We start from the raw sequence: 66,420 nt of genomic DNA, 5'->3' as shown, positions 1-66,420 counted from the left end.
ACTGGGAGTGTGTGTGTGTTAGCCAGTCAATGCGTTCTTTGGCAAATTGTAACCTCTTCAGCATGTGTTGTTTTTTCAACAATGGGACTTTGTGGGGTCTTCTTGCCGATAGCTTGGCTTCACGTAGGCGTCTTCTAATTGTTACAGTATTCACAGGTAACTTTAGACTTTCTTTGATCTCCCTGGAGCTGATCTTTGCCATTTTGGCTATTCTTCGATCCTTTCGAATCGTAGTTTTCCGTTTTCTTCCACGTCTTTCTGGTTTTGGTTGCCATCAACTTTTTAATCAAAGTACGCTGTTCTTCTGAACAATGTCTGGAACAACCCATTTTACTCCGGATTTTCAGAGAGAAATGCACAGAACAACATTAGCTGCTTTGTCCTTAAAGGGTTACTTCAGTGATTTAGCATTAAGCTTTGTATCAGTTGAAACCTGGTAGTATATTCAAATTATGGTACTTTCCCCCCTCATGTCCCCCTAAGACGAGAGAATTATGCATTTTATTTCTGGAATAAATCCTCAGATGACGCAAATATCTTCATTTTGCGTCATTGGAGGATTTTTGGCCAGAGGCTAGAGACTACAGGAGCTAGTTCTGCATGTTATCAACCGCCCACAGTGGAGGATCTCACTCACAGAATGTAAATGCGCACGGCCGCTCGGCTCGGCATTCATAACGGAGCGGTACGGAGCAAAGTGAGTGTTTCAACTTTTCAATTAATTCCTATGAAAGTTTAGCTTCCATATGTGATCTTATAATGTGCCAGACCGGACACACGCTGAGAATGACAGCCGCTCTTACCACAGCTCTGCTCAGCTCTTCTGTCGTGATGAATGAGATCTGACTCCTGCTGCGTCTGTGACGTGACTTTCGTTCGGCTCACACTTTATTGAAAAAACACGTTCAGTTTTTTTGTAGTGTCTGTTCTCTAAATGACTGATAGGATTTTATTACTATGAATATCAAAACGACGTTGGGGTGGAGCCACGGTGGGCAAGTGAAAACCAATAGCTGTGGCTTTGGGAGGGGCCTCTTACGGCCTCGTATGCATTCTGGGAGTTGTTGTCTTTCATCCACATGAGACAAAAATACATTTTCTGTCTTTTCTCGGCCTAGAAGGCACCAAATTCAAAAATAATTTCACATTTCTACTACATAAATGACACCGTTTAAATACACATTCATCTTCCCAGCACTGAAGTGCCCCTTTAAATAAGGGCCACTTGTTTGACACCAGTTTTTTTTTACAGAATGAATAATCTCTAATTAATCACCAATTGAACCCCACACTGCTATTATTTTGAACATGCCCTTTTCAATTAATGATTCAATTACACAAAATCAGCAGCATGTATGTCATGACTGCTGGGTCTGTTGGTTTTCTATTACTCTACTACACCTACTAGTAAAATATTTGCCATGTAGAAATTTAATTTCTACCAAAAACAGTGACTGATCTGGTTAGTGATGTTGGACTGCTATTGTTTTGAACACAACTGTACATGTTATAAAATTAAACTCTGCTGAAATCTGCTCTTGACTGAATAACTTCTTTAGCTTTATTAAGGTTTAATCTATATTTACACAGTATAGTGTTTTGTACCTGAATACTACAGCTAAACCTGAAGAACTTGTATAATTTGTATCTTTATGCTATTGTATGTATTATTGCTTGAAATTTGTTCATTTGTATTTATTTTAATGAGTTGTCTTCATTAAACATTGATTATTAATTTATTTTTAATATAGGTTTCTCATAATTTATATTTGTCCTGCATTATGATTTCCTATTTCAGAATATGATCAAAGTTTGCGTGAGTAGATGTAGCTCATGTGGACATCATATATAATTATCCTTTTGCTTTTTTACTTTGTCTTCTGTCAGAACTGGCAGTGGGAACGTCTCGATTACTGTCAGCTCCCCTGTTTGCCCGTGTATTTAAGCCTGTGTTTAGTCCTGTCTAGTTGTCAGTTCTTCGTTGCGTTAGGTGTGGTTGATCCATTTTTGTGTATCGTTCCTGAGTTCTATGTAAATAAATACTGCTTGCATTTAGATCCTGCATTAATCCTTTAATTCATCCAACCGTGAAACCCTGAAGCTATCACCCCTATTTTCATTATTATTCTTTATGATATTGGTATTTCTGTTATGGTTATTGTTGTTTTTTTACTTTATAACAGAACATTAAAAGTTATTTAAAGCATTTTGTTTGGGGTTATGTTTTTGGTTCTGGGACAGAAGGTTCAGGCATCCTCATTCTCTTTTTTTACTTCTCTCTTTTTTGAAAAAATGTAATTTGTCTTTATTTTGTTACCAGCTCATCAACCCTAGATGGGTAGCTGTTGAAGGGATTGAAAATAATCAAAGATATTTGATATTTGAAATCCAACAAAAAAATTTGCTTTACTGTTGTCAACACATTTGCTTGTCAGAAGGACCATCTGAAAGACAATAGAGAGGCCTGTAGGCTGCATGGGGTGCCACACCTATCCTATACAGTGGGGGAAGTTTGGGCTGATTGGTCAGTTTGAATGTTATGTGTGAGTTTGGTCTGATTGGTCAGTTTAAAAGAATACATTTGGTTTCAGTCACATGGTCAAGAAATAGATAAAAGAGGATTGGAACTGTGGCTCAAAAAAAATGATCTAAGAGAGATTAAAAATTGGCGGCCCATTTCATTATTATGTGCTGACTTTAAGATTATTTCGAAGACTCTGGCGAATAGAGTTAGAGAAGTAATTGGGGATATTATCTATATTGATCAGACATACTGTATACCTAACAGATCTATATTTGACAATGTTTATTTGATTAGGAACATTTTGGATGTTTCTAGTCTTTTGAACATAGATACAGGATTGATCTCTTTAGATCAGGAAAAAGCATTTGACAGGGTGGAGCATCCTTATCTTTGGAATATATTGGAAGGATTTGATTTTGATAAAAGTTTTATTGATATGATTAAAGTGCTTTACCGGGACATTGAAAGTGTGTTAAAGGTTAATGGTGGTTTGAGCGGACCTTTTAAGATTTTACGTGGAATTAGACAGGGTTGTGCTTTGTCAGGCATGTTATATGCTATGTCAATTGAACCCCTATTAGTAAGAATTCGAAATGTAATTGAGGGGTTGGAATTGCCTTTTTCAGGAATGTCTCTTAAATTATGTGCTTATGCAGATGATATTGTTATTTTAATAAAGGGTCAAACAGATTTAGATGTTTTACAGTCAATTATCAAAGATTTTAGTTTGATTTCATCTGCGAAAGTAAACTGGACAAAAAGTGAGGCAATTGCTTTTGGAACTTGGGAAAAAGGTTTACCCACTTTACCTGCTGGGTTATCATGGAATAAAAAAGGTTTTAAATATCTTGGTGTTTATTTAGGTAATAATGAAATGTTACAAAAGAACTGGGAAGGTTCATTGGAAAAACTTCAAGGTCGACTTGATAAGTGGAGGTGGCTCATTCCAAAATTGTCTTACAGAGGAAGAACTTTAATAATAAATAACCTAGTTGCTTCTGCTATGTGGCATCGTCTGGCGTGTGTAGATCCACCTGCTGTTTTTTTTGGAAAATTACAGTCCATTCTTGTTAACTTCTTCTGGGACAAATTGCACTGGATTCCACAAGCTGTGCTGTTCCTTCAAAAGGAAGAAGGAGGACAAGGACTAGTTCACCTGGCAAGCAGAGGTGCAACATTTCATATTCAATATATCCAAAGATATTTAACTGGATCAAAAAACCTTGTCTGGAGAGAGGTAACAAGCACCATTTTAAAGCAGGCTGGAGGACCAGGACTGGATTCTACATTGTTTTTGATGGACTGCAACAAAGTACCAGTTAATGGACTACCTCCTTTTTATAAAGGACTTTTTAAAGTCTGGAGTTTTTTTTACAAAGCAGAGGTTGCAATCCAATGTTTCACTATTTTGGTTATTGGAAGAGCCTTTATTAGGCGGTGCTCGTTTTGATGTGTCGTGTGAGTCCATACCTGGAATAAGTTACATGTTGAGGGCTAAAAAAATCATAAAGTTAAGACAAATTGTTGACATAAGTGGAGTTGATTTCAACAATGTTAAAGAGTTGGCCTCACATGTAGGTATGGTGTCTCTTCGAAAGGTCAATACGTTTGTGGATCTGATTAAACAGAGATTGACCGTTGAGGAAAGAGCTTTTCTTAAAGACTATTGGAGCGGACGAAGTACTCCTATAGAGATGGACTCATATCCTGATATGTATATCACACCTGACTTTCAAGGATCTTCTGGACCTTTGTTATTGTTGAATGGATTAAGAGATTTAACTTTATATGAAACGAAAGGAAAACAATTTTATAAATGTTTTGTTAAGGTTTTGAATAAAAAGGTGTTACATGAAAGAGTTGACAATGTATGGAAAGAAAGATTGGGAGGGGAAGAAGACTGTAAACCGAACTGGAGAGTGTTATATAAACCACCATTAACAAAAAAAGCAGGAGATATTCAGTGGAAGGTTTTACATGGCACAGTTGCTGTCAATGCCTTTGTTTCTGTCATCAATCACAGTATGCAGAGTGGGTGTCCTTTTTGTGATATGAGAGAAACTGTTTTTCTTTGTTTTATGGATTGTGATAGATTGGTTGATTTATTTAGTGTACTACAGTTTTGTTTTTGAAATTTGGAGAAGTGTTTACATTCAAGAGTTTCATTTTTGGACCAAAATATTACTTTTCGATTAGAAAGAAAAGTCAGATTTTACATTTTTTGGTAGGTCAAGCTAAATTGGCCATTTATGTTAGCAGAACAACGATCGTTTGGTGGCCTCCTCCGCCTTCTCTGCCCTTGATGGGGCCGCGGCCTAAGGGTACACTGGGGCCCCCTCTCCCCCACTGTTGAACTCTCTGTTGCGCACTACGGTGTCCACAGAGGGCTTTGACGTGGCGTGGTGTGGCTGTCCTAAGCACCCTCCCAAAGCGTGTGGGCTCGTCTACTTCGGTGGCGTGGTCCTGCAGAGCTAGGGGCAGGCCACCACCCCTTTGCACATGCACAAGGGTGGAGCCGACCCAGGGCTCTTCAATGAGCTGCGTGCCGCAACTGATCCCGCCCCCCGGGCGGTGAAGGTGGCCACACGCTCCCTGGGTCGGGCGATGTCCACAGCTGTGGTCCGGGAGAACACCTGGCCTTACCTGGTGATGTGGAGGACATTGAGCGGGCCCGCCTCCTCAACTCGCCCATATCCCAGGCTGGCCTCTTCGGCGGTACGGCTGGGAACCGCGCCCAGCGGTTCTCGGCCGCCCGAAAGCAGACTGAGGCTGTAACACGTACTGCCCCGGCGGCCAGCTGCTGCACCAGCCGCCGGCTCAGTCGCTTCAGCCCGCTTACCACCGAGGGCGCCCTCCCCCCTCCCGCCCCGCCCAGCAGCAGCCTTCACCTGGGCCGCACCGTGGAGGTGGTTGCAGGATGACGCCCAGTCCGCTCTACAGCCTGGTTAAACGCCAGGCTGGAGGTGGACAACTCAGAGATGGGTTCCAGTTCTTCCCAGGGGATGGTAGCAGGGCCTCTCCTTCCCCCGATGGAGGGCCGGGGGAAAATCCGCTTGGGAAGAACTCATGTTCCTGTCTCTGAGGACCCAGAGACCGGTGATGACGGTGTGCGCCACCCACGGGTCCCGCCACTCGCATCCCTCTCTGTCGCCAGCCTCCTGGCAGAGCAGACCCCAGTGGAACGCGCGTCCTTCCCTGGTTTCCTCTGTCAGGACGCAGCCGTTAACCGCACCCCCACACCGGGACGCCCAACAGCCTCCCTAGTCCGGGTCGGTAACGCTGCATCGCTGCCCCACACCGGGTACGTCTGTAGTCCGAATGACCCCGCTGGTGCAGTTCCTGGGAGCCTGGCTTCAGATTCCAGGGCTGTCCCGTTTGGTCGCGAAGACAATCAGGCGCGGCTACGCGATTCAGTTCGCGCAGGCTCCTCCCTGCTTCCGGGGAGTCCGCTTACTATGGTCGGGGCTAATGCCCCTGTCATGCGAGCGGAGGTTGCCACCCTACTGGCGAAGGGTGCGATCGAGCCTGTCCCTCCAGCCGAGATGAAGTCCGGGTTCTACAGCCCCTACTTCATTATACCCAAAAAGACCAGTGGGTTAACACCAATCCTGGACCTGCGCATCTTGAACCGTTACCTACAGAGGCTTCCGTTCAAGATGTTGACAGCGAAACGCCTTTTCGAATGCGTTTGTCTGGTCGATTGGTTTGCAGCGATCGACCTGAAGGACGCCTACTTCCATGTCTCCTACCTCGACTCAGACCATTCCTACGGTTTGCTTCGAGGGGCGGGTATGTCAGTACGCGGTCCACCCATTCGGGCTATCTCTGTCCCCTCGCGTCTTTACGAAGATTGTCGAGGCAGCCCTTGCGCCCCTCCGGCAGCACGGGGTTCGCATCCTGATTTCCTCGACGACTGGCTCATAATGAGTCACTCTCGAGAGCAGGTTTGCCACCATCACTTCCGCTAGGGCAGAGTCTACACAACACCTCTATGCGTTGAAGTGGAACCTCTTCGTCACCTGGTGCTCTTCCCGCCAAGAAGACCCCTGGAAATTCCCGATTGGGTCCGTGCTTGAGTTTCTCAAAGAGGGGCTGGAGCGAAGGCATCTGCAGGCTGGGCGACACCTAACACATTCACCAGATTCTACAATCTCCGAGTGGAGCCAGTGTCCGACTATGTACTCGCCCCCCCGAGGGGCCGGTAATGGACCAGGCTCTGGTGTCTTCGCTTGCTCGCCACTCCACTCCACGGACTGGATACGTGCGATATTCTCCTCAGGTGAGCTCCCCGAGAGCCCTGAGCTCCTCCAGCACTGTCGACGCCGACATCAGTTCAGTCTGCCCTTTCGAGCCCAGACCCTCATGTCCGGCCAGGTGCCCCGTGTGCATGGTTCCCCTCCGGCAACCCCCACACGAGTATCTCCACCGTAAGCCTCCTCAGTGAGCAGGTGTCTTTCCCTTGGCAAGCCCCTGCCACCCCTAGGGTTAAAAATCCACCTTCGGCTGGTACCCTAGAGTTTCCCATATGCAGCCCACAGCGGGTCATATGTGTACTCTCTAAGTCCTCCCCAGGGGTAGGCATCATTGGCATTCCCTCACTGGGATATGCTTCCCAGTGTACCTTGGTAATCCTGTGATAAGGTGGAGTCCTACGGCCTTAAGTGGCGGGATCTCACACTTACGCAGGGCACTGGATGACAGCTGAGTGGCGCGGTTATACTGGAACCCCCATTCGTCAGTCACTGACGTACGTCGGAGTGACTGAATGAAAGGGAACGTCTCGGTTACGTATGTAACCCTCGTTCCCTGAGGAGGGAACGGAGACGTACGTTCCTTAGCCACATCAGCTGTGCTGCTGGAACGCGGAGTTCAGGTCTTGGCTCCGCAGCAGATACATAATGCGATGTTGCCAGCGTACTTCCTTATATACCCACACATGGTGGGGCGGAGTTACGCATGCAAATTCCGCATGCCCATGGCATTGGCACGCCATTGGGCGCTGTTACATTCTCGAAGATGATTGGCTTCTAAGCGAAACCCCCATTCATCAGTCACTGACGTACGTCTCCGTTCCCTCCTCAGGGAACGAGGGTTACATACGTAACCGAGACGTTCTGTTGAAAAATCAAATCTCTCTCTCTCTCTCTCTCAGGTAACATTGTATTCATGCTGTGTACGATTAATGGTATAAGTTTATCATCTCATTCATCCATTTTGAAACTATTTTAAGTGTAACCATAACCAGATTTTGTCATTAAATCCTTTCTATTACAAATACTGTGCTAACTAGTTTTGATTTAGGATTGACTTTGAAGTGCTCCCTATTGCAATACAATATAGTCATATTATAGCAACGCTCTCCCACAAATTTTGCTATTGTAACTGCGCTTATCTCCGTCATTGGTATAAGTTGCGGTGGGTGGAAATAGACAAGAAATGTACAGTTTTTCTTCCATCTTTCTGATAACGTTTCTTTTGTCTTCTGGCAACCCTGTAGATAGAACCATCTACAGGAGTCCACTCTTACACTGTAACACTACACCTCCTCTTCCTCATTGTAAATTAACCAGAAACATGCAATACAACATGTGATTCTGTAGTAATTTATTAATGATGAAAGCAAAGATAATCAAAGAAGAGTAAATACACACCCCTCTGGATCAAACTGGGGTTAAGAATCAGGCACATTTTAAAAAACATTCCATAGCTTTACTGAATGTGCACTGAAACGGATCTTTTATCTTAAGGATAAAAGGTGCAGAGGCAAAATGAAAACAAAGAAAGAAGTGCAATTAGTATTGCTCAGAAAAGAGTAGTTTGGTGTTTTGCTGATAGGATCAGTGGACTGTGGTGTAACATCATCTCATTCCACTCAATCTGGCAAAGAAAACAGAACAAAAATCGTTAAGACGTTACACAGAGTATAAATAGAACAAATGTTGTTAACACTTATACAAGATTTATAAAACTGTTCCATCATTAATGAATAAATACACAAGAGCAAATGAGTAACACAATATTAACACTCTAGCAACTACTATTAACTAACAAGAAACTCTGATTAACAAATGAGTACCTTTTCTATTAAGTATTACCCAATGTCTACACACCATGTCTCTCTCCTTTAATCGCTCACCTGCAAACACCTCGACCTCACACAGTGTGAGGGCTTCATTGCGGCCAGGTACCAAAATGTTGACATATCGTCCTTCAATAGGCCTAAACTCAAATGTTTTTGTGACTCCTAGTGGGATGGACACGACAGTTGCAGCCCTGTGAAGACACACAGCAACAGAGAAATAGAGATGAGCGTATCAAAACAGCATGAAGCATATTAAATATACTTCTGTCAAAGGCAAGTTTGTATTAAAAAGATTTATTCAAAGTAATTTTACTTATTTACTGTTTTATGGTGCGTAATTAAATACCTTCACCTCATTCTTTAATATTCTCAGGTTAGGTAAGTAAGTCAAATCTGATCTAAATTATAAGTAATTTAAAATATTAACAATCAGGCAGAAGACTTTTCCACAATCTGTTCTGGCTCAATGACTTAAATCAATGCCACAGGTGCTCAATGATGTTTAATATCCAGTAGACTCAAAGGCAGGTAAACAGGCATTAGCAACACACACTTAACGTGAACGTGACTGAACAGACAATGAATGTGAGGACTAAAATACCAAGCACAAACTAGACTTTTTAATGGCACATATGAAACCAATGACACAAATGAGGAGCAGGAAAACTGTACAAAGGAACTGTGTATCAAATGAAAACAAACTGAAAGTCTGAGAAAAGCGATACTAACAGAACAGAACTGGGACATTACGCCCCCTCCGAAAAGGTGAAGGGATGGTGACGGAAGATGGTGACAGAGGAGTGACGTGAGTATGACGATCCCCTGGTGGCGATGATGGGAACAGCCCTATGACACAGACCCAGCGCTCCCCAGTGCCGACAGCCCATGGCGGAGTAAAGGGAGGGAGGAGCCAAGGTGGTATGGAGGCTCATGACAACTGGGGATGACTGATGGAAACGAGGCAGTTGATAAGATCGAGTAGCATCGCTGGCACTAGAGACCTAGGCGATGCTGCAGCAACGATCGTCGAAGGCGAAGCCAGAGTACCCAAGGGTTGTGGTGGAACTGGTGGGACTGAGGACAGAGGCGACGCCAAGGGGAAGGAGGAACACGCTGCAGCCGTAGGGGTGGAGGGACGGAGTGCAGCGGACATCCCGCAAGTCCATGGTGGAAGTGGTGTGACAACTGACCAAGGGGGAGCTGGCTGGACGAGGTAGCCAGGTGGAACCGCTAGTTAGAGGGTCTCGGGTGGAGCCTAAGGTGGGAGGAGCCAAGACGGAGCCGACAGGCCGAGATGTAGAGGAGAGATCCGAGGCCGGAGGCTCACACAAATGGTGTGGCTTCTTGGTCTCCAGACACCTAAAGACGGTTTCCCTCCAGTCCAATCCTGTGGTGTCTGGGAGGTCGATAGGGTGGTTGAAGGTTGCCTCGATCTGGAATAAGGTCTTCAGGGTCTGGTCATCGAGGGAGCTTGTGATGGCTAAACAACAAAAGTCCTTAACAAAAGTTTAAAAAAGAATGGCTCTCCTGAGCCAGGACGATCACACAGTTATTGTTTAACCCCTAGAAGTCTGCACAGATTTGAGGCTCTTTAGTTTTGACATGCTCTGACATTTGTGCTTTTTTCAGTTGCTTATAAACATATTAATGACAAAAGTGTCATTACACTGTGTTCAGCACAAACTGGGCTACCATAATTTGTAGTTTTGAGAGAATAAAGTTTATGCGTGGTTTTTGAAAAAAACTAAAAATTTAAGATACTCAAATAAGCCCACAAAACAAACAATAGATATGTCCACAAGACTATGTTGCCTAGAGTTTTTTCTTCAAACTGGTGTGAAAATCATATCAATATATTGATTTAAATTTTGAAAGACACTTTCTTTACAAAGACCATATGCGAGGAGGCATGAACGATCATGAATATTGCTGTGTTTTACGCCTGAGAGGACAAAAGAACCGCATAATGAGCCACATAATGAATGAGCCTTTGAGTCAGGTTTGTGACAGAGAGGAACTCTTTACAAAATTTACAAAAGAAACATATTTTTTTGTAGTTTATTTAGAATGTAGTTAACAATATAAAATGAGAGCCAAAGGCACATTACAAAGGCCTACTATATTTTAAATTATCAAAAGATTTGACTTTACTATTGTTTATGTTTTTGAAAGAATTATCATGCAAAAAAAATTGTAATATTATGACATTGAACATAATTCAGTATTCAGTAAATACAAATAACTGAATAATTAGTAATGAGGAATGTTATAATTAATATATTAGGGATTTAAAACAACATGATTTTTAAGAGTATAGGGTGAATTCAGGTTGATTGGGACACTTTTCCCAGTCATTTCAATGGAAAACATTTTCAGAATCATTTGATTTTGTAAACTATCATACACACAATACTCAAATACTTTTCGGTTCATTTATGAGATGCGCGGTGCAATGCATGATCGCGTCCGTGCCCATTATAGGCTATTGTCTGCTATATTTGCTTCTTATTTATTAAATCCAGGCAATTGGCTGCTGAAACATTGATTAAAATTACAGAAAATGAATGAAGTGGTCAAAATCATGTCTGACCACTCCATGTTTTCTGACATATTGCGCATCTTATACGTGTCCTATTTTACTCATGCTGTTCACTTTTCATAATCAACATAGATTAAATAAAAAATAACATTATGCTATAATATTTAAACATCAATATGACACAGAATAAGCTACAATGGCTACAATAAATATTGTACACAAAACTTTTACTGTTGCTGATTTATAGCATCTGAACAGAAATTTGCGAACAATAGCTTTATTGCTATTTTACAGTAAACTCTTCATAATCTGTCCAAAACAGGCCAAATAAATCTTGTATAAACAGTTTTACATCTGACATTTTATGTAGTGTATTTGTTATATTATAGAGCCTATGAATGTTAATCAGCAGTTTAATACGTCACACAGAAACATACAGGATACGTCAATCAATGAGGCAGGGAAATTGTATTCATTCATATGCATATTACACAGCATTACTCATTTTCAAACTGTTGTATGTATTAAGAGAGAGACAATACTTACAGTGCATTATTGTTGCCATTATTGTCCAGGCTGTTGCCGATACGGATCTGAGCACCATTTATCCTCTCTGCTCCAGCATCTCCTCGATTAGAGATGACAACCCTGGTCACCTTGTAGACTTCCAGCAGGTCAACTCTCCACCAGGGGTTCTTGTCCGCATTAGTATGACTACATGACCCATGAAAGTAATTTGAATCCCTGTTGCCATCAACAGCATTATGAGCTCCTGATTGCTTATATGTGGAAGACTGGACAGCTGGGGCTCCAAGAGCAAGATTTCCTGTTTGACAAAATAATAAACTTTTATTTCTTACTTTAATGCGCTAAAGTATAATCCCAATATAATGGGCAAAACAATGCTAAACTATGTAATCCAAATGATTATTACACAGCTCTCTGGAATACTTGATTCTGATTGGTCAGTCGTGACATTCTGAGGTCAGATATTTCCAGATAATGAGCGTCATCAATAGCTCATCCGGTTTCTGAAGCCATTTACATTTATGCATTTGGCAGACGCTTTTATCCAAAGCGACTTTCATTGCATTCAAGGTACACATTTTTTACATTTTTGTCAGTTCTTGCTTTCCCTGGGAATCGAACCCATGACCTTGGCGTTGCTAGCACCATTGCTCTCTCGTTTCATACAAGCACAACTGGTGGCATTTGCATTATATTTGTGTTATATTTAGTGATTGTATTGAAGTATTTTTAGTATTAAAGTCCCCCTGTAGTCAATAATTGTATCCCTTAAAACTCATCCTTGATCAACAAAATGGCATATTTAAATGTTTTATTTTCCGGCGAAAAAAATATCTTCATGCCTTAAATAGCTTGAATTTAACTCTACACCACTGCTTCATTTAGTATATGTGGATACATGAATATGTGAATTGGCACCGCCTCCACTCACTTAAACTGAGATCCATTCAGACAACCTGAAGTAAGCGCTGCCCAATGGTATCACGCTATACAATAACGGACACATAACGGTAATTAGTATGATTCGCCTTTTGCTTGACTACTTTTACTTGACTACGTTGTCACTCAATCTGTCACGATCGGTGTGGTGAAAAAGGGGTGAGGACTCAATTGCAGGGAAAATAATGAAGTTTAATAATAAAAAATAAACATCTGAATAAAACAAAAACCCACAGGGGGGAAAACACATAATCAGAATAACAAATACAAACTCAAAACAAACCAACAGAGGTCACGGGGAAACAGGAGGCATAGACAATACAACGATCCGACACAGACTGCAAACACAAAGGAACTTATAAAAGGGACAAATCAGGCAGGTAAAGAGGGAACACCAGGTGGGGCAAATGAAACCAATAATGATATAACAATGGGGGTGGGATCCAGACAGAGACAGGAGCATATGGCCCAAAATAACAAAACACCACATGTGCTACACGAGACAGGACAGGCATGTGACACAAACAGCTAATAATGTGTTGCTAATGTTACACAAACCATGTTCCCATTCGCCATCTCAGTCTGCCTACAAAATATCAGTCACCTTAGAAACGTGGAGAAGAAAGGCATATACTGATCATAACATCGTAATATACATCATACACATAAAATGATCCACTATATTGCTAAATGTACCTGATTTTTCATATCAACAGAAAAATATACCAGGATAACATGGCTTCTCTTGAGACTGCCCTTTTTCAGTGAATAGTTAATGATATGCTAAACCGGCCCACACATTGACGTGATTGGTTGCAAGGTAGTTTGTGACATAAGAAACACCAGCGATTTCAAACTACGTTTTTGAGGTTGACTTATGAATTTGCACATGGTCTGTCTTAAAGAATATTAAAAGGGTCCTATAATGCTCCTTTTTACAAGAAGTAAAATAAGTCTCTGATGTCCTCAGAGTGTGTATATTATTTTTTTGCTCAAAATACTGAAGATCAAGTTTTAAATGTTGATGAAATGTCTATGTGGGGTTTTTAAAGGGCTGGGTGACTGACACTAGGGGTTGTAGCCTTTAGCCTCCTTGTTGGAGCGTCCGATTCTCATGCTGGCGGACCAGGGTTTGAGTCTCGCTTGGAGCGACTACTAGCTGGCCTCCGTTACACTCACCCCCTAAACCTCACTCCCATCCGGGTCATGGCACTAATGTAACCCCTCCTGTTTGAACCACCCGCTCCAAGCGGGACTCGAACCACAAGTTCTATGCTCAATCTCAGATTTCATTTGTATTATTAAGATGTCTGCACAAGAGTCTGTGTAAACATTAAACTATGCTGAAATTAAACATCTCTCTTTGGTCTACACTAGAGGTGTTTTGTTAACTCAATTAGTAAAATTACTAAAACTAAATATTAGTGGTGGGCCGTTATCGGCGTTAATGTGCTACGTTAACGTGAGACTCTTATCGGGCGATAAAAAAAATATCGCTGTTAATCTATTCTCAAAGTTGGGTTGGGAGCTGGGTCTATACTTCGCAAGCTATGATGACTTTCACCTTGATATTTTAGCACGGTTGTATACCTAGCTGAATTGCACTGTAGGGGCGAGAGAACGAGTCCTCGATCCTGTGTGTATGCCTACTAGTGTTGTCAAAAATCTCCAGATTTCGCTATGTATCGATACTGAAATATCTGAAACGATACAATACTCATTTTCTACAGTATCGATATCAGCTGCGCTCTCCTCTCCGACGGACGACAGCGAGTTGACACGCACCCACCTCCTCTCATTCAGTCCGGTTAATCCTCTGAACATGGCGAACGCGTGTTCTGCTGGACTTTTGTTAGCAGACCGTTAGTGTCGTTAGTTTTGTTAGTGTGACCAGTCTGAATTTCGCGCGGGGTTGCACATAGCGTTAATTCTACTAATTCCCGTAGATTTCGCGCTCGCATCTGAAGCGCACACACACACATACCGTAATAAAGCCGCCTCTGACATACAAGTGCAAAAATTAGCTAATTTTTCCAGCTTATTAATGGTCAAATACACTAAAAAATGTCTCAATGCCCATCTTGGTGAGTTTTGACGTAAACACAGTCGTAACCAGCTCACAGGAACAGTTGGATCCATGCGTGTGTCAGGTCTTAAAGGGACAGAAGTTATTTATTATTCAAACTACAAAAAGATTAACGATAACTTACGAGCACACATATTCTGAATGCCTTCGGCAGAATTCAAATGAGCCATTTTAATCTAGATTAATCTAGATTAATTTTGGAATTAATCTAGATTAATCTAGATTAAAAGAATTAATCTATGCCCACCACTACTAAATATATTAAAAAAACTATAAATGTGTTCACAAAATACAAACTAAACTAAAACTATCTAAACCATTTATGAAACTAACTAAAACTAAATTGAAATGTATAGTAACATTCAAAGTAATGAAGGATACTCACTTGGAACACAAGTGTACGATGATGTGTGCTTATCTGTTAATAAAATAATTATAGTTATACACACATTAATAAATACATAAATAAGTTATATATATTCAAATATATATATTAAAATATATATATATTGAATATATTCAAATTCAAAGTCTTCTTCTCTCTCTGTCCCTCACCTGCAAACACCTCGACCTCACACAATGTGAGGGCTTTATTGCACCCAGGTAACAAAATGCTGACATATCGCCCATTAATCGACTTAAACTCAAATGTTTTTGTCTTTCCAAGTGGGATGGACCCAACAGTTGCAGCCCTGTGAAGACACACAGAGAAATAGAGATGACCGTATCAAAACGGCATGAAGCATATTAAATATACTTCTGTTAAAGGCAAGTTTGTATTAAAAGGAACTATTCAAAGTAATGTTATATTATTTACTCAGTTACTCACACTAACCATTTGTGTAAGTATTAAGAGAGAGAGACAATACTTACAGCTCATTGTTGTTGCCATTATTTGCCAGGCTGTTGCCGATATGGATCTGAGCACCATTTATCCTCTCTGCACAACAATCTCCTCGATTGGTGATGCTAACCCTGTTTACCGCGTAGACTTCCAGCAGGTCAACTCTCCACCAGGGGTTCCAGTCGGCTTTAGTATGAGTGCATGACCCATGGAAGTAATTTGAATCCCTGTTGCCATCGACAGCCCTTTGAGCAGCAGCGGAATCATGTGTGGTGGATTGGACAGCTGGGGCTCCAAGAGCCAGATCTCCTGTTTAACATAAAATAATAAAAAACACTTAAAAAAAAAAGTATAATTCCAATATAATGGGCAAAACAATGCTAAGCTATGTAATCTAAATGATTATAAATGGCTCTCTGGAATACTAATGTAGCCATGTACGTCGGACTGATGAATTGAGAAAGGACAGGGCTTTTCATGGAGAATATCAGTCACTGGGGTTCGTTCTGACCCTATATAGTGTGACTATTGGATAACACTGGGAAAACATACCTTTCCAACCATGGAGTTAGTGCTACATATGGGCGATGTCTGTGGTAGATCCCGCCTTGTGCCGGGGTGGAGAATCGTAAATTATCTAAGATTTTTATCGTAAATTCTATGAGATTATTATTTACGTCGCACTAATGATGTTCGACTTCGCCAGTTGGAGATCACCAAAATTAACATTAAAGAGGTGTGTGAACTCGCTAGTACAATGTCAGACGCTATTGTTCTGGCTCCCTCTCTGTTCGCCAGAGGGATGATTCTCTAAGTGGTGTCTGTAGAATAACATAGGGTTCATAGACAATTGGAAAGGTTTTGGGGGCAGACCTGACCTGTTAAAAAGAGATGGTATTCATCCCTCCTGGGATGGTGTAACTTTAGCAATTTGACACATAGTCTGAGAGCTAAATCTTGGCTAAATCTTGGTCAGGAAGCAGATGGACTGGCTTTACCGACGTCTCACATCACAGAAGTCAGATAAATCCCATAGAGACCGTGTCTGTTCCCCGAATTAGTAAATGAAAAAATTTAAGTTTGCATGCTGCCTTGTGTACCTGGAAACGTGGAGTGTCTTGCGATGCAAATCTCACTCGCCATTCTGCATTTGCTTGTTCTATTACCACCCAAAGGTGATTGGGCTCTCAGTGGAGATCCCAATTTGTCAGTCTAAAATAACGTTGAACGTGACTGACTGATAGGGAGTGACTTGTCATCAATAGCAACGCTGTATAACAGACAGCTCATCTGGTTTCTGAAGCTGGTGCCAGCTCTGTTATAGTTAGTGATTGCATTGAAGTATTTTTAGTATTAAGAGTCCTGTAGTGTCTTGTTGCCCGAATGATTGTTTTTTTACACAAATAGTTCATTCATCATTTATCATTAATAGAAATTAGTAAAAAGTTTATAAATGCAGCTATAAATGCTTTATTCTTTTATTCTTTATTAATAATCAATGTATCATTTCAAAATTAAGTATTACATTATTTACAAATATAACCGAGCCTTTACATTTTTACAAATTTATCACTTATGAATGTGATACCAAATTGATTTAAAATCTGTATTCATAACAACAGTCTTGATGTACATCATCTCTTATTGGTTATCAAATGTTTGTTCAGTAAGAATATTATATGTGTGTCACTGACAACATTCAAAGTAATGAAGAACACTCACTTGGAACATAAGGGCACGATGGTGTGTAGTATTCTGTTAATAAAACAATAACAGTTATACACACATTAATAAGTACATAAATTCTATCATAGAGTCTTCATAACAATAATCATTTTTACTTGTGTTTTCTAAACGTACCTTTAGTTTGAGCGACGCACATCCCAGTATAAAGTGTCAGAAACAAAATCGCACGTACAGCCATCCTGATATAAGACACAACAACACATTACCTCATCTCAGCATATGAAGGAATAATTTTCAATTTCTCATCCTCATTTAAACAAAGAAACATATATATTGCTACTGTACTGATTAAATAGTAGAAGAACCCCAAGACTTAAAGTCAGTGTAATGTGACTAACCTGCCTCCGTTCTTTGGGTTTTAAATGGGCTTTGCTGAGTTTGCTCTAATGTTATACATTATATATTTTGTAACTTGTATTGATTATAATCTAAATGATCTAAAATGTGTTTTTTCTAATATTTTTCTATTTTAAATATTGTGTAAAAAATGCACGTTTGTGAGGGGTAGATTATATTTTAATTGTCATTAAAGCTTGCTAATTATTCATCAAGAGAAATAGGCAAAGTTTTAAAAAGATGTAGAGAATTATTCATCATTGTGTAACACAATCTGGACACCACAAGACAAGGCATCTTCCACTGCTTGACTTAATCGTAAAAAAGGAGTGAAGGGTTGTTTGAGCTGATTGTGACTTCTCTGAATGTTGGATAAAGCGCGGCTACGAGCATGGGTATGACACGCGAGTGACCGGTTGTCATGGAAATGTCAGGTCATGTACTGTACAATTTGGTAAAACTTACAATGAACAACAGTGTTATTAGTTAACTAAAACTAAAACCATTAAATTCATTAATTAAAATAAATGTTAAAGGTGGGGTAAGTGTTATTTCAAAACTGCTTTATAAAAGTGACTCGGGCCGAGTACCATAACAAACTGATAGCCAATCAGCAGTAAGGGGCGTGTCTCCAGACTGTGACTAATTGGTGGCATTTTGCGACCTTTTTTTCTGCTGGTGCTACTGAATGTGGTTAGAGGTCTTACTGGTGCCCGACTGATATGAGCTGCCATTTCTGTTACATATGAGAAACATCGGAACGAAAGCAGAACAGAACCACGCTACTCGTTTGAGCGATGTGCTGCGTGGACAGTTTCTCAGCTCGGAGCACAGCCCGAGCTCATACACGGGCCGATCTCAATCCCGCGTCAGTGCTGGAGATCCAGTGAGAAAGCGCTTGACTTCACCACAGTTTTAACAAGGTCAAATGTACACTATATGGCATAGGGATACACGTGAGACATCACTTCTGCCGCTTGTATCCCATTGAGATACGCCATATTGTGCAATTTGAACTCACGTCCCGGAAGTGATGGCGCGCGGACGGCTGATGTACATAGTGTTGTATTTGAGGTAATAAATTATATAAATATAGCTGCAAGCAGCCATTAACGGGGCCAAGCGCAACAGAAGCAAACAAGGAAGATAGCAGCAGACCAACTGAAAAAATTAGTGAAGACATTTGAAGTAAAAACGTTGAAACACCACATTAAAACATTGAGTTGTATAGTGCCAATGTCATGTTTTGTTCTATTATAGCGCCACCAAAAGGCACAATCCTAGAATTTTTTTTATGTGTCATCGGAGTGAGCCCATACATGTGTGTGTCAATTTTGGTGAAAATATCTCATTTCGTTTTGGAGTTATAGACGATTATATGAAAAAACATGTAAAAAATTACTGACACCTGACTTTGATTGGATTTTACTACCCCTTACTATGAATATTTTGACATTTGTGCTATCACATTGTACTATCGACCTATGTTTATTCTCGATCGGACTAGCGGTTTCGAAGATATCAGCTACCATACGCCGAAACCTGGCAAGTCTGGTATCGTTGGACTAGGCAAGGATTCAGGAGACTAAAAAAGTTAGTCCCACGAAAATAAGTGAACCCCACCCAAAGTTAAAAGCGTTTGAAAAAAAAAATTCTCCACTAGGTGGGGCTGTTTCAAAACTTCTCAGGCTACTTCAGGGCATCATGCTGATGACCCATACCGAGTTTCGTAACAATCCGTTCATGCGTTCATAAAATACAGCATTTTAGCACATAATTCAAAATGGCCGACAGTCAAAATGGCCGATATGGTAATATTGGATATCAGACAACTCGGCATGCCATCCTGAATCTAACGAGACTTTTATGATTTTTGGACAAACGGTTCAGAAGTTATACGCAAAAACAGCCATTTTTCGTATCTCCGGACCAGTAGGTGGCGCTCCACCTAAACACTGCATGTTGCCTCAGGTCATGCTTGTGATGACTTGTACCAAGTTTGGTTTGAATACCATAAAGCGTTGTCGAGATATTTCCTTAAGTGTGTTTTTGCAAGCATTACGTAAAATTTGTTTGCATGTTAATAAAAAACGATGACGAATCAACTTGAATTCCATGTTTTTTTGTCAGCATGGTCTGAAGATGATCTGGATAAATTTTGTGTAAATCGGACCAACGGCCTAGGAGGAGTTCGAAAAAGTTGGGTTTCGGTTAATAAAAAATGGCGGGAAAATTTGATTTTGAAAAAATGATTTTGTTTCTAGCCCTTATGGTTCAAAAGATATTAGCAAAAACATGAGTCAAACTTTGGACAGGTGGTGGCGCTAGAGAGATTGATTTAGAGACTCCAAAATTGGTGTGCTTACTATTGGTAATGACCTCTATCAGTGTACCAAATTTCACAATTTTCCCACAAACGGTTCTATGGGCTGCCATAGACTTCCATGGCGGAATAATAATAAGAAGAAATCTAACGGTTTCAAGAGGGGCTCCGCACCCTCGGTGCTTGGCCCCTAAATACTGTTGGGTTTCTCACACAAACCGATTATTTAGTGTCTTAAGAGACCAATGTGTCGTCACGAGGTTTAATATGTATTCATATGTCTGTGTTTTTACTCTCATAGCTCTCATACTCTAATATATGACCATTGACATGCATTATATGACTGACACACAGCTATGGTTTGAGTTAAAATCTTCATGTGTGTTCTACTGAAGAAACAAAGACACCTACATCACCCTGGGGGTGAGCAGATAAACATCACATTTTCATTTTTGGGCGAACTAACCCTTTAACAAAACAATGCAAAACAATAGTAATTTTATGGTTAAATTAACTTTATGATACATTTTCCTCCAGCGCTGGTGCCACTGCTCTCAAATGTTAGTCTGTAATGACGGGGAGAAGAGAGCACTCAGTGCACGTCATTATTCAAAAGACACGACACAGGACAGACATTAGCCGAGCAACGACATAAAGAGAGATGAGACAGATGTGGAAGATGTGTGTGGAACAAAAGAAGGCTTTCCCAAACAAGTGTCCAAAGAGTAAGACAATAATCTCCTAATATATGTTTATTTCCTCTTTTTGTGATCAATATAACCCTCTAATCTGGTCATAATTGTACAACCCCAAATCAGAAAAAGTTGGGACAGTATGGAAAACGCAAAAAAAAAAAAAAAAAAAGTGATTTCTAAATTTATTTTGACTTGTATTTCATTGCAGACAATATGAACACAAAATATGTCATGTTTTGTCTGGTCAACTTCATGTCATTTGTAAATATGCATCCTTTCCTGTCATTCAGACCTGCAACACATTTCAAAAAAGTTGGGACAGTAAAGCATTTACCACTTTGTAATGTTCCCATTCCTTTTCACAACACTTAAAATACGTTTAGGGACTGAAGACACCAAGTGATGAAGTGTTTCAGGTGTAATTTTGTCCCATTCTTCCTGCAAACAAGTCTTAAGGTGGGCAACAGTACGGGGTCTTCGTTGTCGCATTTTGCACTTCAAAATGCGCCACACATTCTCTATTGGAGACAGGTCGGGACTGAGGCAGGCCAGTCAAGTACCCGAACCCTCTTCCTCCGCAGCCAGGACTTTGTAATGTGTGCAGAATGTGGTTTTGCATTGTCTTGTTGAAACATGCATGGACGTCCCTGGAAAAGATGTCTTCTTGAAGGCAGCATATTATGCTCCAAAATCTCTATGTACTTTTCAGCATTAATGGTGCCTTCACAGAAGTGCAAGTTACCTTTGCCAAGGGCACTGACACAACCCCATACCATGACAGACCCTGGCTTTTGGACTTGTTGCTGGTAACAGTCTGGATGATCCTTTTCTTCTTTGGTCCAGAGCACACGACGTCCATTCCTCCCAAAAAATACCTGAAATACTGCTTCATCTGACCACAGTACACGTTTCCACTGTGTGATGCTCCATCCCCAATGCCTCCGAGCCCAGAGAAGTCGACGGCACTTCTGGACACTGTTAACATAGGGCTTCCTTTTGGCACAGTACAGTTTTAACTGGCATTTGTGGATGTAACTACTTATTGTGGTACTTGACAAAGGTTTGCCAAAGTAGTCCTGATCCCATGTGGTGACATGGCTTATAGATGAATGACGATTCTTGATGCAGTGCCGCCTGAGGGATCGGAGATCACGGTTGTTCAGCTTAGGCTTGCGCCCTTGTCCTTTACGCACTGAAATTCTTCCAGATTCCTTGAATCTTTTAATTATGTTATGCACTGTTGAATGTGAAATATCCAAATCTCTTCCTATCTTTCTTTGAGGAACATTGTTTTTAAACATTTCAATAATTTTCTCACGTATTTGTTGGCAAACTGGCGATCCTCGGCCCATCTTTGCTCCTAAAGGATTTGACCTTTCTTGGATGCTGCTTTTGTACCAAATCATAATTACAATCACCAGTTGACATCACCTGTTTCAAATCACATCATTATTTAACCATTTTACCTCATTACTAGCCCTAAATTGCTCCTGTCCCAACTTTTTTTGAAATGTGTTGCAGGTCTGAATGACAGGAAAGGATGCATATTTACAAATGACATGAAGTTGACCAGACAAAACATGAAATATTTTGTGTTCATATTGTCTGCAATGAAATACAAGTCAAAGTAAATTTAGAAATCACTTATTTTTTTATTTTATTTGTGTTTTCCATACTGTCCCAACTTTTTCTGATTTGGGTTGTAATATGTTTGTTAGTTGGTCTGTTGTGCTCGTGCTATCGTGCTATCGAAGCTATACTTCATGAGAAGTGTGTTTTTGGGATGTCAGGGATACCATAGATGTACCATAGTAACACCATAGACTGTAAAAAAAAAATATGGACGTAGTGTCCGTGACGTCACTCAAAGGATTCTGAAGAGCAGTTTTGAAGCGTAAAGTAGGGACGAGCTGGCCGTCGCCATCTTGGCAACGCGTCACTCCCAGAAAACAGATAATGGGCAAAGAGGCGGAGCTGAGGTGACGTGATGACTAAAAGACAGCAGATAAACGGCACTCCACCTGTCACTCAAAGTGGCCACGCCTTTTATTATTCAGAACTTTAGGGCTTTATATAATGTAAATGAATGAGTTATAAAAAAAAAAAATAACGCTCCTCACAGTTGTCATGAAGGGAAAAATTAGCCGTATAGACCAAAACCACAATTTGTGACATGTAAACATGTGTTTTTCTGCTGTAAAGTTGGGCATTTTAACATGAGCTCAATGAGATTCTGCTCCTTCTGGAGTTTGTCTCTAGTGGCCAGTCCATGAACTGCAGTTTAAGTCACTTTAGTATCGGCTTCAAGAGAAACTGCGGGAGGAGCCGCTTGAGTAACACACAGATTCTGCCATAGTCGTTAGTCATAGCCATTCAGGGTTATGTATGTGCAGGGCGGAGCTATCAAAATAGGGAAAGCACTTACCTCACCTTTAACTGAAATAAAATAAAATGTAAAAATAAATGACTCTGCTGAAATCTGCTCTTGACTGAATAACTTATTTAGCTTTATTAAGTTTTAATCTATATTTACACATTATGGTATTTTGTACCTGAATACTACAACTAAACCTGAAGAACTTGTTTCATTTGCATCTTTATGCTATTGTATTTATGTTTTATCGCTTTCATTTTTTACTACTGAATGGTAACTTTAAAATACTTGTTTTTGCGTGAGAAGCTCATGTGGACATCATGTACAATTATCCTTTTGCTGTTTCTCTTTGTTTACATTCACAAATGAACCAATGCGGCTGTCTGTCTACTGTACGTTCACGACTGTGTGTTTCTTTCTTTTGGAACTGTATTGTTATTTTATTGTGCTTAAGTAATAATCGGCTTAATTCCTTAGAGAAGTTTTGTTTTGAGGAACCGAGGTATTGTAATGAAATCTACAAGCAGACATAACATCATTTTAGAGTGTTGGAAAATATTAAATGTTCGGTGTTATTTAATGATATTTACAATGATTAGCAATAAATACTATTGTTTAGCCATATTTTGCCCTTTTGCAGCTTCTTCACTTACAAGGCCTTCTTTACATCAGAACAGTTGCTATTAATCAGAAGTGATTGGTGTAGTGATTTCTACTATTAATACATGTTGTATTAAATTAAAAATGTATTCAAAAGTCAATTTAGTGATATAGTATAACTGAGTACATTCAGTCCATTCAATAGACTGAACAACTGCCACCTAATTTGTGAAAGGAAACACAACATTAATTAAAGAACAGTAGCACGGCTGTTACAAGAGTGATTGGTTTAAAGTTTTGCAAATGAAAGTGATACCTAATTATTTTAATAAATTGTATTCAATAAATAAAAAATTTTCTTTCATTTAATTTCTAATTCTACTCTGGTGTAGAGAGAGCATAAACATTCAACTCACCTGGAATTCGTCATTGCATCAACCTCACAGAAGACCTTCACAATTCAGCCGTTATCTGCTTTTAAACAAAATAAAAGCAGAAATGCTATTTATCACTGGACTCACATGAACTGATTTAAATATGTTTTCAGTACATTAATCGATCTTGAGAGAGAAAATGTCATTGCTGGCTATGCAGGCCTCACTGAGCCATCGGATTGAGCCTATTACAATTAGTGCAGTATTTATTCAAATAGAGAATTCCAGTGCAAAGAGGCAAATTAGAGTCGTTTTATGGCAGTAAAAATAATAATTTTCATTTGTAATGCCATTGTTTACCCACTAGGTGCCTGTATGGCACTCCAATAAATAAGTATCAAGTCGAGTTACTCAAAAAAGCATTGCAGATCATAACTGCTTACTTATTTTTATTTTAGGAATAATTATTTAGATATGATCAAACAATTAAATGTGACATTTTAAAACTAATATTTGAATGATATTTATAAGCACATACAAGTGAATATTACTGAATGCAAGCAAATATAACTTATAAGAAAAGTTTAAAATAGTGCTAAAAAGGCAAACTTATTTTTCCTTATGTGTACAGTATGATGCTGAATCAAATCGATATTTGTTCAATATATCCAATAATGACTTTTTTAACCTAAAACCGCGTAAACAGATTGCATTTAACCAAATACACAAAATAATGTTCTTTTTAGAACCGTCATATGACCCCTTTAATTCCACATGTCATGCAAATGAGAGAAACTATGCTATAACCACAGGTCGAGAGCTGTCGTTCCGACCACGGGAATATGGAATCATCCCGAAATATGGTTTCGGGAATATGGTTTCGTGTTGATAACGACGGAACTTGCGACCATATCCCTAACAATGCTTTTGGGAAACGCACCCCAGATCATATCACGGGTGGGTCCAATATTGCATCATCATAAGTTGTGGAGTAGGCTACAAAACTAGACATATATGGTATATTTTGAAAGCTTAGAACCTCAGACAACCCCATCACTTCTGCATTCATGTTACATAAAAAACAAACAATCATGTTTCAAACAATCATATAACATTCATTTCATTCATTCATTCACTTCATTTATTTCATGCAAACTCCAAATACTGTAACTCAAGAATGTCACTATGTAGTTTATTTTGTCGATCTAACACTTCACTAGGGTTGGGTACCGAAATCCGGTTCCAATATGGCACCGGTACTTATATAACCGGTATGTACCGGACCGAATCAGAACGCAGATTTCGGTTCCTCATTTCGGTGCCAAAATTCAAACGTGCTTTCGCGCTTTGGCTGAGCCAGAGACAGACGCTCAGCGCTGGTCACATCACAACTCATGACAACTATTCAGTGTTTTCAACGACATCATGTTTATTTCAGGTTTCAGACATTTAAATGCTCATAAGTACTAGCAAAAAACACACACTGATGTCTATGAAAGCGGCAATGACAATCCTTTCAGACGGTTATAATTTGACTAATGTTACGTGTTTTATTCACATCAGATAAATGCACATTATATAGTAACTATATAGTTTACTCTATTCTTCTTCCAGTTCACAGGTCACTTACTTTCATGTATTTCGTGAGACGAGAATTAACTCAAGTGTTGTAAATCCGACAGATCCGATTCTGAGGCGCAAACTAACATGGCGCCGCCCATTGCGCTTTATAGATCAACTAACACACATTCACTCACACATTTGAACATCAGATAGTTCGTGACACAGTTAAGAAGTTTGTGAATATTTTGAATAAAAAGAAAAAACTAAATAAACCCGATACAGCTGAGCTGTCAGCGCTATTGCGGCTGCTGTGTGTCATGTGGGAAACGTGACGCGTCGTCATGGAAACATTAAGGTGATGCGTTCTAAAATATTTAGCCAGAGAATATGATCATATTTCAAAATAAAGCTAAAGCTCGAAGCTGGTTTGTAGCAGAGCAAGAATATAGACGACTGCTGTTATTACTGTAACTGTTTAGAGTTATATTAGGCTTGTTGTAGTTGGGTTAGGTGGCTTAGGTTTTACTGTGAATTTGTAAATATGTCAATTGTAATTTGTAAATAAGTAAATTGTGTTTTGTATTTATTTATATTCATACATTTAAGTATACATTAAACTTTTAATAAATGGTTCAATTTAAATAATAAATAAATAAATAAATAAAAAGCCATTTAATGTCATCCACCTCGTTTGGTGGCCTTTAAAAAAAAAAAAAGTATCGGTTCAGGCACCGTTTAGGCACCGGAACCGTTTTAAAAGTATCGGTTTGGCACCGGAATCGAAAAAAACCCAAACGATACCCAACCCTACACTTCACAGTAACATAATTATCAAAAGAATCACAAAGATGGAAATGGCTCCTGCATCACATTCCTGCTACGATCACGACCGTACCTCTAACGCTATATCAGCTTTTTCTTTAGGGTTTTTTCTTCAAAATGAGACATGCATGGCCAAACGACACTGTAAAATGTCTCAGATGCAGATTAAAACATGCAATCATGCAGCCAAAAACGATTATTACCCGTAGTTAGTGATGGAGGATTTCGAAACACTGCTTCATGAAGCTTTGAATCTTTTGTTTCACATTAGTGGTTCGGAGTGTGTATCAAATTGCAAGTCACGTGATTTCAGTAAACTATAGGCTTAGTTACGCAATAACTGTTTCGAAATGTTTTGCAATGTGTTTGTAAAAGCTGTTTTTAATGCATGTCTGGCCTGAGTTTTGTTGCATTAACACCGTTCTGACCAGCAGGGGTCGCCTGAGTGTTGCGCTTTGAACGCTTCAAACAGTGAATCATTTTGTCAAACAATTGGTTCAATTGATTTGAAGCTTTGCTTCGTTTCTCAGAGTTGATCTGGTCAATATTCATATCTATGTTTAACAGCACATTTTTGGTTTGAAGTGTTTTGACAGGGCATAATTCCTCATATGAATAAGATTCAATAAATAGCTTAACAAGTTAAGTCAAGTCAAATTTAATTTCTATAGCACATTTAAAAGCAACAGAGTTATCCTACGCCAAAGTGCTGTACAAGACAATGTGCATATAAATGAAAGCATAAAAAGAAACAATGCAGATACACAATATAAACACATTAGACAATCCAAAATAATGAATAAATAAATATAAAAAATTTACCAATATCAATCTAATCAAAAGCCAGAGAGAACAGATGAGATTTAAGAGCAGATTTAGTAAGTAAATCCACTAATGCATTTTGGTGCAACACCAGACAGACAAATACTGCAACTTTAAAGCTACACTGTGTGATATTTTCCACCATCTAGTGGTAAAAATGTATATGACCATCCAGATAATTTTAGTTTCTGTTCCTCTCAATTCCGATTTCGTTTTAACTCCTACGGTGGCCGATTTAGTCCAAGATTAACATGGCTTTCAGTTCGACCTCGTCCACATTCGACACGGTGCCATCGAGTGTTAAAACTCCAAAGATGGAGGGGCAACATGGCGACCCACATTCAAACCCCTCATCCGTATGTATTTTCAATGGCATATTATAAATTTACGAGAATACTTTATTACTTGAAAGAAGTAAATATACATTAATGAGCACATATATGTTTGAAAGAACTAAGTGTTTTTAGCTAAGAATAAACTAAAAAAGTTACACAGTGTAGCTTTAAAATCGATTCTGAACTTAACAGGAAGTCAATGTAAAGTTGCTAAAATGGGAGAAATGTGATCTCTCGTATTTGTGTCTCGCTGCAGCATTTTGAACAATTTGCAGGCGAGAGATTGTAGTTTGAGGCAGGCCACAGTACAGGGAATACAGTAGTCCAGCCGTGATGTCATGAAGCTGTGGATTACGGTCTCTAAATCTTTTGGAGATTTAGTTTTAATTTCACAATCAACCTCAAGAGAAAGAAATGGCCCTTTACCACTGAACTGTATTTTTTTTTTTTTTTTCAAAATTTAATGACGACAATAAATATAAACAACTGATGCTGGAGATTCTGACATATTAATGCTATAAGATCTTAGCTCCACTTTTGACATGGTGGATCTTCTCATGATATTCTCAAATCTAGACTTGAACATGAGGTGGGGTTGAAAAGAAACTGTCCTAAATTAGTTTAGTTCCTATTTGAAGGAAATATGATGTGTCGTTTTATTGTTACACAGATTTACATTCCTCTTAAAAGCTCTGGCAAAATTCACTCAAGCTCTTGTTGGCATGCCTAGATGATATTAAAAAGTGGATGTCTGCTAACTATTTAAAATTAAATGCAAACAAAACTGGGATAATACTCTTTGGCCCTCCTGATGTCCATCATCCTCAAATGCACACACTTACATTATCAATGACCACCTGCGTAAAAAATCTGGGTGTTCTGATAGACAGTAAACAACGTTTCAAGGAAATTTAGAAACAATCACCATGGTCGCATCTAAACAGACAGAAGACTGGCAAACTACCTTCATGGTCATTCACTCATATTGTGGTTGAATAAATTGATTCTGTGGCAGTTGTGTCTTCTCATATCAAAATAAAAGACATGGGACAAGATTACTTTAATCAGTGTCCCCCAGTGCTGCCCTTCTGGTTCCGCTCACACAAATTCTGGGAGCCTGGCTAGTACTTCCCAGCCCGTCCCGCTGGCTCACACGGACAATCAGACTTGGCTATACAATTCAATTCGTCAGGGGTCCCTACAGGTTCAGCGTGTCCTCTTTATCTCAGTTGAAGGCAAAGATGCCCCTGTTCTGCACGCAGAGATTGCGGTCCAATTTACAACAGACAGGCCATCACAACTCCAAAATTTTGAGTGCAAAATACACAATATTGACAAAAGTTCTGGGACATCTGCATTTACATGCATATGAATGCACTTTTAATGAAATCCCATTCTTAATCCGTAGGGTTTAATAAGGAGTCGGCCCACCCTTTGCAGCTCTGAGAGCTTCAGCTCTTCTGGGAAGGCTTTCCACAAGGTTTAGGAGTGTGTTTATGGGAATTTTTGACCATTCTTCTAGAAGCGCATTTGTGAGGTCAGGCACTGATGTTGGATGAGAAGGCCTGGCTCTCAGTCTCCGTTCTAATTTATCCCAAAGGTGTTCTATCGGGTTGAGCTCAGGACTCTGTGCAGGCCAGTCAAGTTCCTCCACACCAAAATCGCTCCTTGACCCACGCTTTGTACACTGGTGCGCAGTCATGTTGGGACAGGAAGGGGGTGGGGACCATGAAATTGTCCAATATGTCTTGGTATGCGGAAGCACTAAGAGGTCCTTTCACTGGAACTAAGGGGCCAATCCCAACCCATGAAAACCACCCCACCTCATAATCCCTCCTCCACCAAACTTTACACTTGGCACAATGCAGTCAGGCAAGGCCCGTTCTCCTGGCAACTGCCAAACCCAGACTCGTCCATGGGATTGTCAGTCAGAGAACACGTCTCCACTGCTCTAGAGTCCAGTGGCGGCGCGCTTTACCCCACTGCATCCCACGCTTTGCATTGCACTTGGTGATGTAAGGCTTGGATGAGGTGCTCGGCCATGGAAACCCATTCCATGAAGCTCTTCACCAGGGGTGTCCAATCCTGATCCTGGAGGGCCACTGTCCTGCAAAGTTTAGCTCCAACCACAATTAAACACACCTGAACCAGCTAATCAAGGTCTTATTAGGCATACTAGAAACTTCCAGACAGGTGTTGAGGCAAGTAAGAGCTAAACTCTGCCTGTGAGTTTAAGCCTGTGTTTAGTCCTGTCTAGCTGTCAGTTCTCTGTTGCGTTAGAAGTGGTTGTTCCGTTCTTGTGCATCGTTCCTGAGTTCTGTGTAAATAAATACTGCTTGCATTTAGATCCTGCATTTATCCTTTAAATATCCAAATGAACGTTTTTTTGATCCAGAAATACACAATACAACATGTGATGCTATAGTAATTTATTAATGAAGAAAGCAAAGATAAAGAAGAGTAAATACACACCCCTCTGGATCAAACTGGGGTTAAGAATCAGGTGCATTTTAAAAACCATTTCAAACTTTTACTGAATGTGCACTGAAACTGATAAAAGGTGCAGAGGTAAAATGAAAACAATGAAAGAAGTGCAATATTAGTAGAAACAGTAGTTTGATATTTTGCTGATAGGATCAGTAGACTGTGGTGGAACATCATCTCATTCCACTCAATCTGGCAATGAAAACAGAACAAAATCATTAAGATGTTACACACAGTATAAACAGAACAAATATCTACGTCTCTTTCCTTTTATCGCTCACCTGCAAACACCTCGACCTCACACAGTGTGAGATGTTCACTGCGCCCAGGGATAAAAATGTTGACATATCGGCCCTTAATAGGCTTAAACTCAAATGTTTTTGTCTCTCCAAGTGGGATGGAGACAACAGTTGCAGCCCTGGGAAGACACACAGTAACAGAGAAATAGAGATGGGCTTATCAAAACAGCATGAAGCATATTAAATATACTTCTGTCAAAGGCAAGTTTGTATTAAAAGGATTTATTCAAAGTAATTTGATCTTATTTAAAGAGCAAGACAATACTTACAGCTCATTATTGTTGCCATTATTGTCCAGGCTGTTACCGATACGGATCTGAGCACCGTTTATCCTCTCAGCACAACAATCTCCACGATTAGTGATGATAACCCTGGTTATTTTGTAGACGTCCGACAGGTCAACTCTCCACCAGGGGTCTCTGTCCGCATTAGTCGCAGTGCATGACAAACCATTGAAAATTGGATTCATGTTGCCATCGACAGCTAATTGAGCCCCTGCTTGAGGGTAAATGGAAGACTGGACAGCTTTGGCTCCAAGAGCAAGATTCTCTGTTTAACATAAAATAAACAACATGTTTTGGCCTGTTGCGTCTCTGTTATAGTTAGTGATGATATTAAAATATTAAGATTGTATTGAAGTATTTTTGGTATTAAGAGTACTGTAGTGTTCGTCTGGTTGCCAGAATAATGTTTTTGTACACTGTAATGGATTCTAAGATAATAAACAGGTAAGAATTTAAGACAGCTTCAACTCAAATCAATAGGTCCGTGGAATTATTTATTTGGAGTACATAACTGTACATTATCCCTAAGAATATTATTTCACAAGTTTGTGTGCCCATATAATCTTAGTGAAATTGGTAAACAGAATTGGCTTGCTGTCTGCTATAGAGGGGCTCGGAGAGGATATTATACCCAAGCTCCGATTGCCCCTCTATAACAGGCAAAATTGTACAAAAGGAGGAGCAGGGGAGGAGGAGGGATGCTGCAAGAACTAAAAATGGATTAGATGGGTGTACTCCTCCCGAAATTACGTTTAATAACTTCACATGTGTGTTACTGACAACATTCAAAGTAATGAAGAACACTCACTTGGACCACAAGTGTACGAGGGTGTGTCCCTTACTGTTAATAAAATAATAACAGTTATACACACATTAATAAGTACATAAACAAATTAAACAAAGCAAGTTTTCTTCTCTCTCTGTCCCTCACCTGCAAACACCTCGACCTCACACAGAGTGAGGATTTCATCATTCCCAGGTAAAAAAATGTTGACATATCGGCCATTTACAGGGTCAAACGAAAATGTTTCTGTGCCATCGATAACAGTGAGAATAGATGCAGCCCTGCAAATACATTAAGAACAGTGTTAAAATGAAAACCAGAGGCGTCACAACTATATATTGAACAATGTAAACATTTCTTACAGCTCATTGTTGTTTCCGTTGTTTTCCAGCTTGTTCCCAATACGAATCTGAGCTCCTCTAAGCCGCTCTTTGCAACAGTCTTGACGGTTAGTGATGGTAACGTTGCTTACACTGTAGACATTTCCAAGATCAACTCTCAACCATGGATTAAACTCTCCTTTAGTGTGAGTGCATGATTCCTTCGCGTAATTTGAGTCTCTTTTTCCATCGACTGCATGTTGAGCATCTCCCTGTGGGTGTCCTAAGGACGACTGCACAGCCACGGCATTAAGAGCAAGATTCCCTGTTCAAATATGATATGAAATCAACAAAAAAAAAAGGTTAAGACTTTTAAAATTTCCATATTTTATTTGCTTGTATTGATCTACACATACCTTTAGATTGAGCGACGCACAGCCCAGTACAAAGTGTCAGAAACAAAATCACCTGCACGGCCATCCTGATATAAGACACAACAACACATCACCTCATCTCAGCATATGAAGGAATCATTTTCTCATCCTCATTTAAACAAAGAAATTTGATGTTTTAATATCACTGTTTTAGTACATTACGGCAATTTAAGTGTGGGTTGCACAAATGCAGATTCTTAAGCCTGTCGTCAGTTCACCATCCATCTGCTGCTCGATCAGATCTATAATTTTAACGGTGTTACTGCGTAATTAATCTGTGTTTAAAATAAAGTGGTGCAACAACTTGATTTAAAATAAAATTAGCGTTAAACTTTGCTTAATTTAATCCTTATTGGTGCAACTCCTATAGTGTTTTTCACGTTAAGTGGTTTAAAACCGTCCCGCTGTTTGCATACTGTACTGTATCTCGCCTCTTTGAATTTTAAATCTGGATTTATACATACATATTGCCCCATGAAAAGATACATTTTAATAAATGCACAATCCCTGCTTATTCTCCGTCAGATCAAATGGACCAATGCTGCATTCCGTCTGTTTGCTGTTTGCTATTTACAATAATTAGCAATAAACACTATTGTTTACAGATAATTTGCCCTTAATTATTAGAGACAGATTGTCAGTAAAACTGATTCTTGTTAAATGTTCTCTTGTCATTACTGGATTGCAGTGAGTGACACTTCTAGACTATTATATACTACTATCTTTACACCCTGACTTGAATTGTCCAAACAAAAGTTTAGTTTTATTAGTAAAACCTCCATTGCATATGATGCTCTCAGAGAAACCACTAACAGCTTATTCACTAACAAGGCCTTCTTTATGTCACAACAGTTGCTATTAATCACAAGTGATTGGTTAATGATTTGTACTATTAATAGTACATGTTGTATTAAATTACAAATGTATTCAATAGTCAATTTAGTGATATAGTATAACTGAACATAACATTTATTAAAGAACAGTAGCACGGCTGTGTTACAAGAGTGATTGGTTTTATGTCAAGAGTTTTGTAAATATATCAATAGTGAGAGTGATCAACTGTATTCAATAAATTGTCATTCCTATTATAATTTTACTCTGGTGTAGAGAGTTCATAAACATTCATCACTCACCTGGAAATCATCAATGAATCAGCCTCACTGAAGACCTTCACAATTAAGCCGTTATCTGCTTTTAAACAAAATAACATTTTTTATATATTAAATAAATGGCATTATTGATTTTTTTTTTGCTTTATTTATCCAATATGTTATTCAGATGAGGAACATTATGCTGTCAAAACATTACAAACTAAAATGTGCTATTAAACATAGATATGAATATTAATACTCACGAGCGGTCTATAAAGAGCGTCTAGTTGAATAATATTGTGCTCAGAAATTATGCTCTTTTTATTGCTGAAATAAGGCCCTCCCAACCAAATAAGTCTTATCTGAGATCAGTAAAATCAACATTAAATGGAACTATCCTACAAAAGATTCCCTGTTTTTGTGATCTGATATCGTGACAGCCCAATAGTTCAAACATTACGTTGGGTTTCACGTGTCCTCCTTCAATATTAGTCTGAGACAACAGGGCTTCTGGCTAAACACGGAGGTGAGCACATCATAATTGCCCATATGCATGTGCAAAGAGTTTTTTTAATGAAGTTTACCTTAATTCCACACTTCTCGGCTGCATTTCCCAATAACGTTGTCTCTTAACGCACTACAAAGTCTTTAAAGGTAAAACTTAACTAAAGGTGTACCATTTCTAGGCGTGTTCCCCGAACTGTATCTTAGACGGTTGCTTAAGGTATGCCTTCTTAAGTGCGCCACTCTTCGATAGGTAGATCTTGCCTTTCATCAGGGCTGTAGACAGGGATCTTGGACTCACAAAGGGACCACTCTCTTATGCTGTACATTATGATCTGACAACACACATGAACTCACAATCCCTAAGTAAATCCCTTTGTTTAGTGTGACGTTTTTGCTTGCACAATTTAATAGGATTTGAGATGTATTCACGTACAGTTCGACAGTATTTACTGATCACTGTAATAATGGGCTGCAGTGTCATTTAAATTTTAAAAACGTAAAAATTAAAACACTCATACCGACACACAAGACAAGAAAAATTATTAAAATGTTTTTTTGTAGTTTTCTCATGTTACTATAAAAAGGGTGTGTGCTCAGTGTAAATTATATTCATTTTGTAGTCAGGTACTGTTACCCATGAAATTATAACATTAATTTGGAAATTGTTTTTTTACTTTTATTCCTCTTGTGCAGAACTCACACAGTACACATTTGGTCGTTGTTATTGTAGTTTACTTTTAGTTGAGTATTTATGCGCACATGTATGTGTGGTCAAACTGCAAACACAAAACAATTCACAATTAATATCTAGTAATGTTCACATCACCAAATACGTTTCTAAAAACACTGTAACATCAGCTTTTGTGTACTAAGCATTAAACTTTGTTTATCAACTAAATGCAACATATTTTAACCAGGCAATATAAAATATAAATGTCTACACCAATAAAACAAATATATAACATTAGCAGTGTAGGCGCTAATCGCAAATAGCGATCTTCATAGTGATACACAAAACATCACAACACTTAAACAACATAACATTACTCACCACGCTGGGAATATAATGTTATATTATAGTTTTAGCTGGAATTGTTAAGTGTTCAAATCTGCATTTGAGATCAACATGGTTCCCTTTCGAGGGAACTCGCACTGCGTCGGAATGTCGAATTTGGGGATGCTCCCTTAGCAACAGCGTGTCTGAAGTATGAATGAAACTATTCCAATCCTGATTGGTGTTGCGTCATGACGTAGATGTGACGGCATACCCTGAAGATACATAAGGGGAGCCGGCGCATAGTAACGGCAGTTATCGCTCTTCAGCATAGCGCTCTGTGTACAAAACTGTCTGTCTATTTGGTGTTGTTTGTCACAAAAAAAGAATATATTTATAAAAGAAAGTATGGCGACTCAATAGTAGCGTTGTGTATGCACCCATGTCCCTGTTATAGGTCATGCACGGACACACATATGCTTTGTGTATAGTTCCTGGGCGTGCAGCACGCTAGGGCGGCTTTCGAGGAAGCTGCTTGCGGCGATTGTGATAAGCTGCTGCCCAGGGTGCTTCGCTCGCGGCTGGCCGTGTTGCTTACAATTCCTCCATCGTGATTCATGATGGATCTGAAGAGGATGCATACTTCCATGTATCCATCCTTCTGTGTCACAGAAGGATGGATATACAGAATGGCTATACAGCTGAATAAAATTATGCTGCATTATTTTCCTGTTTAACACTGTAAAGCTGCTTTGAAACAATCTACATTGTTAAAAGCGCTATATAAATAAAGTTGACTTGACTTGACTTGACTTGTCACAGGAAGTTCCTGAGGTTAGCTTTCGGGGGTGAAGTGTACCAATATCGGGTTCTTCCATATGGCCTGGCTTTCCCCTCGCATGTTCTTGGGTGCATGGATGCAGCTCTGGCTCCAACTGAGTCTCTGGGGCATCCTTGTGCTGAACTACATCGACTGGGCTCATATTGGCCCAGTCGCGAGTAGCAGCAGTTCGGCATTGAGGTGTCGTCCTTGGCTGCTCTCAGTGCTTGGGGTTGAGACTCTACACGCAATAGCGCGTTGACGCCTTCTCAGAGAACCATGTTCCTGGGAGTCGTATAGGATTCGCTACATTGTGGGCACAAGTGTCTCCCGCGCGTATCGAGTCCATACGGGCGATGGTCTCTAAAATGAAGCTAGGCCACAGCATCACTGTGAAGCAGTTTAAGGACTGCTGGGGCTCATTGTGGCTGCGTCCAACAGAATATCTCTTGGCCTGCTGCACGAGACCCCTACAGTGGTGGCTGGGAATCAGGGGGTTTTCCTCGAGGGATAAACCATTCTGTATCATCAGGGTAACGTGCAGATGCCTTCGTTCCCTCTTCATATGGAAGAGACCTTGGTTCCTGTCCCGGGGGCCAGTGCTGGGAGCATCATGTTGCCAGGAAACCGTTTCAACTGATGCCTCCCTCACTGGTTGGGACGTGGTCATGGACGGCCGCTTTGGGAGAGGTCCATGGGAGACCCGGCATTCCTCCTGGCACGTATATTGCCTGGAAATGCTAGAAGTCTCAGAGCTCTGAGGAGCTTTTTCCCGGACCTCCGCGGCCGCCATGTCCTGATATGAACAGACAATACGTCTGTAGTTTCGTATCTGAATCATCAGGGGGGTCTGAGGTCGCGCCCTCTATGCAGATTGGCTCACCAGACCCTCCTGTGGTCCCTGGGAAAACTGTCATCTCTCAGAGTGATGTATGTCCTCAGGGATCAAAACCAGGGAGCATATGTCCTGTCGAGGCGGGGCTGAGGCCAGGGGAGTGGCTACTCCACCCAGAGGTGGTATCTGTTTGCGTCTCGAGGGACGTCCCACTGTCCACTGTGGTTTTTCTCTCAGTGATGCATATCCCCCGATCACTCTGCTCCCGGGAGTCTTGGAGCGGGTCAGCCAAGAAGGCATCAGCCTATTCTTAGTAGCACCCTGCTGGCCGACCCGGGTATGGTTCTCAAACAATGTAGCACTGCTAGACGGTCTCCCGTTGCAGGTCCCTCTGAGGAGGCATCTGCTGTCTGAGGCAGGGGGCACAATATTTCACCCCTGCCTAGAGTTTTGGGACCTCTGGGTCTGGCCCCTAAGGGGGCCCAGTACCTAGAGACAGGACTGTCAGCAGATGTGGTCGAGACCTTGCTCAGCTCCAGGGCTCCTTCCACCAGGAGACTGTACAGCCTTAAGTGGAATGTGTTTTCCACTTGGTGTAGAGAGCTTGAGGTGGACCCGGTTAACTGCCCAGTGGCTTCAGTGCCGGAGTTCCTCCAAAATCGCTTCTCTACGGGTCTTACCCCGTCCACACTCAAGGTGTACGTGGCTGCCATTGGGGCTTTCCACACTCCTTTGGGTGATGGGCCTTTGGGTAGGCACCAGTTGGTTGTACGGTTCCTCCGTGGGGCTTGGAGGATGAGGCCTGCGGCTCGTTCCAGAGTTCCAACCTGGGATCTGGCAGTGGTTCTTGAAGGATTGGCTGAGGCCCCCTTTGAGCAGCTGGAGTCGGCTGAGGCAAAGAACCTGACCCTTAAGGTGGCTTTTCTCTTAGCTATCACTTCTCTGAGGAGAGTGGGGGACCTTCAGGCCTTGGCGGTAAAGCCGACTTGCCTGGAGTTTGCCCTTGGCAGTGTTAAGGCCATCTTATATCCGAGGGTGGGCTACGTGCCCAAGGTACCATCTAGTGTGGTCAGGTCTTTGGTTCTTCAGGCATTCCATCCTCCGCCTCACGCGATGGCGGAAGAACGGAGACTTCACCTGCTCTGCCCGGCTGGGTGGGCTACCCCACATATATTTATAAGGTTCTACAGCTTGCACCTCCCTGCGACGCCTGGCACTAGGGTGCTCCAGTCTAGTTGTGCCCGGTCTCCGGCTTCACACTAGGGCAGGCGCTATCATCAGTGTGGCCTAGTGGGTACTCGTTCCCCAAATTCGTCGTTCCGACGCAGTGCGAGTTCCCTCGAAAGGGAACTGCTCGGGTTATGGATATAACCCTTGTTCCCTGAGAAATGGAACGAGCACTGGGTCTCGTCGCCACACCTCGGCACGCCTGGATTGCATGCTTCATCGCGATAATTACCGTTACTATGCGCCGGCTCCCCTTATGTATCTTCCGGGTATGCCGTCACATCTACGTCATGACGCAACACCAATCAAGATTGGAATAGTTTCATTCATACTTCAGACACGCTGTTGCTAAGGGAGCATCCCCAAATTCATCGTTCCGACGCAGTGCTCGTTCCCTTTCTCAGGGAACAAGGGTTATATACAAAACCCAAGCAGTTTTCTCACTCAGTTCAGTTAGTTTTTCCTGCGCCTTTTCCTAGGCGATTATATGAGCTCACCGAAACAACATCCTTAAAGGGGCAACACCCAACATCCCGGCACCCAATGACCCAAACAGGTAATTTGAACAAAGGAAGGGTGATGTCTCTTAGAAAAGCTCAATTAAACTAATTTAACTGATAAGACTGGTTTCCAGGAGGCAGATTTTGTCTGCTGGGCGAATGAAGACCCCTTTCTGTGTTTTCACTTCCACAGTACGCACAAGTCCGTCTGCACCTGGATAGACTTGTGTAAGCAGACCTAATGGCCAGTGACTGCGTGGTGTATTTTCATGCAGAATGAGTAAAGGTCTCCTACTTGAAGATTTATTTTTGGTTGCAGCCATGTTTGGCGTTGTTGCAATGCAGGCAAGTATTCATTGAGCCATTCTGCACCAAAAGACATCTGCCAAATATTGCACCTAGCGCCATCTGCGTCAATAAAGTTCTTGTTTTACAAAAGCTCCCGGATGATCAAACGATGATTTGGTGTGAGTGGTAGAGGATCTGATTGGTCGTCTGAGAGTTTAGTAATTGGTCTACCATTGACAATAGACTCAACGCAACAAAACAGTGTAGCCATACCCTCCTCATCTGGTTCCTGCTGTGACAGAACAGTGTTTAAAATGGAACGAACAGTGCGAATTTGTCGCTCCCAAACACCACCCATGTGGGAGGCGGCAGGTGGATTGAAGATCCATTTTACATTGTTCTGTAGCAGGTAATCAGAAATCCTTTGTTGATTCCATTCACTGATTGCTTTCCGCAACTCTCGTGATCCACCGACGATATTAGTCCCGTTATCCAATCATTTTTCTGTGGGTGGGCCTCTCCTAGCAATAAATCGCTGTAAGGCGTTGATAAAAGAGTCAGTATCGAGAGTGTGCGCAACTTCCAAGAGGATAGCTCTCGCAGTGAGACATGTAAACAAACATCCATACCTCTTGAGCTCACTGCGTGCCTTCTTAATGAAGAATGGTCCTAAGTAGTCTATGCCCACATGAGTGAATAAAGGCTCACCTGGTGTCACTCTAGAGTCAGGTAAGTCTGCCATTTGCTGAGTTTGCAGCTTAGCTCTTAACTTGCGACACTGTAGACATGACTTGAGAGTTCGGTTAAGGATAGAACGTCCATTCAAAATCCAGAAACGCTGACGAATTTCTGCAAGTACTTGCTCTGGACCTGCATGGCTCAAACGAAGATGGTAGTGACTGATAATCAGATGGGTGACGTGATGATTGTTAGGTAGGATGACTGGATGTTTTGCCTCGAGAATGGTTAACTCTGCTTGTTGGAGCTCACTTACAGTGATGGGTTCGGATAGATGCACACTTGTTTTCTTGCGTAACAAAGCCTTGACAAGCAACAGGGTAGCAGTAGCCCTTTTTAAGCGATGCCAACTGGAGTATCATTCCAGTAGTCTGTCCACTGCATTTTTCATCACTTCACCTCTGGCAAGTCATTTATGATAGGTTTAGCAGGCCAATGTTCCTCCTCAAGTTCCTCCTCTAATACAGTATCACATCAGACAGAGCATTGTAGCGTCACTGAGGAAAAATTACACTCATTCACTGCTATAGGAGAAGAAGAATTGGCTAAACTCGTTAAATCATCAAAATCAACAACATGTATGCTTGACCCTATACCGACTAGGCTATTTAAAGAGATGCTACCAGAGGTCATAGATCCTCTTCTTAATATCATTAATTCATCTTTGTCATTAGGATATGTACCAAAAACTTTTAAGTTGGCTATTATTAAACCACTTATTACAAAAACGCAACTTGATCCTACAGAATTAGTCAATTATAGACCAATCTCAAATCTACGCTTTCTGTCAAAAATACTTGAAAAGGCAATGTCTTCACAATTATGTTCCTTTTTAGAAAGATATGGTATCTGTGAGGATTTCCAGTCAGGATTTAGACCGTATCATAGCACTGAGACTGCTCTCATCAGAGTTACAAATGATTTACTCTTATCATCCGGGCGTGGCTTGTTTTTTTTTATAGTGTTACTAGATCTTAGCGCTGCATTTGATACTATCGACCACAACATTCTTTTGAATAGACTCGAAAATTATGTAGGTATTAGTGGAATTGCTTTGTCATGGTTTAAATCATACCTATGTGACCGTTATCAGTTTGTAGCAGTAAATGAAGAGATGTCACACCGATCTTAAGTTCAGTATGGAGTACCGCAAGGCTCAGTGCTAGGACCGCTGCTCTTCACCCTGTACATGCTACCACTGGGAGATTTCACTAGGAAGCATGCCGATAGTTTTCATTGTTATGCTGACGATACTCAGCTCTATATTTCTTCACGTCCTGAAGAAACTTACCAATTCACAAGATTAACGGAATGCATAGCTGATATAAAACATTGAATGACCAGTAATCTCCTGCAACTCAATTCAGAAAAAAATTAATTTTTAATTATTGGACAAAAAAGCTCCACAAGTAGTCACCTAGAATACTGTCTAACACTTGATGGCTGCTCTGTCAAGTCCTTGTCGTCAGTGAGGAACCTGGGTGTGCTCTTTGATACCAATCTTTCGTTTGAAAGCCACGTTTCTAGCATCTGTAAAACTGCATTCTACCATCTTAAAAATATATCTAAATTACAGCACATGCTCTCAATGCAAAATGTTGAACAGTTAATTCATGCGTTCATGACCTCAAGGTTAGATTATTGTAATGCTCTACTGGGTGGTTGCCCTGCTCGCTTAATAAATAAACTCAAGCTGGTCCAAAACGCAGTAGCTCGAGTTGTTACTAGAACCAGGAAGTATGACCATATTAGCCCAATTCTGTCAACACTGCACTGGCTGCCTATTAAACATTGCATACATTTTAAAATCTTGCTTATTACTTACAAAGCACTAAATGGTTTAGCTCCCCAGTACTTGAGTGAGCTCTTAACATATTATACTCCATCACGTCTACTGCGGTCTCAAAATTCTGGCCAGTTGATAAAACTGAAAATATACAAATCAACTGCAGGCGGTCGATCCTTTTCCTATTTGGCACCTAAACTCTGGAACAGTCTTCCTAACATTGTACGGGAAGCAGAGACACTCTGTCAGTTTAAATCTAGACTAAAACACATCTCTTTACTATGGCATACACATAAAACACTTTTTCAATAAAATGATTGTTAGGCTGCATTAACTAGGTTAGCCGGAACTGGGAACACTTTCCATATCACCCGATGTACTCGTTACATCATCAGAAGAATGGCATCTACATTAATGATCGTCTCTCTGTTTTATCCCGAGGTTTACTGCAGTCAGCCGGATCCGGGCTGTATCCAGATCAGATGGTGGACCTGCGCCCAGAGAAGACCAACACATGACCCTGAAGTGTCTGCAGAGACCGTGTCAATTAGACTCCCCTGAAATTGCATCGTCGACACGGCATCCTCAATAAACCTGTCTCCGGCGTGATGACACCGATTGTTCGAATATTGCACTTTAATAATTATTTAATCAACACATCAGCCTCAATATACCCGTCTCCGGCGTGTTGCCTCTGATCCTTTGAATATTCTGATCTATTATGACCTCTGACCTGTAAGGTTTCCAGAATAATAATCATACACTGCTTGTTAATTGGCCAGTGGAGAACTGGCACCCCGACTGAGCCTGGTTTCTCCCAAGGTTTATTTTTCTCCATTAGGTAACCTGATGGGGTTTTGGTTTCCTTGCCACTGTTGCCTCTGGCTTGGTGTGCTCAGTTGGGGAGACTCAATTTTTCTAAATTTTTCAACTAAATATCCAAATAAATCTAATTATTAAACTAAATTAACCATATAAACTAAATTACTGATCTAATTACTGATCTAAAGCCCACACTGTCACTGTATGATAATTGAAATGAACTGATGACATAACCGTGTTCTCCAGAATGGCTAGACGGCTGAATAAAATTATGCTGCATTATTTTCCTGTTTAACACTGTAAAACTGCTTTGAAACAATCTGCATTGTTAAAAGCGCTATATAAATAAAGTTGACTTGATTTGACTCAAGTTGAAGAAAGCGTGGACCAGATAACCATCGTACACTAGACAAGATCTCTCCCATAGTCATTCCTCGAGAGACATCATCTGCAGGGTTGGAAGTAGAGTCAATGTGTCTCCACTGGCATGGTTCTGAACGCTCATGTATTTTTAAAATACGGTTGGCGACAAACGTCTGGAAACAACAGTGCTTGATGTTGATGCAATGAAGTACAATGGTACTGTCTGTCCAAAAGAAAGTTCTTTCAATTGGAATCTCCAAGTGCCGCTTGATATGCTGGTCCAGCTCAGTAGCAACTACCACTGCAAGTAGCTCTAGTCGTGGTATGCTAATTGGCTTTGTAAGAGTGGACTCCTCAAGGTGTTCAGGCTGGAGGGTTACCGAACGACTAAAGAAACGTTATCAGAAAGATGGAAGAAAACTGTCTCATCTATTTCCACCCACTGCAACTTATACCAACGACGGAAATAAGTGCAGTTACAATAGCAAAATATGTGGGAGAGTGTTTCGGTTTCACTTTATTTTGATGGTCCCTTTAACACATTCTGTTGACTATAAATAACATTGCACCTACATGTCAACTAATTCTCATTAGAGTGTTAGTAGAGTATTAGTAGACTGGTGGGGTTAGGGTTAGAATAAGTTGACATGTACTTGCAAAGTTACTTATAGTCAGTAGAATGTCTGTTGGAGGACCATCACAATAAAGAGTTAGCAGATATTAAGCAGACAGTCTACTGATAATCTAATGAGAATTAGTTGACATGTAGTTGCAAATGTACTTATAGTCAACATAATGTTCAAAAGGGACCATCAAAATAAAGTGTTACCAGTGTTTCTATAATGTGACTATATTGTATTGCAATAGGGAGCACTTCAAAGTCAATACCAAATCAAAACTAGTTAGCACAGTATTCGTAAATGAAAATTATTTAATGACAAAATCTGGTTATGGTTACACTTAAAATAGTTTCAAAAAGGATGTATGAAATGATAAACTTATACCATAAATCGTACACAGCATGAATCAAATGTTACCTGAGGGATAGAGAAAGAGAGAGAGAGAGAGAGGGGAGAGAGAGAGAGAAGAAGAGAGCAAAGAAGAGAAGCCCCAATGACCTCAAGAGCCAGAGAAAAAGAGAGAAAGAGCAACAGTTCCAATCTTCTTTTATCTATTCCTTGACCATGTGACTGAAACCAAATGTATTCATTTAAACTGACCAATCCGACCAAACTTCCCCCACTGTAAAGGTGTGACCCACATTTGGCATGCAGGCCTCTCTATTGTCTTCCATGTGGCCCTTCTGATAAGGAAATGGGGGTTGACAACAGTACATTTCTTTGTTAGATTTCAAATATCAAATATCTTTGATTATTTTCAATTCCTTCAGCTTGATTGGGGCAAGTCTGGCCTTTGACATCACCAGCCTGCAGGTGTCACCAATCCTGACGTATGAAACAGCACCGTAAGCTAGTTCCGAAGCATCGGAGAAGTGATGGAGCTGGGTCGCTAACAAGCAACTAGTAGTTGGTTTAAGACATCTTGGAATTGTCAGTGCAGGGGCAAGTCGTTTAACCATCTACGCCACTGTGCTACTATGTCCACCGGTATCTTCTCATCCCAGTCGACTTTCATGCGACACAACTCTTGAAAGATTTCTTTTGCTTTGAGCACAAAAGGGCTTGCAAATCCTAAAGGATCATAGATGGAACTGGTAGTGCTCAATTCTCCTCTCTTTGTTGCAGGTTTGTCCACTTCCTTGACCTCGAATGTGAAGCAATCTCTTTCCACATCCCAAAGGACACCAGTGTTTGTTCAAATGGCAAATCCTCTTGGTCAAGGTTTACCTCATGTAGTGACTTTGCCCAATCCTCAGCTGGTATTGATTTCATCACTTCCTTTGCTTTGCTTAACCACTTGGTCAATCTAAAGCCTCCACAGGTAAGCAGTTCCCGGAGTTCGGAAGCAAGTTTAATGGCGACCTCTGTTGGTAACGACTTGAGACAATCATCCACATAGAAATTTCGCTTCACTGTTTCCACAGTGTCATCAGAGAAGTTTCCACGGTTGTCTTCAGCCACTCGTTGCAAGGCAAAATTGGCAGCACTAGGACTCCAGACACTTCCAAAAAGGTGAGCCGTCATACAATAATGCTTATGTGGTTTGTCCGAGTCATTATCTTCCCACCACAGGAAGCGAAGCACATCTCTTTCGCCAGATGGCACTCGGACAACAGGTTATTGCCTAAACTTGAGAAGAACTCCTTGTAGCGTATTGGTAAGGTCTGGGCCTTGGTGAATGTGGTCATTCAACTAAGTACTTTGGTACCGTGCTGCACTATCGAAGACAATACGAACCTTCCCCAGCTTGCGCGGATGTAGCACCAGATGATGTGGCAGGTACCATTTACCTTTATGCATTTAGCTGACGCTTTTATCCAAAGTGACTTACAACTGAGGAGTACAGGAAGCGATCCGTCATGAGGAGGCAGCGAAACACAGAAAGTGCCTGAAGTACTAAGTTTTGGACATTGCACAGAGCATCATACACTAGGGCAGGGAAGAAGTGGAGGAAAATAGAAGGAAAATAAGGAAAAGGATGTTTCTTTGTTTTGTTTTTTTAAGATGTGGTTAAGTGCTCGCGGAAGAGGTGAGTTTTTAGCTGTTGTTTGAATGTTGACAGTGATTCTGCAATTCGGATGGAGGTGGGAAGATCGTTCCACCATCAAGGAACGGTGAATGTAAATGTTCAGGACAAGCCGTTGCTCCTTAGCTGAGCGAAGGCTGCTGGTGGGGGTGTAGACTTGTAGGAGCAAGTCAAAGTATGCAGGAGGTGGATCTGTAAGCGAGCGTAAGCGCCTTGAACTTGATGCGAGCAGCGAGTGGTAGCCAGTGTAGAGAGAAGGAGAGTGGTGTGACGTGGGCCCTTTTGGGTTCGTTGACGATAAGATGTGCTGCTCCATTTTGGATCGATTGGAGCATTTTGATCACACATGATGGAAGTCCAGCCAGAAACACATTGCAGTAGTCAAGCCTAGAAATGACCAGGTTCTGGACGAGAAGCTGGGTTGCATGTTCTGTTAGGAAAGGTCTGATCTTCCTGATGTTGTGGAGCGCAAACCTGCATGAGTGAGCTGTCTTTGAAATGTGGTCTTTGAAGGACAGCTGGTCTTCAAAGATTATGCCAAGGTTTCTGACCGACCCTGAAGGGGTTATCTGAGATGAACCTAGCTGGATGGTGAAGTCATGTTGTATTGGCAGATTGGCAGGGAAGACGAGCAGTTCAGTCTTTGCCAGGTTGAGCTGCAGGTGAGCAGGTTTTTTCATCCATGCCGAGATGTCCGCCAGACAGCTGGAGATTCTTGCAGCTACTGTGAGATTGTCTGGTTGGAATGAAAGGTAGAGCTGAGTGTCATCAGCATAGCAGTGGTATGAGAAGCCATGTGCCTGTATGATGGGTCCCAATGATGTAGTGTAAATGGATAAGAGGAGAGGTCCAAGCACTGAGCTCTGAGGAACCCCTGTGGTCAGCTGATGTGCTTTGGATACCTCCCCTCTCCAGGCAATCTTGAAAGACCTACCTGTGATATAGAACTAGTGGAATCCCTGTGAGTCCCAGTGATGAAATGGTGGACAAAAGAATCTGATGATTGACCATGTCAAATGCAGTAGATAGATCGAGGAGGACAAGGACTGATGATTTGGAATCAACTTTTGCAATCTGTAGGGCTTCGGTGACAGACAGTGATGCAGTCTCTGTGGAGTGGCCCCTTTTGAAACTTGATTGGTTAATGTCCAGCTGATTATTCTGTGATAGGAAAGATGAAACCTGATTGAAAACAACTTGTTCAAGTGTTCTTGCTATGAATGGTAGGAAAGAGACAGGTCTGTAGTTTTCTATGAGTGAAGAGTTTAATGTGGGTTTCTTAAGCAGTGGAGTTATCCAAGCCTGCTTGAATGTGGTAGGGAAGATGCCGGTGCTGAGAGATGTGTTGATGATGTGTGTGAGTGCTAGTAGGAGAGTAGGAGAGATGGTTTGAAGGAGATGTGAGGGGATGGGTTCTAGAGGACAGGTGGCAGGGATGGCTGGAGAGGACAAGTTTAGATACTGCCTCAGTGAGTATAGCAAATGAGGAGAGATGATGTTCGTCTGTGGATTTGGCTGAATGTTCTGAAGAGTGTTGTTGATTTTGTTGTGGAAGAATGAAGATTTCGCCACATAGACTTCACCTGAAAAGGATGAGAGCAGAGACTGATACTTACTCAGGTCAGATGGGTCGGTTAATTTAAGCCATTTCCTCTCTGCTTCCCTGAGTTTGGTCTGGTGTTCATGAAGAACATCAGATAACCAATGGTTAAAGGGAGTAGTAAATGCTGGAACAAGAAGTTAAAGTGGAACATAAAGTGTCTGTAGTGGTGTTAACATCCATAGTGGAGAATTGTGTGGACGAGGGAAGAGAAGATGACACAGCAGAGGAGAGATGAGAAGGAGAAATTGAGCGCAGGTTTCACATGAAAGTAACTGGTAGAGGGGCTGGTGGTGCCTGAGTAGAAAGTTGTAGATTAAATGTGATGAAGTAATGATCTGAGATGTGAAGAGGTTTGACCAAAATGTTATCTGGGTATGTGTGGTGCTGAGATGGGTGAGATCAAATGAGGCTAGGAGTGAGTGGAAGTCTGCAGCATAAGGTTTGTTTATGTGAATGTTGAAGTCACCAAGGACTATAAGTGGGCTGCCCTCCTCTGGGAATGAGGACAGCAGCACATCCAACTCCTCAAAAAAGGTGCCTAATTGGCCAGGAGGGCGGTAAATGACTACAATATGGGTTGCAACAGGAGATGTAACTGTAATAGCATGGTATTCAAATGAGTTGTTGTTGCAAAGAGGTGTGTGTTGAGTATTTCCAGTTGTTAGAAATGAGAAGACCTGTGCCTCCACCCCTCCCAGTGTGGCGAGGGGTGTGAGAGAAAGAGTATGTTAGAGAGAGCAGCAGGGGTTGCTGAGTATTCTGGACGGATCCAAGTCTCTGTCAAGGCCAAGATATTAAGAGCGGATTGAGTGGCAAAGTCTGGAATGAAGTCAGCTTTGTTGACAGCTGACTGAAAGTTCCATAAACCCACAGAAAAAGAGGAAGGAGCATTAGCAGAGGAGGGAATAGGACGCAGATTAGCAGCGTTGCGTTGCCTTCGGCGTGTGGTAGAGGAGCGTGGTCAAGAGACAACGGGATTGTACTGAAAGCACATGGTAAGAGAGAGGAAAGAGAAAGGAAAAACTTAAGTGCCTTACTGGTGGCCTCTTCGGGGGAGTCGCAGGGAGAGTCGATGTCTTTACCCGACTTGGTCTTCACACATGAGAAGGTCTAATCTATGTTTGGCCATTGTGTAGTTATTGGGCAGTTGTGGTGGATGTTCTTTGAAAGGGATTGGTAGTGTATAATGATGTTCTTCTTTCACTACTTGCTTGTTCCATAAATCCACAACTTGCTCATCGACTACTGACAGTGAGTCACTGTTTACATGCTCTGGATCATCCAGTTTCCAAAATCTTTCAACAGCTTGTTGTAGAGAGTGATCAGCTTGAATGAAATTGGCAGTGATAGATGTTGAACCATCAGCTACTGGTCCATGGAGTGTCCACCCCAGGCCAGTTAGAATTGCGAAAGGTTCACCTGACTCACCACAGTGTGTCTCACGAGGAGCAAGTATGTTAGGTTGGTCTAGACCTATCAGCAAGTGAACCTCATCAGCCAGATCAACATCGGGTAAACTTATTTCATACGCGATTTCATGCAGGTGTGGCCACTGGAACACTTCATGCTGTGTGACGAGGTTGTTCAGATTATCCCGACAAAGCACTCCCTTCATCAGGTATGAGTTCCTTTGTTGAGCATCTTCAACTTGTGGATCCACTGCTAAGGTGACCACGTTGAGATTTTGTTGAACAAAGGCCAAACGCTCTTGAACAGACAGAGCCCTAAAGGCTTGACACTGGTTCAGAAAGTTTCCGTGTAAACAGTGCACTTTGGGCACTTAAATCTTGATGTTGTCTTTGGTGTGACTAATGTGGTGGATTCATTAGTAACTGACACTGTTGCAAATGTCTGCTTTTTCTTAAAGAAACTTGACTTGGGACTTGATTAGGAACTTGCTGGAGAAATTCGACTGGCAGGGCTAATAAGATTCCCAAAGATAGGATCGGCTCTCTTAGCAGCTTCTGATTCAACAAGACTGACTATGTCATCCAACTTTGGCAAACGCCCAGACTTGATGATATTGTGGCAGAGGTTATATGGTGAGGGATGTTAATCACCACTTGAATTCTACCCGACTACGCCACCCTGGTGGGAGGCCAGGGAAAAATAACTCCCAATAAAAGACACACAGATAAGTTCCACCAATTGAAGGCAAGGAATTAAGGGAGAGACGCGAGTAGCGATACAAAATAGAAACTTTATTATAAAAATCACAAGCGCTGATTTAAAACTCCCACAATGACAGAATCAAAATACCCAGGGCCAGGATTAGTGGGAACCAGGCAGGCCAGCTGCAACTCGGAGGTCATCCAAAACCCACCTCAATTCACACAAAAGCAAACACCACGCACACCAACCAAAGGGAAGTTGTATCAGCACACAGCACACTGTGAAACACCGCAAAAGGAAGCAGCTAGCCTCCCCAGTTCCACACGACCTCGCTGGCCCTGGAAAAAAAGAGAAAACAAAACATTAAAGAAAACAACAATTAATAAAAAAATAAGCCAAAGTAATACAATTATTGTCGCAACTCTGACACTCAGGCCTCCAGAGGACACCACATAGGCCTACAAAACCACCCAGCACCTGATTGGCGCTACAGTATTAAATCAAGGAATAATAAGCAAACAAACTTTTACAACAAATACATACCAAAAAAAGAAAAATAAACAAAACCAAAACACAAGTACAATAATAGAATACAAAAATAATCAAAAGAAAACAAATAACCAGAAAATAACAAAGAAACACATAACATCCAAAAGAAATTATATCCAAAAGCTTAACTGGTAAGCAGCCTTGCGGACACACATCCGAAGCCCACTTTAACGGTCCAGACGACTCGCAACCAGCAGAGCAGTACACAGTCCAAAGGACCGTCAATGACGCGATCAAAATCAGAATAGTCCCATAAGCAAAACAGCAGCTGCGTCACCTGATATCACTAGCTAGGAACCGGACTTAAATGTTCCCCTTTCCCTTTAACCAAAGATGATAAGAGTTAGAGAATTAGAAAAAGTTCAAAAGACGACAAATATGAAAAACAAGATCGGTGTACTTACGGTTGATGTCAAACACTGAACGCACAGCTGTATGGTTACTCACTACCGGTGCCGCAGCTCGATCTAGCGACCAGCAATCACACACAAACACCTGCCCTCGCTGCTGTTACTGAGAACAACGCGCAATAAATACAAAAACTGTGATGGTTACAAGTTGAGCATTAAAACATACCTGCAAGTGAATTCCGCCACAACTTGCCGCAATGCCAAACGCCACCAGCTCCGCACTAAATTAAACTATAAATAGCGCATATTAGCCTCGTGATATATGCATCCCTACACCAACAAACACTCGACATACCTGAATGGGAAACGGAACGGAAATGCCAAGGGGAGAGAGAGAGAAGCACCCCAAGTCACACGCATACCCGTCAAAATAAGGGTCCCTAAATAGTGCAGTTACTATCACCCAATTGGTCCACCAACTACACTGCAACCAACCAATAAGATGACGTGACACCTGCCACAATATCATAGATTATTGTGAGCCATCTTTTCTTTATGTCTTCAGGTAGCTTTTCTACAATTTGTAGCAAAGTGCGTCCACCTATCAATCACAGAGGAAAACAATCTCATGAACTGCCAGTACTTTAAAGGTTCTCCACTTGATGATGTCAACAGGTGGTAGATGCATGGAATCGACGTGTGACTTATATTGATACAGTCCAAACACTGTGCAAGTGCCATCAGCGGAACTACAGACGTACCGGCAGAGGGGCAGTGAGGTGGAGCACTGAGGCCCAGTAGAGGCAGTGAGTATGGTGAAACTCTTACCTGGCTCCATAAATCCCGCTAGAGTTTGGCTGGAGATGTGTGAGGAGGCGTTGTGTCCTCAAACTGCAAACTCCTGCACTGTGGCGTGAGAAGAGGGTGTTGAGAGTGGGAAAGCGCAGCACACTCACTGTCAAACCACGCTTCATGTAACCCAGATATTGAGGAAACTGTTCTTTTTTTTGAAAATGTGGGTACAGAAAAGAAATAAAGTCTTTGAACAGAATATTCTCAACCCAGTCCTCCTCTGGGGGAAGGAGCGGTGCAAACAGGTCTGGACACCACATCCTGGAGGTCTCATGAATGTTGCTTCACCAACTGCTTGGAGGGTTTAGTGGCGGCTGAAATGGGCTGCATCACCTTCCTGAGAGAGGTTTGATGTTGTGGCCTGGATGTTGGCTGCTGCTCAGGTCGCACCAGAGCATATGTAGGGGGACACCCTCAACAGTCGGGTGGCAGGAGCATCCTGCCGGGGGCAAGGTCAGTCGCCATACGTTCCTGCATCAACCCCAGCTCATAACTACCCTCGTGCAACTCCTTTAGTGATTTGGTGATACAATTAAAAAATGTAAGGTCATGAGACAGGACTTTCACTCATCTCGTTGTTGATTAATGTTTATTTTTTATGGTGGTAAAAACATCCGTCTAATGCTCTGCAAAGTATTTAATTGAAAAGCGATCATCCTTCATTTACAGTATATAAAGCCTTAAAGTTCTGCATAATTAAGGGCGTGGCCACTTTGAGTGACAGGTGGATAACCATTTATCTGCTGTCTGTTAGTCATAGCGTCACCTCAGCTCTGCCCACGTCCCGCCTCTTTGCCCATTTTCTATTATCCGGGAGAAACGCGCAATGACGTGCTGCCAAGATGGCAACGGCCAGCTCGTCCCTACTTTACACTTCAAAACTGCTCTTCAGAATCCTATGGGTGACGTCACGGACACTACGTCCATATTTTTTACAGTCTATGGTAAAAACACTTTTCCATTGTCCCCAAATGGAAGAGGCGAGCGCAGTCAGCGGACACTCGAGTCGCGCTGCGGAGCCAAACGAAAGTATAAACAAGGCTTAATGGATGAAGATGGCTGTAGAAGACTGTAAATTTGTGAGATGGACATATGCACATTACTTTGAGTTTGTCAGAGATAAGGACAAGAAGAACGTAACAATCAAATGCAAATGCAGTCAAATGCAACCTTGTCCAAAACCGAAAGAACCATCGACGTCGCTGTTACAAGCACGCCAGGCTCCACCCTCTCACAACCACAACGATCCCAATCACCAGAATACTGAGCACACACACCTGCACGTCATCACCACAGCAATCACCACCTGCACTTAAGCCCCACGCTCACACTCAGTGACTGTCCGGTAACGTTTGCACATGCTACTACACATGCTTGCTTCCTCAGACTAGTGATGGGCAGACCGAGGCTTCGTGAAGCACTGAAGCAGTTGAAGCAAATGTGTCATATTGTTTCGAAGCTTCGAATCAATCTGACACCCGTCTCTACGGCGCCATCTAGTGGTCATTTCCATGTGTTGATAAAAAAAATTGTTTTTAACATCTGTCTGACAACTACATGATCTTGGTTTTGTAACCTCGTCATTGTAAAGAACTATATATATTTTGTTTGTTATACAAAATGAACATTAATAAAATAAATAAAGCCACAATGTGTCACATTTGTCACAAAACATTTTTATTCAAAAATATGAATTGCTCTGCTGTTGAAGGACTCAGCTGACTTCTTTTTTTACATATAATTTCTCCAGCCTTTGAAAAAATCCTCTCACAAGGGACACTTGTTGCTGGCATGCACAAATATTTTTGGATGTAAATACATGGATGATGTATTGTTGCAGAAGGCTAGCTGCCTATCACAATACACACATCTCACTTTATTTGGTGCTTCCAAATGGAAATGCTCCCACACCACAGATGTACGGCATCTCTTGCGTGCAGCCTCCATTTTTATATATTCTATTAATATATCTATCTATATATCACCTATGAATCTATATCTATATAATTCTATATATCTAATTTATGCTGTGCTATCTATTTGTCACTATCTAACTTAGCCTATATGAATGTGTCACTATATCTATACTATATGTCACTGTCTATACCTATCAGTCAATATATCTAATTTAAATCTAGCCTAAATATAACTAACCAAAGCGCACTATAAATCTCACTGCTATCACAAAATCACTGCTATCACAAAATCACTCTCCTCTCACAAAAACCCACGAGGTGAAGATGGATTTACTTCACTTTTAAACTGTGGTGAATTAGGTTTATACAGATGTGTGACTGTGTGGCTTGTTCCCGCCCCCTTTAATCAACGCAGTTTCGGAAGGCGCCACCTGATGAAACACTTTGAAGCTTCATTTAGCCATAGTCACGTGACATGGGTGTTTCGAATCACAGTTCGGAGCAGTGTTTCGAAACATCTGCGCTTCGGGATCTCGGCAAAGCCCCGAAACGTCTGTTTCGCGTCTGCCATCCCTACCTCAGACTCACCTGACAACCTACCTGATCTCCAACGAATCCTGAGTGTCTCCTCATCTCGTCCTGTCTCCTGGTCCTCGTCTCCTTCGATCCATTGTCCCTGTGTTCTACAATCAAGAAACGTATCGTATCACCAGCATATCCAGCATTCACCTGAAACACTCTCTCTGACTCTCACCTCACATCCTGGTTCAGCAAATAAACTCTGCTTTCACCTGCCTCTGTTATCCGTGTCAACTCTGTTTGTAACAGTCGCAAAATAGCACTAGCAATTTTTATTCAATCTCTTGCACTTGTGCATGATGGTTTTGTGTTGTGAACCTCTTGATTTCAAAGAGAATAAAATAATGACGACAATAAGAAAAGAACAAATGTGCATCTTGTCATGGCATTAAAGTATACATACAGTTCTGTTGTGTCTAATATGAATAGACCCTAGCTATTCCAAGATAATCATTTTACCTCTACCATACTTTTAACAGACTTGGATCGTTTGTGATTCTGTCTGTCATCCTTTCTTGCATTGTCTTGAGCCTGATAGCCCACAGTCATTATGCAACATCATATCGCCTTCTACTGAATGTACAACGCTCTGTAGTAACCTACATTTTGAAATTTTGTCATTTTAGAATGTTAAGTTCTACTTCTGTTGTTATTTTGGTGAAAGTAACTCAAAAGTAATACAAGAGTAATGTAACGTATAATATTGTAAGGCATTAAATTAAGGCACAGAAATAAGTGAAATAAGAATACATGTTGTTAATGAATAGGGTATATAGAAAAGGAGCATGCGTGAGGTGCGTGTTGATGCAGAGCTGCGTCATCGGAAGTCCTTGGAGGAGTTAGGTTGTCTCTTCACAGGTGATGGTCATCTGAAGTCCTCACAGGTGTTGGAGTCGTCTGTTCACAGCTGATGGCCATCTGAAGTCCTCGCAGGTGTTGGAGTCGTCTCTTCACAGGTGATGGTCATCTGAAATCCTCGCAGGAGTTGGAGTCGTCTCTTCACAGGTAATGGTCACCTGTAGTCCTTGCAGGAGTTGGAGTCGACTCTTCACAGGTGTAAATTTCCATCCATTAGCCCAAAAACCGGATACTAATGACTTGGTCAAAAGGAATTCTGCGTGTAAGCTTTTTCAGCCTTTTGGTGAAGTTCTCTTAATTTATTGATATCTCATTTTAAATCTGACTCCATTAATAATTTTATCTGACTCCAATTCTAAGTGACTCCATAAAGTGTGCTACATTTAGAGTTTATCAGCTGATTTTACGATTAGTCAAGTCAACTTTATTTATATAGCGCTTTTAACAATGTAGATTGTTTCAAAGCAGCTTTACAGTGTTAAACAGGAAAATAATGCAGCATAATTTTATTCAGCTGTATAGCCATTCTGGAAAAATTTCAAGTATCATACAGTGACAGTGTGGGCTTTAGATCAATAATTTGATCAGTAATTTAGTTTAAATGGTTAATTTAGTTTATTATTTAGATGTATTTCGATGTTTAGTTGAAAAATTTAGTGTCCCCAACTGAGCACGCCAAGCCAGAGGCAACAGTGGCAAGGAAACCAAAACCCCATTAGGTGACCTAATGGAGAAAAATAAACCTTGGGAGAAACCAGGCTCAGTCGGGGTGCCAGTTCTCCTCTGGCCAATTAACAAACAGCGTATTATTATTATTATTCTGGCAGTTTTACAGCTCGGAGGTCATAATAGATCAGAATATTCGAGGGACCGGGGGCAACATGCTGGAGACGGGTTTATTGAGGATGATGTTGATTAAATAATTATTAAAGTGCAATATTCGAATGATCGGAGGCAACACGCAGGAGACGGGTTTATTGAGATGCCGTGTCGATGAGGCAGTTTCAGGGGGAGTCTAATCACGGTCTCCCAGACACTTCGGGGTCCTGTGTTGGTCTTCTCTGGGCGCAGGTCCACCATCTGATCTGGATACGGCCCGGATCCAGCTGACTGCAGTAAACCTCGGGATAAAACAGAGAGACTAACATTAGCGTAGATGCCATTCTTCTGATGATGTAACGAGTACATCAGGTGTTATGGGAAGTGTTCCCGGTTCCGGCTGACCTAGTTAATGCAGCCTAACAATCATTTCATTGAAAAAGTGTTTTATGTGTATGCCACAGTAAAGAGATGTGTTTTTAGTCTAGATTTAAACTGACAGAGTGTGTCTGCTTCCCGAACAATGTTAGGAAGACTGTTCCAGAGTTTAGGTGCTAAATAGGAAAACGATCGACCGCCTGCAGTTGATTTGGATATTCTCGGTATGATCAACTGGCCAGAATTTTGAGACCGCAGTAGACGTGACGATTAGTTGCGATTTAATTTAGATCGTTGATTTTCTTTGTATCTTCCTAGTTTTCATATTCGTTCATCGAGAGACCCAATATCGCAGAGAGACATGACGCGTCCGGACCGCGCGCTCACGGAAACAAAACGGTTACTTCTGTAATTAGTCAGAGGGTGCAGAGAGAATATTTTACCTTTAAGTGGTTGCACATGCTCACTCAACAAAAAGTGTAATTTTAGTAATATTCACGGACTACAACTTGCTAACCCAGCGATAGTCAGGAATCGGAATATCGCGCACGCTGCGCCCCATGCTTCAGTCGAGGCGTCATCGGTGTGATCTATCATAACCCTAGATTTTGCGGTAATAAAGGAGTATACATCGATCCATACTAGAATAATAATTTCAGAATCATACAAGATAAATCAAGATTAACATTTATTTTGTCCAGACAGGAAAAGTAAATAAGTAAACAAGAATCCATGGTACACAACTGATCAGCGTAAAAACATAAAACACAATTGCAAAGCAATATGACAATAATTTAGAAGAGTCATCATGTCTGGCACACTACATGCAGTTTGCACCGCACGGGGGGTTCTGACTACAGAATATTCCCCCTGAGAGTTAGATCATCCAGCCTTAAATACTCCAACTAGAACAAAAGGTTGTAAATATTTGCAACACACCCACCTGGATTTGGGGGAGTGGATCAGATATCTTTGAAGAGACTACTCTAAGGAGAACTGAATTCTCATTAGTTTTCCAATCGTTCTAATACTACCAGTGACTGCAGTGAAACTGAGACCATTTTACCATTCGCACTGAGACCTTTAAAAAGACATCAAACATGAAAGGGATAAAACAATAGATTTACAAGATACATCATCACTGGTATATCTGCATTTGGTGACTTGAAACCAGGACAAGGAGAGGGCAAAATGGGGAGGGGGGAGGAATGTTTGTCAGGGTGTTGTCACACAGTTTCTGTGAGATCTTTCTCTCAAGATTAGTGACTTTTATTGTTCAATTGCTGAGGTGTGTATCTCAGCTTTTGTCTTAGCACCAAAACCGATTCTTACACAGGTGATGGTATTCTGAAGTCCTTGCAGGAGTTGTAGTTATCTATTCACAGGTTAGGGTCATCTGAAGTCCTCCAGGAGTTGAGTCGTCTCTTCACCGGTGATGGTCATCTGAAGTCCTCCAGGAGTTGAGTCATCTCTTCACAGGTATTGGTCATCTGAAGTCCTCACAGGAGTTGGAGTCGTCTTTTCAAAGGTATTGGTCATCTGAAGTCCTCCAGGCGTCGTCTCTTCACAGGTGATGGTCATCTAAAGTCCTCCAGGAGTTGAGTCGTCTCTTCACAGGTATTGGTCATCTGAAGTCCTCACAGGAGATGGAGTCGTCTCTTCACAGGTGATGGTCATCTGAAGTCCTCACAGGAGTTGAAGTCGTCTCTTCACAGGTGATGGTCATCTGAAATCCTCACAGGAGTTGAACTCGTCTCTTCACAGGTGATGGTCATCTGAAATCCTCGCAGCAGTTGAGTCGTCTCTTCACAGGTGTTGGTCATCTGAAGTTCTCGGAAGGAGTTAGAGTCGTCTCTTCACAGGTGATGTCATCTGAAGTCCTCCAGGAGTCGTCTCTTCACAGGTGATGGTCATCTGAAGTCATCACATCTGAAGTCCTCACAGGAGTTGGAGTCGTCTCTTCACAGGTGTTGGTCATCTGAAGTCCTCCAGGAGTCGAGTCGTCTCTTCACAGGTGATGGTCATCTGAAGTCCTCGGAAGAGTTGGAGTCATCTCTTCACAGGTGATGGTCATCTGAAGTCCTCGGAAGAGTTGGAGTCATCTCTTCACAGGTGATGGTCATCTGAAGTCATCGCAGGGGTTGTAGTCATCTCTTCACGGGTATTGGTCATCTGAAGTCCTCACAGGAGTTGAAGACGTCTCTTCACAGGTGATGGTCATCTGAAGTCCTCACATGAGTTGGAGTCGTCTCTTCACAGGTGATGGTCATCTGAAGTCCTTGCAGGAGTTGGAGTTGTCTCTTCACAGGTGATGGTCATCTGAAATCCTCTGAGGAGTTGGAGTCGTCTCTTCACAGGTGATGGTCATCTGAAATCCTCGGAGGAGTTTGAGTCGTCTCTTCACAGGTGTTGGTCATCTGAAGTCCTCAGAAAAGTTGGAGTCATCTCTTCACAGGTGATGCTCATCACAGATGATTGTCATCTGAAGTCCTCGGAGGAGTTGGAATCGTCTCTTCACAGGTGATGGTCATCACAGTTGATGGTCATCTGAAGTCCTCGCTAGAGTTGGAGTCATCTCTTCACAGGTGTTGGTCATCTGAAGTCCTCCAGAAGTTGAGTCGTCTCTTCACAGGTGTTGGTCATCTGAAGTCCTCACAGCAGTAGGAGTTGTCACTTCACAGGTGATGGTCATCACAGGTGATGGTCATCTGAAGTCTTTGGAGGAGTTGGAGTCGTCTCTTCACAGGTGATGGTCATCTGAAGTCCTCTGAAAAGTTGGAGTCGTCTCTTCACAGGTGAGGGTCATCTGAAGTCCTCAGAAGAGTTGGAGTCATCTCTTCACAGGTGATGGTCATCTGAAGTCCTCGGAGTCAACTCTTCACAGGTGTTGGTCATCTGAAGTCCTCGGAGTCGTCTCAAGGAAGACCACCTTGATTTTCTCCGCTTCCTGTGGTACAGGAACAACGACCCTACCTCCGACATTGTGGACTACAGAATGCGGGTTCACCTTTTTGGGAATAGTCCCTCGCCTGCCGTTGCAGTGTACGGTCTGCGACGGGCAGCTAAGGAAGCAGAAGCCGATTATGGTAGCGATGCAAGAAGATTCATCGACCGCGAGTTCTATGTTGACGATGCTTTGAAGTCCTTCAGCACAGAGGAAGAGGCCATCAGCTTCCTCGGGCGAGCACAGGAGATGCTTGCAGCTTCTAACCTCAGGCTACACAAAATTGCTTCAAATCGACCGGCAGTCATCGAAGTGTTTCCATTTGAAGATCGGACCAAGGACGTCAACAGCCTAGATCTCTTTGTTGATGATCTGCCAATACAACGTAGCCTTGGATTGTTCTGGAACATGCGCACAGACACCTTCATGTTTCAAATCGAAGATGATCAGAAGCCATTCACTCGCAGAGGAGTACTTGCTCTAGGATTCCTTGCACCCATCACGGTTCATGGAAGACTGATACTCAGAGAACTGACTAAGCAAGCAGAGGATTGGGACACACCTCTTCCCAAAGACATGGAGACCGAATGGACTAGATGGAAACGGTCACTCCTAGACCTGGAGGGACTCCAGATACCACGCCCTTATACATCCTTCTCCACCGCAGGTGCTCTAAGAAGAGAACTCTTTATCTTCGCAGATGCATCGGTCAAGGCAATAGCAGTCGTAGCCTACATCAAGGTGACAAGTCACCAAGAACAGACTGATATTGGCTTTGTCTTCGGGAAGGCGAAGTTGGCGCCTCAGCCTGATTTAACTATTCCAAGACTTGAACTTTGTGCGGCTGTACTCGCCATCGAGATTGCTGAGATGGTAGTTTCAGAGATGGACACGACGTTCGACAACATCACCTACTACACAGATAGCAAGGTCGTATTGGGATACATCCAGAACCAGTCAAGGAGATTCTATGTCTACGTACATAACAGGATCCAAAGAATCCGTCAATCACCATGTTCCGGCCTGTGGAAGTACATTCCAACACACCTCAACCCAGCTGACATTGGGTCAAGAACTGTGACTTCAGACTTGCTTAGCAGCACAACTTGGCTCAAAGGGCCAGCCTTTCTTCATTATGTATCTTCGCATTCACCTCAGCTTCAAGAGACTTATGACCTTATTGACCCTGACACCGACTCTGAAGTGCGTCCTCAGGTGGTGGCAAGTTTCGCTCATGTTACCAGGGATGTGATACATCCACTACGCTTTGAACGCTTCTCCAAGTTCAGCACTCTCCTCACAGCCATAGCTCACCTCATCCACGTGGCTCGTACTTTTGTCCACTCTACCAAGGATGAATGTCAAGGGTGGCACGTCTGTCGACCTACAGAGGAAGAGTTGTTGAGAGCCAAAGTGTGTATCGTGAAGAGTGTCCAGAATGAATGCTATTCAGAGGAAATTAAGCGTATAAACTCAGGATCCAACATTCCACCGAGCAGCAGCCTGTGGAAATTGCACCCCATCATGGACCAAGATCATCTTCTTAGAGTAGGAGGTCGGATTGAGCAGTCAGATCTGAGCATGAACGAGGTTCATCCCATCATTGTTCCTGGCCGGCATCATCTAGCAACCCTGCTTGTGTCTCACTATCACGAAGCAGTGAAACACCAAGGAAGACATCTGACTGAAGGTGCCATTCGAGCGGCTGGATTCTGGCTGGTGGGAGCTAAACGCTGCATCAGCAGTTTACTTCACAGATGCGTAACTTGGCTGAGGGGAAAACTGGAACATCAGCAGATGGCTGCTCTGCCAGCAGAACGACTACAAGTAGCACCTCCTTTTACCTATGTAGGTGTCAACGTCTTTGGACCCTGGGAAATTGTCTCACGCCGTACAAGAGGAGGAGTCTCCAACTCTAAACGATGGGCTGTGATGTTCTCTTGTATGTGTTCGAGAGCAGTTCACATCGAGGTGATTGAAGCCATGAGTACCAGCAGTTCTATCAATGCCTTGAGGAGGTTCTTTGCAATCAGAGGCCCTGTGAAGCAGATCTGTTCCGACTGCGGAACTAACTTCATCGGTGCTTCTCGTGAACTGGAGCTGGACCAGTCGAATCCAGGTTTCAAAAGAGTAGAAGAGTATCTGGACACTCAGAGCTGCACCTGGGTTTTCAACCCACGCATCTCATATGGGCGGTGCGTGGGAACAAATGATTGGCATCGCCCGCCGTTTTTTGGATTGCATGTTGCTTGAGCAGAGAAGGTCTCATCTTTCACATGAAGTCCTGACCACCTTCATGGCCGAAGTAACTGCAATAATGAATGCTAGACCACTCATCCAAATTTCATCGGATCCGGAATTGCTTCTCATCCTCACTCCAGCGATGCTTCTGACCCTCAAGACAGGTTCTGCACCTCCTCCTCCTCCATCAGGTAGCTTTGAGGAAGCACATCTTATTAGAGAAGAGTGGAAGCGAGTTCAGGGCCTAGAAGACATGTTTTGGAACAGGTGGAAACATGAATACCTCAAAACATTAAAGCTTCGGCACAAGTGGCAAGGAAAGAGGCCGAATCTCCAAGAAGGAGACATTGTCCTCTTGAAAGACAATCAAGCTAAGAGAAATCAATGGCCTGAAGGCATCATCACAAAAACCTTTCCAGGAGAAGATGGATTGGTCCGGAAAGTTCAATTTGAAATTGTCATGGATGGAATCAGAAAAGCTTTTTCTCGGCCTGTTACAGAAGTGGTTTTGCTTTTTTCTCCAAAGACTGAGTCTGTTAATTAATGTGGGCTCTTTAAAGACCCCAAGCGGGGAGTGTAATGCCGCTTAAGGAAAAAAGGTATTTTTATTTTGTTTCAGCAGTACAGCGCGATCTGTTTATCTTTGTAACTATAGTAACGTAACACCAGCGCATGTTAGGAATCAGGAAGTAGATCCCTGTGCGGTAGTCAGCTGCAGCTGTGTGTGAGCTCTTCCAGTCATCCGTTTCTCAGGCGATCGCTTTTTCCTTTTCCCTTTTGCCAAAGCAATGTCTGTGAGTATTTCTTGTTGTGCAATATTAGGATAGTGCCTATTTTCATCTTTTGTAAGATTATTGAGACGGCTAAGTAAGCTTCATGTTTATTACTGCCTATTGTTTACTAGCACGATTGCATTTATCATATAGATCACCGCTGTGAAGATAATCCGTGCTGTTTTCTCTGTTTTTCTCTGTCTTTGCACTTGGATTTAATATTAATACATCTCATTTGTATTGTATTACAGTTTCACAATAATCCCAGTAAACTTTATGGAAATGAAGCATCTGTGTCCTGGAGTTTATTGGGAGTGTTTAAGCTGAATGGAGCATAGTCCATGACACTACGGGTTACGCTCCCTTCTTCTTGATGTTTGGCCGTGTGCCTAGATTGCCGGTGGATATTATGTTTAAGCAGGTTTTGAATGACCCAGGGATTGTTGACTATGACTCATATGCCAAGTCCCTGCTTTCTTGCCTCAAAAGTGCTATGGAAATCGCCCAGAAACATTCGTCTACTGAGCAACAGCACCAGGCCCGGCAGTACAACAAACGTGTCAAGGGGACTTCCTCTCTGTGGGAGATCGTGTTTTAGTAGCAAATAAAGGAGATCGAGGGAAGAGGAAGTTGGCCGACAAATGGGAGGATGGAGTGTATACAGTTGTTGGTGCAAATCCCAATATCCATGTCTATAAAATACAGGATACAGAGGGACGCTCGAGAGTTGTGCACAGGAATCTTTTGTTGGAGGTCAACTTCTTGCCACTCTCTGGGATGGATGAGAGCCAGGATACCCATGCAAATGATCAGTCTTTGGCCAGCGAGGAGTCTGCTCAGGAAGACTGCGACTGTGATGATGATAGAGCCTCAGTGTCTGTGTTATTAACTGAAAATGACAGTGCACAGAACCTGTCAATTTCCAGAGATGGTGAGAGTCTTGCAGTTTTGTCCCCTGAAGTCCCACTTGAATCTGAGTCAGCTGATTCAGAAGAGCTGGACCAAGGTTATTATAGTTTTGCATTTTTAAATTAGTTTTTATTTTATTATCGTTTTCGATTTTGCAACAAATTTCAGTTTAGTTTTAGTTAGTTTTATAAATTATTTTGCTAGTTTTAGTTTAGTTTTTATTTTGTAAACACATTTCTATTTAGTTTTTATATATTTTGTTTCAGTTTTAGTTTTAGTAATTATAGTTTAGCAGAGTTACCAGAACGAAGTGTAGCGACCAAATCAAGATTTTTAATTTCAGCAAAGTTTAATGTTTGCACCGATTAGAGTTTACTCCTATGCAGACATCTTAATAATAATAATAAAATAATGGAATACAGATTGTTTTATTTAATGCCAGAGTATAATGTCAACAGCTAAGGCTATATTCATGGCAAAAATTAAATTACAAAAATACAAATATCATATAAATACAATCAAAAACAAGTAAACAAACATGTCATATACAAGATTTTTTTAATCAACTTATGATTTAAAAAAAATCCAAAACCTTTTCATGCATAATCTTACTAAATAAGTTCTTAAGTGAAATAACTTGATAAAAGAGCATTCTTGTTTTAACCCAGGACAGTCCAACAAAATATGTTTAACGGAGAGGGGAATCTTACAAAACATGCATAAAGTTGAGTCTTCACCTTTAAGCAAAAAAGCTTGTGTCAAACTATGACCTATACGACAAAAAATGGTATGAGATTAAACAAAGAACCAAATAAATGCAACGTAAAAATATGAAAGTAAAAATTATAAATTCCAGACAAACTCATTCATATTAAAGATGAAATATTGTTAAACAATTAAAAGCTTATTTATTTAAAGATTATTTCTTCAGTAGTACAATGTAGGCTAGCAGTGTGACCACAGCTAAAGTCATCTGACTACAGCCAACACAAACTGTTGTGAAGACAGTGTGATTAAATAATGAAGTGTATGCTGTCTGCATGTGTGTGTGTGTGTGTGTGTGTGTGTGTGTGTGTGTGTGTGTGTGTGTGTGTGTATGTCCTGGTATTCCCTACTTTGTGGGGAAATGTCTCCACACGGATGATAATATTATTAGTAGTAAATGATTTGTTAAAACAATGATAACACCTTTGAGCCTGTCAATATTATGTGAACATGAAAACTCAAACACACAGTAGCTACTATAGTTTCTGTTGTTGCACCTGCGTCTCTCGCGTATGTAACGGCATTCTAAAAGCAGTGAGCTTAAGTTCAACGTGCGTCTCATTACCTTGTGTCATTTCCCATTTCACTGCCACGAACGCATTCTTTGTGAACAGCCGTTGAACAGGACTATCGATGTGTATTCACTTCCCGCGTTGCGTCACAGGACAGCGGTTAATCTCCTCAGATCACTTCACGCGCCGCGCTGTAGCTCCATATACAGACACTCCCTCAACCGCTACAGGTCAGATTTTCCGCCACAGTAAAGATAGCTTATTAAATACGAAAACGAATATTTATTTTTGCTAATTATTATTTTATTTCAGTTAGTTTTTCAGTAAGAGTTGTTAGTTTCGTTTAGTTTTAGTTTTTCATTTATTATGATTTTTAAATTTTATTTCAGTTTACGAAAATGTTTTTTGACCAATAGTTTTAGTCTTAGTTTCAGTTTTCGTTTACGAAAATAACCTTGAGCTGGACCAGTCTAGTTCAGTGCAAAGTCCTGTTGGTGCCATTACTGATAACCCATCCATTTCACCTGCACCACAATCAGATATTTCACACTCACCACATTCTAATGTGAAGCGTCAAGGGTCAAGTCAAACATCACTTGCCTCTTCATCAGACACATATCCTTCAAGAATGATTTTATGTTCAATATTAAAATAAGAATCAATGATAATCAAGTTATAACCATTTCATACATTTGATAAATCAGTTCTCTATATTTAATGAGTGATTTTGGATATTTTAGTATTATATTTGCTGTGTGATTTTGGATCCACATTCTTTAGGTGCTGCTCTGATGTCTGTGTCAAGACGTGCTGACAGGCAACTGTCCTTGGTGTGTAAAGCACCCTGGGAGTGAGAAGGGCCCAGCATGTGTTAACTGTATGTCTTCCTAAAGTGACCCCCGGGGTCACCTATGTTAAAGCTATGTGACTCTTTTGGGGACTCAGAGAAATGTACCTCTCTTATATGCTTTTCTTACTAAATAGAATAAATTCACTTCTGTACTAAATTTAGTATCAGCATGTTTTGGAGAAGTGCTTTGTTGATAGTTAGTTAAGATGTTCTCAACCTTGAGGAAACCTTCTCTGGAGCTTTGTGTGTATGTGCGTTGTATGATTTGTGCAGATCCAGTATTGGAGATGGGCCTTCCTGCAGGCGATGCCAGACCTATAGACGCCTTTTCTATGACCTCCGAGGTCTCCTGGGGTCTAATCCGGGCCTGGGCGACATCAAGTCTACGCATTTTTAGTGATATATGCTCCTATCTGTCTACGTGTGGAAAGTTGCTTACATTGCATGTTGTTAGAACCAATCAGAATCATTCCATATGGCAGTAATGACGTGGCTAGACCTTGAAAACAGTATAACTGTTTAGAAAATTGTATGTACGTTAGACGGAGGCGGGGAGACTGTTAGAGGGAGTGCGGCCTACGAACTCCTCCTGAGCTGGCTTCTGCTGTTGAAACTGCAAACTATTCTTCAGTAAATTTTTCTTTAATTAATCTGACTCCTGACTCTCGGTCTTCATTTTTCACTACTGGTCCTGGGTCCTAAGCTGTTACCCCAACAAATGCATTGGTTCACAATGACTTCACACACAGACCGCAGCTGATGGTCTTGTTAGAACACGTGCAGGGAGAGTAGTGAAATCAGTGAACAGACTAATAGAATCCATGGTTCAGAAACCATTTCTGAGGGGTTCAAACATTTTGTTTGGGAGCCATAGCTAATCTCTCTTTGTTTTGCAGAGATGACTATTATATATATATATATATATATATATATATATATATATATATATATATATATATATATATATATATATATATATATATATTGGACTGTGTTATGAGCATTGATACTTGCAAATTGTCTGTGGGACAATTTTTTTGGGGGCCAAGTGTTGTGTGCCGTATCAGGCGTCGCATTGAGCTAAGGGGATTCAGAGACCTGATCAACCTTTTTTTCCCTGAACCTTGTATGTGAGGTGACTTCTAAGTTGACTGTGGACTAGGTCTATTTATTTTCATTTGGGCCAGATTGTGTCAGTAGCAGACGTATTATGTGTTCTTTACAGTCCCGAGACTCCACTTTATCAGGATGTTGGTGAATTTCAGGAGGGATGAATGTAACCAGGTTGAAATTTTATCTTTACTTTTACGGTTGAAATGTCACCAAATCCTGATGAACATTGTTTTCTATACGTTTAAGATGTGTTCTATTGCCAATATTTATGGCTGGATATTGTATTCAGACCATAGTGTTAATACCTGTACTGTCACTTTAAGAGTGTCGCAGGCTTTGTGGCGTCATTTACGCGCTTCTTTCAGTTTGCGCCAGACTAGCTGAGAGGAGGAGCTTGAGACCTGTGTGTTGTGTGGTGGAGACTGCATGTGACAGAGCCTTATGTATTTTTTTGTTGATTTGTACAGTCTGCACCAGGCTCACTGAGAGGAAACAAATTTGCTGTTTCGCCCTCATTAAAAGAGAAACCAGCAGTTGGTCGTGGTCTGCGTCTTTCCTTCATTCAACACAACAAGAACACAACGCAGAATATACAAGGGTTAATGGACGTGCATCCAACCTAACAAACTGTTAAAGACAAAGCACGCCCGTTACATAGGGATGAGTGTCTTTATTTAAACTCTATATTTAATTTTGATGATTAATTTATGGTTTTTCTTAGCCTACTTTTTAAATCCTGCAGGTACAGTATTCATCAAGCAAACAACAATCAACTGTGGATGTCTTCTGTCAGAACTGGCAGTGGGAACGTCTCGATTACTGTAAGATCCCCTGTTTGCCCGTGTATTTAAGCCTGTGTTTAGTCCTGTCTTGCTGTCAGTTCTGTCACACATCTGTTCTGTCTTGCACGTGTGGGACTTTTACGTTGAAGGTTATTTGTGACTAGGTTCGGTGTTCTTTTCTGTGTCCTGTTCCTGTGGAGTTTTGTAGTTCTTTGTAGTTTTTCTTGTTGATTAGGTTTCCCAGGTGTTTCCCATTGACCACTCCCCTCTTGTTCCCTTGTGTGTGTGTATATATACCCCTGTGATTCAGATGTTCTCTGTCGGTCGTTGTTTGATGTCATAGTTATTTGGTATGCTGTTTCCTGTTCTCTGTTATCCGTGTTTTCTTTTGAGTTTTTCCTCAGTGTTATTTTGTTCCTGGTTTTTGATTGTTTATTTTCATTAAAACTCTCCCCTGCATTTGTCTCTCTGCCTACCTTCTTTGATGTTCCTGTGAGATCTGTGATAAGTTCATTGTTGCGTTAGGTGTGGTTGTTCCCCAGACAGCAAGCCAACATTGAATAAATATTAATTTTCCATCTGAATCATCATTATGGTTGATATCGAAATTTCAATGCAAAATAAACATTGAATCGCCATTGCCATATCAATGAAACCTGACGTTATTAATTTTGATGGCAACAACATTGGAACAACATTGATCTATAGTTATCTTTATGATTGATTAAGCATTTATATTTGGTTTACCGGGCGATTGCCAA

General features: G+C 41.4%; 2 protein-coding genes across 4 annotated transcripts; both read right to left on the bottom strand.

The window, feature by feature from the left end:
* Positions 1-8,112: 8,112 nt before the first annotated feature.
* LOC307133680 (fucolectin-4-like) lies at positions 8,113-26,641 on the bottom strand. The gene is made up of 10 exons (XM_079828869.1): positions 26,579-26,641; positions 24,033-24,090; positions 17,403-17,467; positions 17,265-17,297; positions 15,572-15,851; positions 15,254-15,390; positions 15,084-15,116; positions 11,692-11,971; positions 8,661-8,797; positions 8,113-8,401 (listed from the first exon to the last, which is right to left on the bottom strand). The coding sequence occupies exons 2-10, from the start codon at positions 24,044-24,046 to the stop codon at positions 8,397-8,399; spliced, it is 984 nt and encodes a 327-aa protein (XP_079684995.1). The 5' UTR covers positions 24,047-24,090; positions 26,579-26,641; the 3' UTR covers positions 8,113-8,396.
* A 3,305-nt stretch (positions 26,642-29,946) lies between these two features.
* Positions 29,947-33,557, bottom strand: LOC307133682 (uncharacterized protein). 3 transcript variants are annotated; one of them, XM_079828871.1, is made up of 9 exons: positions 33,492-33,557; positions 33,271-33,325; positions 32,120-32,184; positions 31,746-32,028; positions 31,531-31,664; positions 31,408-31,440; positions 30,585-30,864; positions 30,298-30,434; positions 29,947-30,208 (listed from the first exon to the last, which is right to left on the bottom strand). In XM_079828871.1, exons 2-9 carry the CDS (start codon positions 33,279-33,281, stop codon positions 30,204-30,206), a joined length of 948 nt encoding a protein of 315 aa, XP_079684997.1. In that variant the 5' UTR covers positions 33,282-33,325; positions 33,492-33,557; the 3' UTR covers positions 29,947-30,203. The 3 variants fall into 3 exon arrangements, with proteins under 3 accessions (XP_079684997.1, XP_079684998.1, XP_079684999.1); XM_079828872.1 differs by having other exon boundaries at positions 33,271-33,328; positions 33,492-33,533; XM_079828873.1 differs by lacking the exons at positions 33,271-33,325; positions 33,492-33,557 and adding an exon at positions 32,295-32,379 and having other exon boundaries at positions 29,948-30,208.
* Between the last annotated feature and the right edge of the window lie 32,863 nt (positions 33,558-66,420).

This window comes from Gobio gobio (genome assembly GCF_949357685.1).
Source record: "Gobio gobio genome assembly, chromosome: 11".
NCBI classification, from domain to species: Eukaryota; Metazoa; Chordata; class Actinopteri; order Cypriniformes; family Gobionidae; genus Gobio; species Gobio gobio.
The sequence above is the reverse complement of the archived record's forward strand: the minus strand, read 5'-3'. Positions and strand labels throughout refer to the sequence as shown.

Coding starts and splice junctions, on each gene's coding strand:
- LOC307133680 (XM_079828869.1), bottom strand. Junction 15,391..15,571: donor AATGGCAACAACAATGAGCT/GTAAGTATTGTC, acceptor GTGTCTTCACAG/GGCTGCAACTGTTGGGTCCA. Junction 15,117..15,253: donor TGAGGTCGAGGTGTTTGCAG/GTGAGGGACAGA, acceptor TTTTATTAACAG/ATAAGCACACATCATCGTAC.
- LOC307133682 (XM_079828871.1), bottom strand. Junction 31,665..31,745: donor AACGGAAACAACAATGAGCT/GTAAGAAATGTT, acceptor ATGTATTTGCAG/GGCTGCATCTATTCTCACTG. Junction 30,865..31,407: donor CTCGTACACTTGTGGTCCAA/GTGAGTGTTCTT, acceptor TATGTTAAACAG/AGAATCTTGCTCTTGGAGCC.